This window comes from Furipterus horrens, unplaced genomic scaffold (assembly GCF_987537825.1).
Source record: "Furipterus horrens unplaced genomic scaffold, mFurHor1.1.pri manual_scaffold_11, whole genome shotgun sequence".
NCBI classification, from domain to species: Eukaryota; Metazoa; Chordata; class Mammalia; order Chiroptera; family Furipteridae; genus Furipterus; species Furipterus horrens.
The window spans coordinates 83,236,848-83,308,537 of NW_028327181.1; the positions used below are offsets into that span (position 1 = coordinate 83,236,848).

Consider the following 71,690-nt stretch of genomic DNA (forward strand, 5'->3'; position numbering starts at 1 on the left):
GGGCAGGAGAGAAGCATGCAGGCTGACTTTGATTTTATTGGAGCTCTTATTACCACAGATATTCCTAGGCAAAGCTGTAAAAATGTGTTTCTTAATGCAGATCCTTCAACTACCCTGGAAGGAAGGAGTGGGCCAAGCTAGGGTTAGACCCTACCAAGGTCACCTTTTCTCTGACACTATAGTGACAAGGTGGCCTACTTAGAGAGGCTTGGGTTATCTGGATGGGACAAGGTGCCAAGAGCTGATTGAACAAATTTATGCCGCCTCTCCCTTCTCTGTCTCTCTCCAGCAGAAGCAGGCGCACTAAACAATCTTTAGTATTAGATTTATATAGATAAGCAAGGTAGTCAGGTCACCCTGTAATTTGTTTCATAATTCTTGTTCTTTGTGGGCCCTGGATGGGAAGAACATTCAAGTTCGGGAATCGGACAACCTGGGTTCAAATTCAGATTCAGTCTCTTAGCTGAGAGGACTTAGTACATTTCCTACCTTTCTGAACCTCCATTTTCTCATGTATATAAAAGAAATAATACTCTCTCCTGAAATGGTTTTAGTATAAATTAAACGAGACAGCTTTAGAGAAGATGCCTAGTATAGTGTGTGAAATATAGTACATGATCAATAAACTTTCCAGAAAATAAAAGGCTGGGAAATGTGAGGGCAAACCAAAGCCATCCCGGCCACTGAGACTAGTGAAAATAAAAATAAAAAAAAATGACCAGCATCTCTAGATGTGCTAATCTCTGATATAAAGGCTCATGGGAACAAGGAGAACTTTGTTTCCCTTCTCTAGATTCATTTCATTCCATTGAAAAGGCCCCAGAAGAGGCCCACTCTGGCTGTGATGCATCTTGTTGAGGCCCCAGTGAGGAGTCTCCTGGCTCCATTTATTGTCCCTAATGACATTTATCAGAGGTTTCACAGTTCATACACAAATAATGGCATCAAGAAGAATGGGTGGTGAAGGGTAGGGAAGTGCACCAGTCTGTTGCACCACTGGGAGCTTCATCTATATTTCAAGGTGTCCCTTACAAGAAGCAGGTTGGCCTGACCTTAGGGTGAACCTTGGTATCAGCAAGGCCAAAGGAGAAACAAAGTATCACACGTGCCCTGTTTTCAACATCCTGAAAAATAATCTGGCCCCCAAACACCTGCTTATTAGATGGCAAATAGCAGGGTCTCTAACCCAGTACCAGCTGGCTTCCCTCAGCTGACTACTGCAAGTTTGGCTGGGGCGTGGGGGAGGGTGGGTGGGGTGGCGAACTTTGTTCTTGCTACAGCTTGCTTCCTTCTTGGTTGCCAACAGCAGGCACATATCTGATGGGAGCCAGCCAGAGCTCCTGGCAGCACAAAGTGGGGCAAGCCCCAGCATGACCTGCCCCCAGCTGGGCACTGACGGGGGCTAGCAGAGGGGAGGAAAGAGCTGGGGCTACATTGACTTAGGCTCATTGTAGTAAAAGCAGACCAGAAGTCCCCTCACCTCAGTAGGCAAGGGAGCAGGACTCCTTCTGACACCTCTTGGGGAATGGTCCTTATTTCCCCCTTGGAGCCATCCTTGGTATTAAGCCAGACATCGTTTGATCTATATGCAAATGTTAAGGGGGTGCGCACACTGGAATTCATTTACATGCCACAAAGATCACCCAACTTAAGGATCAGTCACCTGGACACTGCTCACTCCTTCGGTCACTCAACAAATAGTTTTTGAACATCTGCCTCACACCAGCACTGTTCTGGGTTCTGAATGCACATCGCCGAATAAAACAAAGATGGTCTCTGCCCTAGGAGGAGAGCCAGGCAACTAATATGAAAATGAATAAATATGCAATTACCTATTGTGAGAAACGCTACTGACAGATATTCTCAGGTCCAGCAGTAGTAGAGAATGTGATGGTGGTGGGAGTGGAGGGTGGGGAGGGGTCTAACTTAAATGAGAGGGTCAGGAAACTGACCAGGACTTGGGGGGATTTTGGTGACAGTTGCCCATGAAGGTCTCTCCTCACTGCTCTGCTAAGTTCCCTTCTCTCCTAATGCAAGGAAGGCTCAGTGAACTCCCAGAAGAAATATATCCTCCAAGAAGTACTTCTTGTGGTTGACTGGGCCCAAATTCATAACCGGAGTCTAGCAGCCACGGTCTGCATTTCAGGGAAAAGCCACAAACTGAGCGTTCAACATCCTGCTGAGTCAGCTTTTATAAAGGAGTTCCTGGTTTTGTCTTTCAACCAATGAACTGAAGCCTGCTCTGTCCAATCAGAACTGCACAATTACATCCTCATTTGCATATAAACTGACCAATCAGAACTGTACTAATTTGGAAGCCTCATTTGCACAAAATTGGACCAATCGAACCAAAGGTAGCCTTGCCTTGGTTTCAGGGGTGCATGTTTGTTGCTCCCCTGGCTGCATTTGCCCGGTTTGCAAAATGTTCCCCTCAATGAAGTGTTTCCTTTTTCACACCTCAGATTGGGAATTTCTGTTGACAGCTCTCAGAAGAAGGAAAGGGTGCCTCAGCCAGGGGTGCAATGAAGATCATTCGGGGGAAGAGAGGGGATTCAAAAGTCTTTCTTCCAAGTCTCGTGCTATAGCTATATTTACTTCTCTTTCCTTTCTCCCCACCCCCCACCAACACGGCTCAGACGCCCATCTGGACTCTGTCTAGGGTCTTCCTGACACACTTGTTTCCCTACAAGCGCCTCCTTGTTTCTGTCCCCTAGCACGTTCTCATCACTGTCTTTGAAAACAGTTTTCTCCAGGGTCCCCGGAATCCTGCCCTTGGATCTCCGGAAGCCAACAGCTTTGACCCGCAGTAGATAAAACTCACCATTCCTGTTGAACCAGCAGGCTAACTATAGAGTCTTCTCTCTATAACTCTTCATCTCCGGGTTGTTTTCCTAAATTAGCCTTAGTTAGGTTGATATCAATGCCATCTACCCCACCCCCCACCCCGTTTAAGGAGTTGGTCCTCTAGACTGTTTGGAACCAGCTCAGGCATTGGAGACAGACAGGCCTGGATTGAATCACAGTTCCCACCTTTACCAGCTTTGTGACCTTGGGCAAGTCAAGAGTGTTTTCTGGGCCTCAGGTTCCTTATATGCAAGATGAAGAGGATAATACTTAGTCTGCGGACTTAGTGTAAGAATTAGCTAAGGGGTAGGCAAAACGGAGGGAATGTAGCAGAGGCCCCACAAATGGGAGTCTTCGTTATTGTATCAGCTATAAAATAAGCTAACTAGAATTTTGGCAGTGCCTCTCAGGAAGGTGATTGATTGCTCTGTTAAGAATGGTGGTCGGGTCAACATTTCACTATCTATTTGGCCACAGTAGCTCTTTAATCTGTGTATTGCTAAGAACCAGGTGAAAGAAGGCCATGGTAAAGGGCATGGATCCTAGAATCTCAGATTGGAAAGAATCCTGAGAAAACTCTAGTCCAAGTTTTTGCTATCAGACATGACTGAATTTGAATCTCGAACAGATGGAAATCTTTTCTAATACAGAGCTGGCAAGCCATCACCAAAACTGCCCCAGTGGTTCTGCTCCTGGGATCACACGCACTTCATTGCATTTATGTCACTCATGCAATCATTAATTCAAAAAAAGGTTTATGGAGCACCTACTATGTGCTGATTACTATAAAAAAGCACATAAGAGAGAGAAGGGGAGAGGAGGGAGAGGAAATAAAGAAGGTGGAAAGAGAAAGAAAGAACCCTGGCCGGGTAGCTCAGTTGGTTAGAGCATCATCCCAATATGCCAAGGTTGTAGGTTTGATCCCTGGTCAGAGCACATACAGGAACCAACCAATGAATGCATAGCTAAGTGGAACAGCAAATTGATGTTTCTCTCTATCTCTCTTCCTTCCTCTCGCTCTCTAAAATCAATAATAAAACAATTTTTTTAAAGAAAGAAAAGTGATACGAAGAAAATAAAAGAAGGTAACAGTATAGAAAGTGATGGGGGAAGGGTAATGAGGTAGAATAGCCAGAGAAGTCCCCTGCAAAGAGATGACATCTGAGCAGAGACCTGACAGATGAGATGAGAGGGAGCCAGACAAGGGATTGGAGACAGCATCCTAAGCAGCAGAGGCCTCCATGCAAAGTCCCCAAGCAGAAACAAGCTTGACATATTCAAGGCACAGAAAGAATTTCCATGTGGTTGTAGGTAGTGAAGCTGCAGGTGGCAGAGTACATAAGCCTTGAAAGTTGAATTTCATTCTAATTGCAGCATTTTGAGCTGAGGCCCAGCAAGGTCTGATTTATGCTTTGAAAATATCCCTGCGGTCCTTTGGAAATGTGCTGTGAGTGGCATGAGTGAAAGGAAGGAGTCCAGGCAAGGTGGTGGCTTGCACCAGGTTGTAGCTTTGGAGATGATGAAGACCGGCCAGTTTTGCAATATACTTGGGGGGTAGAGCTGACAAGAGTTGTCTGTGGGTTAGATATGGGGTAGGGGTGATAGAAAAAGAGGAATTAAAGATGACGTCTAGATTTTTTTCACCCTACTAAACTGGGAGAATAGTAGTGCTGTTTACTAGATGGGATTATTTGGGAGAAATTAGTTGTTCCACATCTTTCTCCTCCTCTAAACTGTAAGTTCCATGAGAACAGGGCCCCTAACTCTCTTGTTCATTCCTGTATGCTCAGTGTCTGGCTCAGCCCCTGGTTTGCAGAATAATAAAAGCAACTACAAATTGAACGTTGGCCTGCGAGCCAAGTGTCGCTGGTTTGATTCCCAGTCAAGGCACATGACTAGGTCGCATGTCAGGTCTCCAGTTGGGGGCACGAGTGAGAGGCAACCTCACAGTGATGTTTCTCTTCCTCTCTTTCTCCTTTCCCCTCTCTCTAAAAATAAATAAACAAACAAAGATGAATACATAAATTATTTTTTTAAAAAAGCAACTACAAATAATTGAGTGTTTAATACACACCCAGCACTATGCTCCATACTTTTTATTCTCCCTCATTTCATTCTCATAGGAGAACAGCGAGGAGATACTTGTTTGAATCCTCATTTTACAAACAGGGACTTGGATTCAGAGAGGTTATATGACAGCCTCAAAAATCTTCCAGCTATTAAGTGATAAAGCTTATTAGCAGCATGTCTAGCTCCAAATCCGATGCTCTTCACCGCTGTACCACACAAATAAATAGTCTGGATGGGTAGATGGATGGGTGGGTGGGTAGACAGGTGGACCAAAGGGTAGATGAATGGATTCATTGGTAGAAGGGAACACCACAGGCTGAAAATCATTTGTACCAACGTCTCTCTGAATGGGGCAGATTTTCAAACTGGAAAGACCTATTCATCCCTGAAAGGAAAAATTAGAAGAGCCAAACATAAATCCCCACTAGGGTTATTCCCAGGAATTCAGAGGGGATAGAATTCACTTGAGGAATAAAACATAGAAAGTTCTAGAAAGCTTTGTTACATTTTAAAAAGCTTAGAAATTTGAAAACATTCTCTTTCTAGGGAGTATTTCCCAGTGCTTTTTTATTTTTTATTTTTTCTTTCAGTTATCTGGGATTACTTTAAGAGCCTTAGGATCACATGAAATATTTTTGATGTTTGCAAAATATCTTTCGAGACCTTTGATCAAAACAGAGGTGGAAAATATTGCTGTGAGTGGGGCAGCCCAGAGCCTGGAGCTACTCAGGAGTTTCACTTACTACTCCTACGGCTAAAGAAGTACATCAGATCTTAGTCGTGGTCCATTAGGATCAGCTTCACAATGTTTTTTGAAGGTGTTCTATTAGACTGCAGCCTTCTCGAGAACAGTGTGCTCCTAGCTCATGGTGACATGGTGATTCAGGTAAGGGCCTGGCACCTTTTACTCACTAAAGCGACATAAATAGAAGACTTGTTGAGCACTTACTGTACCAGATACCGTTCTAGGCACATGGATCTCATTTGATCTTTACCACAACCCTATGACATAAGTAGTTATTATCTTCATTTACATGAGGAGACTGAGGCCGATGGATGAAGTCACTTGGCCAAATCACACTGCTGGTTAGCGTATGGCACCGATGCAGTCCGGAACCGTAGCCTGTGCGGTTAACCACTACGCTACCTCACGGCGGAACAGTCCTCAGATCCCAGGGATTCTGTCTTGTCAATCATACTCTGCTTTGTCTCCTCCTCTCCATCCCCATGGACACAGCCCTAGGTTAGGCATTTCATTTTCTTTCATCTCTTACACAATACCACAACATCGTCCTCAGTTACCTCCCTGCCACCATCCAGCCTCTCTGCCTCTCTAATCTTTCCTTCCATAACTGGCCAAGCTGGAATCTGATGTCCATCTGACCACATCATGCTTCTGCTCAGAATCCTTTAATGGCTTCTTGTTGCCTGGGAGTTAACCCCAAACTCCCTACAAGTCCCTTCAAGGCCTGGCCCTGGCTTCCTTGTGCAGCCTCCTCCTCTCCCGCTGTTTGCCTTGAGCCCTGTGTTCTAGGCATTAGCAGACGTGCCATCTCGGGTGTGAATAATGGGGCTGAACTGTCGCGGAGCCCAGAACGCTTCTTCGTTTCCTCCTCTGGGCAACATCCCCACGCCCTATGCAAGAGCACGTGTGCGCGTGTGCACACACCCGCAAGCGCGCGCATGCACCTCACCCATCAGTACTCCTTCTTTGAGACTCGAGCCTCTAAGTTGCCTCCTCTGTGAAGCCGTCTCTTTCAGAGTCAGTTTTAAACACCTCTCCCTCTTTTCTGGCGTCGCCCCGTCATACCTCTGACGAAACACATCCTTTTGTAATTGTAATTGTCTCGTTACCAACTGTCTCTCTAAGATCGTTAAGGTCCAGGTGGGCAGGAACCCTAGTGATCGGCTACTGTTGCACCGCCAGCGCCTGTGCGTGTTCACAAATCTGGTAAATGAATGACTTGTTGAAATAAATTGTTTGTTTGTTTGTTTGTTTTTGAGGTAGATTTTGAAATCTGGGAAACACTTTGTTCTCACATTTTCCCATTGCCAGACTTACCTGCTCCCGTTGTAAGTAGAATATATGGAGTGGTTCAGAAAGAAGACGGCAGAGACATATTACCTGGGTTTGAAACTCGGATCTACCATCCAGCTAGCGGTGGGTCCTTAGGAACTCATTCTCACTAAGCCTCAGTTTCCTTTAGTGTAAAACTGGGTTGATAATAGGACCTACTTTATAGGGCTGATGCGAAGGTTAATGGAAAAAGAACATGTGCAGCATTTGGGGCTGGCACGGAGTTAGTGTGCATGCGTGCGAGCTACTATTAATAGCGATTTTCCTGACAGCTTCGCTTGACCCCATTGTGTCACCATCACTTTTTGAACCAAATGTCTGGAGTCTGGTTCCCAAGCATGGATGCTCAATTTCAGCAGGCTCTGCATTTGCCATAGTATTTGTCCTGGATACAGGGCCTTGGGGAATATGGATGCAGAGAATGGCTGAAACCAGAAGTAGCCTTTTGCTTGTGAGGCATGATTTATTGCCTAGAAACCAAAGGTAGGCATTGCCAACCAGTCAGCAGATTACCTGAATTCTTCCAAAATTTCACCCCTGTGGTCCCAGCTTCTCCCTTGCATTTGGTAAAAGAGAGGTGACTGGTGTAGGTAGTTTAGGATACAAGCAGCAATTTCTCCTTGGAGGAAACGAAGTGGGACATACAGGCTCTCAGGGTAGGCTGTGAGGTGTTTTGTTCCTTCTGCTGGCTGCACAGAGGTGCATAAGCAGCAACCCTGAGTAAACAGAGCCCTCAGTGTGTGGTCCACAAGCAGCTGAAAGACATGCCTTCCTTTCAATTCTAAAGCACAAGGATGGAGGGGGTTGAGGTCTTCATTTCAGATCTAATTTTTCTACATTAAAAAAAATTGATTTTTGAGAGAGTGGGGAGGGGTATTTGTTGTTCCACTTACTGATGCATTCATTGGTTGATTCTTGTATGTGCCCTGACTGGGGATGGAACGCGCAACCTTGGTGTATCAGGACGATGCTCTAACAAACTGAACTGCCTGGCCAGGGCTGATTTTTCTAGGTCTTGATTCAAGCAGCCTCTTTAGAGGTCATAGTAGTCTCAATAGAACCTTGAACCAAATGGCCACAATTATAAACTGCAAGCTGATCCTGCAAATGTGTGCCAATGAAGTGAATGGGGAGTGACAAGGAAAAGAGCAAGATGATTCCCTAAAACGATTTGAAGATCCTGCATGTCAGATTACTTACTAAAGAACTAAGAAATAACATCATTCTGGGTCAAGGGTGAGGTTTTCTGTTGAACGTGCAATTTTTAATAATGATTTTACATGTGGCTATTTTTGCAATATTATCCTCCCAGTCATCTTCCTGAAAGAGCTGACATTTCTGGTTTAAGGGAGACCAGGTTGGAAAACAGGATTCAACAAGAACAGGTCAGTTTCATAACCTCTGCCAAGAGCAATGTGGATTTTTCCAAATGTATTCATCAGAAAATCTGACCAAAGTATATGCTTCCTACCTAGATGAATGACAAAAAGGGACCAATCACATTGAACAGATGATGAGATCCTGTACCTGGGTCCCAACACCTATGGTAGAAAATACCATAAATGAAAGCAGCTTTCTCCACCCCCCGTCCCTCACCTGAAAGGGATTGCCTAGACGAAAGAGGTTAGGGAAGAGAGAGGAAGAGGAAATGATCAGATTGAAAATCCGCGAAGTAGGAACCTTACATTTATTTTAGTATTTATATATATTTTAAGGCTTTACAAACCCTTCCCACACACTTATAAACCGTTCCCAGTCCCTTATTAACCTTTCCCACACTTTTATAAACACCACTTATGTTCTTAAACATATTCTACACTCTTAAACCTAAGTAACTTTAACAACATAGGTGTACAGTACTGCAAAATCCCGCGATATAGCGAAAAAATCCGCGATAAATAAATATATTTTTAAAATCCCCGCGATACAGTGAGGCCGCGATAAGTGAACCGTGATAGAGAGGGACTGCTGTAATATCAAACGTGTTCAGAAAGTGCATGCCAAGAAAAAGTATAGTTATAAACCATGCCATTAATAATCCTAGGGTTTGTCTAGGGATTCACGTCAATGTTTCCACTTTGAGTAACACACCGCCATGCCTTGCCTTCGCCACTACTGAAGCAACAGCTAACACCGCTCTAGCTCCGGAGTGCCAGGCTTCCTCTGGGCACTCAATGCGCATTATCTTACTCAGTCCTCACAATCTTCACAGTTAAAAGCCAATTGAACCTCAGAAGGTACTTGACCTATCCAGGGTCACACAGCTAGCTAGAGTCTGGAAATCTTTTTTTTCTTTTTTTTTTTTGAGAGGGGAAGGGAGGGAGAAAGAGCAAGAGAGAAACATCAACATGGAGAGTCATCAACTGGTTGCCTTCTCTACATGCCCTGACTGGGGACCGAACCCACAACCCAGGCCTGTACCCTGACCTGAATCGAACTGGCGATGCTTTGGTTTGCAGGACAATGCCCAACCAACTGAGCCACTGCCGCCAGGGCCTGGAAGTCTCTGTTTTTTAAATCCCCACCTGCCACAGGCAGAAAGGAGCTTATAGGCATTCTCATCCTGAGCTTGGCCTGCTTTATGGCGTTGCTTTTCCAGGAAAGCCTCCCTCAGGCAAAACCTAGATCTACCCAAGACAAGATGAAATACCAGACGCACTGGACACAACAGGTCCAAAGCAGTCACCTCTGTGGCAATTCTGACCTTTTCTTTGCAATAAATACCCGCTCCCTCTTGCTGAACAGAAACTCCCGGAGGTCCCTCCTGCAGCTGGGTCCCCAGAAGGTCAATGGCACTCCCTTCTGTCAATCCTCTCCCCTCAGATGGCACCATTTCTGTAGAATATCACTGAAGTAGAAAATGAAATAAACGTGAACCTTGGGCATGTCTCGTCACCATGGAAACAACTTCAAGTCGGGGTGCCTTCAGGACACATGGGTGTTGTTTTCCGACAACTGTGGAAATAAGGGACTGGGAACTGGACAAAGATAAAACAAACTCCTGTTGGATTAGTGGCAGTTTGGGTGATAAACATGGCACATTCAACATAGCATTGTGCTTACATTAGGATCAGCAGCATTATCAACCTGCATTCTCAATTTCTGACACTGTGCTGGCTTGGTATAGAACATGCTAGCCAAATGAATGACAATTCAAATCACCCTATTTTTGTAAAGAAACATCTTAAACTCTATTAAGGTGGCCCAAAGAATGTCGTAGGAAAAAAACATAGAGTAATATATTTCAAGAACATTCTGCAGATGTGGTTTTGCTTCTGGGAATGGGAAACCAAAAAATTTCCCAAGATACTCCATTATTAAAGCCATAAATAAAGTATTCCTGATTTGGCTGCTTGGTCGCTGTGCTGGCGTGGACTCTGGAGAAGTGGCTTGGAATTGGAGGCAGGCAGTGCAGGGGAGGCTGGGGGCGTGAGTGAGGCTGAGAGCATCCGGCTTCCTCTCCCGTGTGTTGCCTGCACATCAGACCAGAATGCAAGGGTAACGGCCAAGTTTGCTTTATTGAAGACCACCCACGATGGCTGGTATAAAAATTTCAAGCAGGATCCTAAAATTCAAAGATGTTTTTCTAGATGTTCCTCTTGTTCACACCCCCCCCCCCCCCCATATGTGCACACTCTTCCCTAGAAGTAGAAGCAAGTAGCATGATACAGGGACACATGGCCTGGTGGCCTAGGTGCTGTGGGTTTCACTTCCAGTTGTTACTTACCTGGCCCATGACCAAGGGCTGGTTTCCTTAGTTTCCTTTGTGGAAGTAGGTTAGAAAGATGAATGTTGGGTCCTAAATACATGTATCCTATGTGCTAGCAATGCCCACCACTGTGAAAAAGACAGTGACACTTGCTAAAGCCTATTTGAGCTGAGCAATGTGCTGGGCACTTTGTGGCTGTTCTGCGATCCTCACAATAGTTCATGTGTTTTTACAGATGGGAACTAGTCCTGGGAATTGCTGTGACTTCCTCAAAGTAATCATGTGTAAGCATGCAATCAGGCTTAAAATCCGCATCTGTCCAACATCAGCGCCAACCTTCTTTCTACTTGACCTGCTCATGGTTGAACTTGGGATAAATCATTAACATGATTTTAATTTCAAATAAATATAATGCTCTGGCTTGTGTGGCTCAGTGGATTGAGCGCTGATGGGCCTGAGAACCAAAAGGTTGCTGGTTTGATTCTCAGTTAGGGGCATAGAAGCAACTGATCGATGTTTCTCTCTCACATCGGTGTTTCTCTCCCTCTCTTTTCTCCTCCTTTCCCACTCTCTAAAAATAAATAAAAATTTAAAAAATATGTAACTCAATAGTTGTTAGTTTTCAAATAATTTGCCAATGCCTTGAAAAATTCAGCATCTCTAGCAAGTCTCTCATTAAAATAATCCCCTATTAGTTGGGAATTATAGGTACCTTCATGTGACATGAACTTTTAATCCTTGGCTTGTCTCAAGCTGGTCTGGAGAGTTGGTTCCCAGTGGCCCCACAGAGATGTTGTCATATTTTAGTATGTGTTAGTCACTTCTGCATGGGCAAGTTTTTGAATTTTTATCTTTTAAAGTAGTCTTGACAACTGAAATCAACACTCTTTTTCCCCTTCTAAGAAATATAAAATCAACAGGCCTGAAATCCTGTAAAATAAAGGCAGACTACACCTAGACTTCTGTCTCAGTTCTGAGCTCTTCCCTTCCACTATAGAAAGGCCAGGAATTTCATTTCATGAAAAAAGAATTAACAGAAGAGAACAAAACAGCCATGAAGTTTTGGGTGTGTGCTTAGAGATTTGCCAGAAAGTTTCCTATTTGGTAGTTAATTCCTGTTTCCTGAGTGGCGAGCCGGGGCCACAGATACGGTGAAGGCTTCGGAATCAGAACAAGAGTTAAAAAAAAATAAAATAAAATAAAATCCCAGCTCTTCCATACACATGTTACGTACACTTTCTGAGCTTCAGCGTCTCCTCTGTAAAGTGGGGATGTTTGCTTCATAGGATTGTTGTGAAATTAAACACAGACTGCATGTCAAGAACAAATACAATGGTCCTCTTTATCCCACTCCCAATTCAAAATAGACCTGAGCAATCTGTTATAACACCTAATTGATTATTGACTCCTCACTATATACCAAGCACTGGGCTGAGCCCTTTCCCCGACATTCCCTTTTTACTAAGTGAAACAAGCGTTTGAGGCTGGGTGCCTTAACTCCAAGGGCTAGCCCTGTTTCCTGCTCCAGGACGTGAGTCATTTACAGACACCAGATAAAAGGATTTAAGAGCAATTGCTTCTGCAGGAAACAGCTGCCTGGAGGGTCGTGGCTGGCGTGGCTGGGTATGTGGCCACCGGTGGGGCGGCCACGCATAGATAGCCCTTTGTTCCCCCACTCTGTGCAATCAGCACCACTGGCTTTCTGCTCCCCGGGGTTCGTTTCCCGCATAGACAGGGCACATGTTACGTCAAAAATAAATGAGGATAATAATTGGACGACTCATGGCATAACAATTTACCTCACGTAGAAAACATTTAATGCTACCCTCATCTCCATTCTCTTCTTAGGGGTTCTAACACCTCGAACAGATTTTTTGAAGCCCTTAATTCTCTCCCATCCACATTAATTCAATGTTCACCAAACCATACTGAGTTTCTACTATTGACCAAGGGGCCAAGGATTACATATGTAACCCATTACGGAGTATTAAAAAATAGCAAAGCCCAGCTTATATATTCAGCTATGGATTATACAATATTTTTCATGTAGCACTGACTTTAGTGGCTTTGTTTACATTAATTTCCTAATTTGCGTTCCCTGAACCCCTACTTACGAAGCAGTCAGGTGGGAAAGTGTGGTCTGAGGCCACACCAGAATTAAGAAGGCCGGGGGAAGAACGCGGGAAGTCTGGAAGGCGGCACAGGGAAAGAACACAGGGCTGTGAGAAGCCAGACAGGCTGGGCTCTGACCCTGTCGCCAGCCAGGAAACCTGGCAAAGCCTCGATTTCATCATCTGTAAAATGGCAATGGTCAACAGTTCATTTCAAATCAGCTTTCCCACGGCGTGGTGAGGACTCCTAGGATGATGTGAGAAGTATCTCGTTGCAAGGCTCCTAAGGGAGGTCACGCGGGCGAAGCACAGGGTCTGGAACAGACCAGGCACTCAAGGGACACTCGCGACCTCACCCCACTCTCTGCCAGCTTGACCCCCTGGACAGACGCTGAGGGGATGAGAGCTTGGAGAGGGGAGGACCCAGGGATTGCCTGTCTGAGTCCGAGTACCTCCGGCACGCGTGCTTTTCTCTCCTCCCCACAGGCCAAAGGCAAACAGGAATGAAATGATAGCAGGCATGTTCACTGGAGCAAATCAGGTCACAGGAAGATAATGCTCTCAAGGACAAACGGAAGTCAACTGTAGCTGGGCCCAGGTGGGTAGGTGAAAATTCATGGGAAGTAGAGAAGGGATTTCCTATTTTACAGGGAATTATCACCAGTGTGAAAACACACCATCACATACACACACTTGCGGGGTTTCAATGTTTTCTTTCTTGGTGATGTAGGTTGCCTATGCAAGGTGGGAGCGTCCCAAGTTATGGAAGCAAGCTTTGGAAAAAGTACTTTAAAATACAGAATAAATTGATGATGTCCAGACAAAAATGTTTAAAGGGGCCCGGAGTACAAAACTGCCCTTACAACTGGCTCTGCAAGGCTGTGTGGTGCATGTGGACAGAGCTGCAGGGAGGCATCTGGAAAGCAAAGACAGCTGGTTTATCAGGATGGTGGAACTGCCTCGCCCTGTGCCTAGAAACTAATACTAGATGTTTAAAAAATGTGTCGAACGAGTGATTTTCCACATATTGTAACTGAATATTCATTTCCCTTTGCCAGTCAGTTATTCAGATAATGCTACCTCTTTTTCATATAATTATATTCTTTTATTTCATTTCTCCCCCTTACCTAATGTATTCCTATCTCCAAAGAAATTAGTGTAAACAGAAGAGCTAAGAATATGGGGCTTAGTAGACAGAAATGATGAAGGTAGTTCATGCATTTCTGATAGCTAAAGCCAGGAGACGCATTTGTAGATAAGCAGGAGACCCGATTTAAATTCATTAATTGGCCAAATGTCCTTAGAGAAAAGAACGCCTCGGGGTCTCAGTTGACAGATCTGTGAATGGGGTTACAAATGACCTCCCACAGGCCTCTCAGTTACTTTAAATATTAAATGTCAACCTAAAACTGGCTGGGTCGATTAAGGCAGACGAGCCCTCCAAAGAGTTAATATTTGAAAACTTTATTTTCTCAAATGAGCACCAACACAGATTGGAAATATGACAGAAACAATGCACTTTTCTCTAATACTGAGTCACTATGTACAAATACAGGAGAAAGTGAAGACAAATTATTGGAAAATAATGATCTTTGTTATTAAAGCAAAGTGACCTGAAAAATGCCAACATCAACACCAAAAAAGATAAACAAAGGAAAGAAAGTAACAAACCCCAAACCCAACAAATAGTTTGTAAACACAAGCATCAAGAGTCTGTATTTCGAGATAGTCTCTGCAGGTTGGAAAAGCGAACTCTCACTTTCACTGAAATGTTATGCAAAAACATATGGGCAGAGAGAATTTGGTAAAATGAGAAGAGCTTGCTTCTTCTTGGCTTTACCTTTCACTACTGGCAGATTTCATGACTGCATTTTAACTTTAAAAATTAAACATCTCTTTCCTCTACCTAGACCATTAGCATATTTTCTCATTTGAGGCAGACTTAAAAAAATATATGTAAGTTGATTGTGTTCAAAATTTGATTTCTCAGCCTCTTCCTGAACCTGAGGCAAACTGACCTTAAAAAAAAAAATAAATAAAAAGCTGTTTATCAACAAGGTATGTGCATTATTTTATTACCATTCTTCCAACCCAAACCAGTCAATGTTTTAACATGATGTGGCTTCTGCAACAGCTAGAGCCCTGGGTTAGGTGATGGACACACTCACATCTCAGAAACATAGATCCGATTCTGCTTGATCTTCACAAACAACAGTTTTCCTTTATAGTCTGTAAAAGTTGAGCACACAAAGAAAGAAAAGGGAGTAAACCGGCAACGGCTCCATGCTCAGGAAAATAAGATCCTCGTGGTTTGTGCGGTTGGTCCACTCAGAAACAAAACCACCACCAGAGAGGAAGAGAATAAACCCTTATGTGCCCAGGTGTAAACTATAGGTATAGTGTCCCCAATAAAAAAGAAAACAGGAGGCACAGCCCAAAGTGCTTTTGACATACACGCGCGCGCACACACACACACACTTAAAAACAAGAGTCCAATTTTCCAATTTGTTTCACTCTAAGTTGGTACTAAATTTATTTGATTATAGTTATCTTCTTCTCTAGCCAATACTGGTGCAAGAAAATAGTTCGAATCTCAATCTGGTAATGTACTGAAGAGTTCATTCTATTGGGGGAAAATACAGAGAGGCAATGCTTTATTGCCTCTAGACTAATGTGATAGAGATCTCTTTTTAAAAAACAACAATACATTGGTGATCACTGTTTCCCTTAAAATATACTTCAAGAAATGCAGAGGAAACCATAAAATTTAAAAATGAAAATAAAAAGTGCTCTCAGGGATCTGAGAAAACAGCACCAAATATATTATTTAAAAAATTAAATATTATTTACAAAAGTATATTTCACAAGCAACTGTTTCTTTTATATATATCCACTTGAAAATCTTTTTATAAAGGGGCTACCTTCCCCCCCCCCCCACACTGACCCACCAGGCAAGACTCTCTCTCTCCTGTCTCTTCCCTCGTCGTGCCCTCATGGGTGTCGGGACAGCACTCAGTCAGGCCCCGCTGACTACCTGTGACCATCAACCTCGGCTGAATCTGATTCATGTCACATCAGCCCATCAGCAGCCTGAGACAAATATCAAGGGTGGGGGTGGGGGGGTGTGATCCAGGACCACCAAGGAAGGCCGTCTCGCCTAGGATGGCACAGGCAAGATGGAACTAGAGTCTGCGGCTGGACTTCAGTTGAAAATGAAGGCAGCTGCTGGCTGAGGTATAGAACTCCATGCCTTTCCCTTTCTCGCTGCTCCCTTTCCCCTTCCTTACTCCCTCAACCCCATCTAAGCTTGACGTCGAACTCCAATTCCCCGAACCGACCAGGGGTGAATGGATGAGGTCTTTGGTTATGCGCTGAGTCGATAATTTGGTGAGGAAAATTAAAGAATGAACTGACTGAGGCCATTGGCTGACGCAGCGCCATTGCTCAGCTGCAGTCTCTCTGATACTACTAGACGTTAGGCAGACAAGCCACAAATGGAGCTAAAGTTTTAAGAAGCACTTTCGGTTTCATCAACACAAAGGGAAAGCCTAATGAGTTGGGTTTTTATTTTTCGGTAGTTATGGAAAAACCAACATCTTACTCAGATCGCTTACACCAAGTATGGCGTCACCCACCCACTGGATGCTCAATGGATAGTTACTGAAAAAACCCCAAACCAGGGTCCTGTGGGAGCCTGCTGTGATCTGTGCGACAGTCAGAGGCCCCAACCCTAAGGAAGAACATTGACACATAGGTCTCCCCTGCCCACAGACGATTCTAGGGCACCCTGTGGTTTCCAGGTCATTACCCTCCGTTTTTGCTTTTAAAGACAAAACACCTACCTAGCGCCCTTTTTCTTTTTATGGCAAGGAGTATCAATAGCCAGGACATTCTCTGAGCAAAGGAGCCAATCAACATTCATAAATGAAGGCCACTACCTTCAGGGTGTTGTGGTGAAGGGGAATCTATGATTTCTATGCTGGCAAGCCAGCTGAGGAATGTGAAAGTTGAAAAAAATGTGTGTGTGTGTGTGTGTGTGTGTGTGTGTGTGTGTGTGTGTATATATATATATATATTTTTTTTTTCTTTTTTTCTTTTTCTTTTTTCTTTTTGAGATCTTGGGCCTGGGAGTGCCTGGGAGCCAGAGAAAGTATTTCTCCAGGAGCAGAAATGCAATCCTTTTTCTGAACTTCAGTCTGCTTTTCAGTATTGTGGGGAGAACAAAATCTCCCAGGGCTACTAAAGCACAAAAAGACGTGGGCCAGAAGCCCTTGGGAACAGAATTCCATTTCTAAGACTCCTTCTGTCTCACAGAGGCAGCCTACTGCTGAACCAGGAGCCGCCCTGCTTCCTGCCACTCCTGCTGCCCCCCACTGCCAGGGCAGGGCCGTGCCCACCGCAGGTCCCCCGTTCAGCCAGCAGTACACAGACATGAAAAGGCATTTCCACCGTGGACTCATTCCCTGTGGGAATTCAGTTCAATTCTGAAGATGTCCTGGGCTGGCTGCTAGAATCTTGGTGAATCAAATTTATAGCCTCTTGTCTCCATGAACACACCCTTTTGTGACATTAAGGTGAATATTCCTACAGAATCAGCCTACTTGGACAATGAGATACTGAGAATTACCTGATACAACCTACACATATCTGAACAACATTTTCAGTCTAAGCGATGAAATTAACTCAGCTAAATGAGTTTCGGTCATGCACCGTGTACTGGCTGAATTGCTGTAGACCAGACTTCACAGTGTTGATTAAATGTAACAAACTCCTCCCTCTCTCAGGAGCCTTGCAGGGTTTTGTTCTCCACTTCCCCTAGAATAGAGCTTTGGATAGGGAGGTGAGGAGTAGGGGGTAATATTAAAATTTGTAACTTAACGTTTGACATCAAGTCTAAGCCCTCCCCACTGCTGGATCACTGTTTTCTCTCCACACGACACATTCGTCCAAGGAGAACAGCTAGGGGCATGAGGAATCTACCAGCCAAGCTATCGCGAAGCTCTAAGCCTTGGGACTTTCTTTTCCACAATCTACAAGGATAGAACCGGAGAAAAACACCCAAAACTCTATGTAGAAAGAATTGCTGACCTCTCAGAAGCCATTGCATACCAAAGACGAAGGTGCACCTAACGTGTTGGGGTTCAAATCTAAACTCCACCCAGCATCGCCTCACCCCACCCCCTTCCTCGCCACAGTGCTCTTCTCTTATTGAGGGTCAGGAAAAGAAGGTCAGAAATGCTAACTGGTTTTAATTTTTTCTTCCCTGGCCCAATATCTGAGCCATTCCCGCAGGAGCCCCCAAACGGCAGCCCCCTTTGCTCCCTGTTCTCCTCAATGGCTGATTTTACTCTGTTTCTGGTCCAGGCCTTCGGGATGTCTGGATCTTGCACCCGCTGCAAATGGCAGCCCCCTCTCCTCTCACCTGCGGTGGCTGGAGAGGAAAAGACCACCTGGAGCAGCCGTGGGACTTCAGAGTCATCAAAACCCCTCTGGGCTTTTCCCCCGGAGTCACTCACTGCTGCCAAGACACCCCCAGCTTGGCCGCTGCCCCGCCCTCTAGAATTAGGGTGGCTTCTGGTGTCACGTGCTAACCTGGCACATTTGGTGCAGGAACCGAAGCTTCTGATCAGAGAGGATGCGGTCATGAGGTATTGTTTTTTCTCTTTGTCCTTTTAGACAAGTTGGTTGTTTCAAGCCTAAGTCCCAGGTGTTTGGGAGCAGCACAACTCTGCCCCTCCCGCGCCCACCCTGAAACCCTGGCGGCCCCGCCCGCCCCTCTTCTTCGTCCCCCACGCTGCGCTCCCAGCAAGGGGCAGCGTGGGCCCTAGGCCCTGATCACAGTGGGCTGCCGCCTGCGGTCAGGCATCTGTTCCTTTTGTTGTTTTGTTTCCAGCCAACGCTAGAACAGAGAGAGAAGCCAGGATCAACTAACAAACAGATACAAAGCAAAGAGACAGAGAGACAGCGATTTAGAGGCCAGGCACCAGAAAGACGGTGTCAGGGTCGAAGGATGCCCCCGAGGGCAAGGCCCCTACATGGATGGAACCAAGTGTTCAGTCACTCTCTCACGCTTGGGTAGGACGTTCAGCTGGATGGCATTCACGTGGACACTGGGGTGGGTGGGTGTGCCCCCATCATCAGTCCCAGCCGTTGTCCTTGATCATGTGTGCTAGCTCGATGATGTACTTGCCTTCTTTATATTTCTGGCTGCTTTCGAAGGCATGTTCCTAGGAAACACAAGGAAGAGAAAAGACGCTGAATGACCCCAGACAAGCAGGTGACTTTTGTGGCATGGGAGCAAAGGTGGGGCCAAAGACAGGCACTGAAGTCTGCTCCCAGCTTCCCCCAGACTCACTGAGGGAAGTCCTGCTACTTAAACACGCTCTGTTCCTTTCAATGAACTACTGCGCTGGGGCGACATCAGGACTTTCTTGATATTTACAATAGGACTTCTTTGGTATCTTTGCTCATTCAAAGCTTTGCCCAAATGTCACCATCTTGGTTAAGTTCCTTCCCAATTACTCAGTTACTTAAAAACCTGGCTAGCATGGCTCAGTGGATTGAGCGCCAGCCTGCAAACTCAAACCAAGACATCGCTGGTTCGATTCCCAGTCAGGGCACATGCCCGGGTTTCAGGCCAGGTCCCTAGTTGGGGGCGTGTAAGAAGCAACCAACTAATTTGTATCTCACTCATCGATGTTTCTCTCCCTCCCTTCCCCCTCTCTCTAAAAATAAATTAAATCTTTAAAAAAAACCCTAACTTCCACTGCTCTCCTTCCCACCTTCCGCTGCTGGGCTGCCACAGCACTCACCACTGCGGGCACGCACTGTAAGGTGCACATCCCCTTTGGGTCCTGACTCCCCCACGACAATACAAAGCTCACGGAGGGCAGACGTTCCCTTTGCTGTGTTCTCTGCTGGATTCCTAGTGCCTAGCAGATAACAGGTCTTCAGGAAACAACTGTGGGGTGCGCACGCGGACGCACTGTGCCTTAGGGGAACTGGGTTTCTGACGCTAACCCGGAGTCTGCCCTGGGGACGTACCCATCAAGTTTCCGTGTCACAATTTTACACTGGACTTGGTTAGACTTGGAGAAAAGGCCCTCAGGGAGAGAAGCCAAGTACTGTGAGGCCCGACAGCTCTTCTGTTCGGTTCTTATCTTGCTGTTTCTATGTCAGATGGGTTGAGTCTGTTTTTCCTCCAGTGCCTTTCTCCAGAGAACTCCGGGCTGAAGAGTCTGGCAGGCCTCAAGCCCCACCCGGCTGCCAGGCCTCCGGTGGGAAGCTCGGGACAAAGCACCTGGCAGCCTACCGTCCTCACCTTGCAGCGCTGTGGACTTTCCCCGCTTATAATAAGCCCCACAGAAAGAAGTCCTGCATAGAAGTGAGATCAAAAGGCTATTTTATTTGCAGGCAGAGATACCTAAAAACCTCCTGGTGTATCATCAGAGCCATCGGATGGCTAAGCTCAATGAAGAGAAGCAGCGGACATCAGCTCTTCCTCCTGAGTCCCCACGTGAGTAAGTAACCAAATCCTACTGTTGACAGGCTCTGGGCAGCACCTTTATGAACTGGGTCTTCTGTTCTAGAGCTCGGAGGCTTTGGGTGGCAGAAGGAGAGTTCAGACTAGTCTTTTGTTGAGAGGTCTCATTCCACATAGTGGAGAGGGGAGGGGCACTGAGAGGATGTGCGCATGTGCACACATGCACACACACACACACACACCCGAGAGCTGTGGGCACAGCAGGAGATTCCAGCACTTCATTATTCCCTGGGGTGTGTGTGTGTGTGTGTGTGTGTGTGTGTGTGCGCGTGCAACAGAGAATGTGGTTCAGGAATAAAGCCTGTTGTTCCATAGTAGTACGCTCAGGGTGGAGAGATGAAAAAACAAAACTAGGAAAGTGAGAGAATATCCCTATTCGATATAAATCAACAGCCCCAAGCCACAGGGCATTTGCAAACCTGGACTCCAGGGGCCAAAGCACTACTTCTGGAGTCTACAACACCCCAGACTGAACTCCACTTCTGCTTCCTAGTATCTGCTGCCTGTATGTAACAAGTAATAGTTAAGTATCACTTAACTGTTTACAATTTACAAAACTGGGATAACGATTAACATTTCACAGGATTATTATGAGGGTCAGGAGTAACAGAATGAGAGACTGGAGCCCTAAGCCTGGCACACGAGGTGGTCGATCACTATGAGGGGAAGACAGATGTTTCTCTCCTGTCCTGGACAGGCCCTTGTACTTGCCAAACTGTTTTAGCCGCTGACCCAGGGTGTCTTGTTTTTTTCTTTCTTATCCTAAACGTCTCATGGGAGACGTTAGTGCTGCTCCATTACAGGTTCCACCTGCAGCCATTTTAAAGATTTGCTTATTTTTGGACTTTACTTAAATGCAAGCATACTTTGATGCCTGGATTCCACTGTTCAGCAGCATGTTTTCAACAGAGTTCATATTTTTTAGAGCAGTTTTAGATTTACAACCAGAAGGAGCAGAAGGCACAGAGATATCCCCTGTTCTCCCTGCTCCTACTCCACACAACCTCGGCCACTATCAAAATCCTGGAGTGGTACCTTTGTGACAATCAACACAACTGCAGGACCAGCGGGCGTTACCACTCTGCCAGCTCCTCCCGAAGCCACTAATGCTGGTCACGTGAGCGTGCCTCACACTGACCCCAAGCAACTGCCAGCACACGGAGCCTGAGGCTTTTCCCGTGGAATAAATTACCCTCCCAGAGACAGGAAGACCTACATTTCAACTTCCCTGCAGTGACAGAGAGGGCAGACAGAAGCCTTGTGAAAGATCAGCCAATAATGATGACAACACTTTCCGAGGTACCAAGAAGATGTGAAAAACATTTGTTGAGTTAAACAATGAGGAAGAAATGTCCAGCTGGGAAAGTCCAGTCAGGACTATATCTGACAGTGGGCATTAACTAACAACATTTGGCAATGCCCAGCACAGGGCCTAGTACCTAAGAGATGCTCTGGGGACACTTATTGGAGCACCAAAGCGCAGGGGCTTAGTGATGGAAAGAAACTTGATTTGGGTTGGTGAACACACAATACAATATACACATGATGTATTACAGAATGTGTACTTGAATCCTATATAATTTTATTAACAAATAAATTCATTAAAAGGGGGGAGGGCATGAGCTCTGCTCTGCAGTCACACCACTACCTGGACTCCTATCCTGGTTCAGCCATGCTATGATTAGATAACAATGAATGTACTGTTAACCTCCCTAAGCCTCAGTTTCCTGCTTCATAAAACAGGGGTTAAACCCCGGCTTGTGTGGTTCAATGGACTGAGTGCTGGTCTGCAAACCAAAAGATTGCAGGTTCAATTCCCAGTCAGGGCACATGCCTGAGTTGCAGACCAGGTCCCCAGTTGGGGCGCATGAGAGGCAACCACACAGTGATGTTTCTCTCCCTCTCTTTCTCCCTCCCTTCCCCTCTCTCTAAAAATAAATAAGTAAAATAGGGGTTAAATATGACCTACCCTCTAGGGATGCTATGAAGAAAAGTAATGTTTGTCTGGAACATAGTGAGCTGTCAGGAAACGCTTTGTGCTAATATTATTATTGTTTATTAAATCAAAAGGCACAGCGGTGTGTGCATGTGTATCTCCGTCTGTCCCTCTCACAGGCAGGTGTGAGGGAATGACTAGGCCCAGGGGACTGACAGTGAAAAGGGAAGGAGTGTGGCAAAGAGAGGAGCGCACCGGGCGCTGCTTTGAGCTGTTTCCTGTTCGGGTCCAAGCCCGTTTCACAGGCCACAGAAAGCTGGCGTCTCTGTGAGGCTCTCAGCTACCCTCCTCAAAGGCCCTCTCTCCACCAGCTTGCTCAATACTTACATATTTCCAGCCCAGAGTGGTTTTGCAGTTTTCACAGTAAATGTCTGCGACAGCATGCAGTCCTGTTAGCAATACTCGCTCTTCTGCAGGCCCACAGCCCACGTTAACTCTGTGCCAAGGGACAGACAGAGGGCGGGTCGTTAGTCACATGTTCATCATTGGTTGCTCAAGCTGAGCTTCCAGCAAAACATTAACTGCACACCGCTGCCTCAAGGGAAGCCCACGGTGAGAAGGGCATCATCTATAACTGAAATCAATAACAACCCCCAAGAGGCAGCCACGTGGAAAATCTCCACTGAAGTAAATTTCAGGTCTGCGAGTTCTGAGTCAATGAGTCTACTAAAAATGGTCTTGATGGTTGAAACGCTGCCTGGAATTTTTCTAACAAGTGCTTTTAATCTTGTGATTTAAGGGGGCAGACTGATGGGCACACTGTGAAGCCCACAGCTATGGGCAGCGGCCCTCAGAGCTTCCCTAGGACTGACTGCAGCTGGAAATGTCAAACATGATGGCCCAGTCTTGTCCTGATCACAAGGGTGAGTGAGCCCTGGGTGTCAAATATACTAGACTCCTCCACAGAACACACATCAGCTGAAGCTGAACATGCTAGGTTTCCCTTTTCACAGTTCATCAAGTTTGTGGGAGCTTCTCTTTCCTTTCCCAGGGAAGAGGCCGTGAGTGACGTGCCTGTTAATGAACTGGGGGCTACGGCAGGCTGTGTGCCTGCAGGAAGGGATGGGGCGTCTTCCTGACTGGGCCTTCCTCCCAGCCTGAGGGCCATCAGCAGATGCTGGTGTCTTCTGCTCATTCTCTTTCCCCTCCCCCACAGCCCATCTCAGACCTGGCTCTAAGACCTCATGTTGCGGGCGTTCTCAGAAGCACGTTAGCTTCTTCCCCGAGACCACAGCTCTCTGATGTGCCTACTGGGGATAGTGAATATATTATTTTTAGCAGCCAAAGATGCTGCCAAAAAATGTCCCCAAAGAGAACTGGCTTGCCACTTGTGGAAATTCACACTCCACGGGGTTTTTACTGAGGCACAGAGGGCAGGGTCCATTGTTTAACCATCACTGAGTGGTGTTCATCCCCCCGCCCCGCAACACTGGCACCAAACAATGGATGTACAGTTCAGAGACACTCACACTGAGTTAAAGAGGTACGCTCGTCCTTGACTTCCTTGGAACGACTGAAATGCAAGAACACAAATCGGTGGTTAGACGTCCCTTTCACCCACCCATTCGGGAAAGGAGACCCAAATCACAACCATCACGACCTCCAGGATGGACACACAGCGAAGGGGAGCAGTCCAGCTGGCGGAGAGCGTGGTGGAGGGGAGAAGGCGAGACAAACAGCTAGAGAGCCTGGGCCAGCCCACGCCCGGACTGTTCTCACCGGCCCAGGTGAGAAGATGTGACAAACACAAACTCCACCACATCATTAAAAACTTCTTCCCTCCCGACAGCATCTGATATAACAAACCCACCCGAGATGATTAATCCGCATTGGCCTTGCCTAGACCCACTTGATGTCCAGCACCTGTGCGGGCCACAGCTTTCCCCCAGTTGGCGAGGCTGTGGCAACCGGGGCCCGCACCTTTGCTCACCCCCGGCCCAGCTCTGCGGAAGACCACGAAGACTCGCTGAGGCAGGACTAAACCACCAAGCCCACCTTCCTCTCAGTCGCGGTGACTTCTTGCGCATCCTAGCCGCCACGGCAGGTACAACCCTCCTAGAGGCCTAGGTCACAGCAATGCTCACTAAGCAGCCATCCCTTTCTAACTCCTAGCTCACCTATGAGCTTCCTTCTTCCGGCTGGAGGGTGGCAGGGGACAGGAGACTCGCAGGAGCCAGCGCCTGCCATGCCACTTGGCGTCTCCTTGCGTTAACACAGGCCTGGTCCGTGTTTTCCTCCTCTGGTTACACGCAATGTCTGGGTGACATGAGCCAGCAGCGTTCTGCATTGCTGCCTGCATTTTTAATGTGGTCTGACAATTGTACCCTGAATTAAGTACCCTAGTCTGCTCTGAAATCCAGTCTAGAAACAAACAAACCAATACTGGGCTCTCCCATGACCTCTGTTACTCAGTGGCTGGAGAAATCTGGGGGTGACTGGTTAAGTGGAGAGAACCAGACAGGACACAGGCCGCTGCACGTGAGACAGTCACTGTCAGAACCACAGGACGTTAGGGATCAGTGGCGCCAGCCAGAGAGAAAGGCAGAATTCTTGACTTGTGAGAAAGGGGCCTTGGGGGCAGCTGGATTGTTGATGGTCTCCAACACCCAAACACCCAAGAGGCCTTCGCTCCCAGGTGCAGCTCCCAATGTTCCCCAGCTGCTGCTCAAACCTAAACCAGTTCTCTTTTCCTTTGGGTCATGAAACACCCCTGGGGAACACAGGAGCTCCCAGACTAGAACTGAGCATGAATAGGAGGATCACAGCCCTGAAACCTGGGACCAGGAAGTCCAGGCCAAGTGCTTGGATGAGACAGAGTCCCAGTGACACAGACTATAGATCTGGCCAACCTGTCGGCTCAACCCTACAGCAGAGACACTGAGCGCTGCCAGGGTAGCGAGAGCGTCACAATCTGGCCCCACCAACCTCTGCAGTCTCTTCTCTTGCTCCTTTCCACGGTAGCCTTTGCTGTAGTCAGGCTGAACCACCTGAAGTTCCTGGATTTCACCAACTCCGCCCACAATGTCCCCTCAGATGGGGCGGTTCTTCACCTACCAACCCTAAGTCTCAGCTCAGCTTCCCTCTGACCTCCCAGGAAGAGGAACCCTGGCGGCACCTGTGTTCTGGACTCCTCTTGTTCCCTGTGTGTTCCTTTTCTATTTGATTTTGGGAAGGAATTTGGACTAGCTGGCCTTTAAGTCCCTTTCCAGCTCCAAAATTATACTCGCTCATGGTTCCATGGTCCTACACATGGATAACAGGAGTGTCAGTCCCTAAAAAGCATTTGCCAAGACCTTTCACGTCAGAGCTTAGAAGAAGGTGGCTATGGGAAAGCAAATTCTTGAAGAAAGCAGACAGGAAAGAGACAACATGAAGCACCGTGGCTTCCCCATTTCTGACAGGAGAAGTTGCTTATTTCTCAAACATTCACGGATCCTCTACTATGTGCGAGGCAGCATCCTAAGACTTTTCAGGGCAGCAGTATCCCCAGAAGGTGTACCAGACAGCCTCCCAGGGTAGGAAAAATACTAGGAATTTTACCTATTTATTTTTATATTAAAAAGTTTCATTGAAGCCTGGCTGGTGTGGCTTAGTGGATTGAGCACTGACCTGTGAACCAAAAAGTCACTGGTTTGATTCCCAGTCAGGGCACATGCCTGGGTTGCGGGCCAGGTCCCCAGCTCGGAGCACACGAGAGGCAACCACACATTGATGTTTTGTTCCCTCTATTTCTCCCTCTCTTCCTCTCACTATAAAAGTAAATAAAATATATATTTTTTAAAGTTTCACTGAAACAGTCATAAGATATAGACTGCCACTGGGATCTTTCCTGGGCTAGTGTGTGTCATATGTGTCTAAAAAGAAGTATGGGGCTCTCACTGTGTATGGGGGGGGTGTGCTTCTGCCCTTGCTTTCAGCGTGGTGCCAATACCACTACCCCTGTTTCACAGGACGTCAACGAGACGGCTCTCACAGAAGCAGATCTTTGAAGAGTAGGATCCTTGCAAGTTTTCGTGGGACAAAGTACCACACAGAGTTTCATCGAAGAACTTAAAAAGGTAAAGTTAGAGAGTTTTCTTTTGCAAAAAGATGCGCATTCCAAACTAGCGGGACTTTGTGGTGAAAAGTAGGCTACTGTGCAATATTTTCCAAAAAAAAATAAACACACTATATCTGTCCCTTCCAAGTAAAGGTGACTGTTTAATGGAAATATAACTCCTCTTCAAAAAGAAACTCGTGTTATGGAGAGAACTGGTATTTGGCAATATTTTCACTTGGTATGATCTTTGTAATTTAAACTTTATATGCCTATACAAAAACTAATTCAAAATGGATGATATTGAAACTCTTTGTGACTTGCTATCTTAACTACTACAGCAGAAACATTATTTACTGCTAAACTGAACTTCAAAATTTTAACCTTTTGCTCTGAAAAAGACACGAAGAGAATTAAAAATAAGACTTAGACTGGGAGAATATATCTGCTAATAACAGATATGATAAAGGAATTATATCTAGAATATATAAAGAACTCTCAAGACTCAACAATAAGGAAGTGGGCAAAAGAACGATAAACAGATGACGAATGGACCCTTGAAAAGATGCTCAAACATCACTAATTATTAGGGGAAATGTGAATTAAGAATTCAGTGAGATATCACTACATATATATTAGAATGTTGTATTTTTCTAACTAACCCTGGCTGGTTTGGCTCAGTGGATTGAGCGTCGGCCTGCGAGCTAAGTGTCGCTGGTTCGATCTTCCAGTCAGGGCACATCAGAGAAGGAAAACTCTGACTCCAAAAAACCTCCGCTGCCTTGCGGCATACCTCTTCAGGGGAAAGGCTAAGGGAGTAAACCCCGACAGAAAATCCGAAGCCGGAGTCCCTAAGGCGGTTTGACGTTGTAGTCAACACCGGCGACTCCTGCGGCGCACCTGAAGCCAAGCTGTATTGACTCCGTCTTTCCCTTGGACCCTTCAGCTGCGAAGAGAGCGGGGGTCTGCTGCATGGGCAACAGCAGACCCTCCATATCACCCTGCCCAGGCTCTGTAGCTTCAGCTTCACTGGAGAGGACACTCCAGCGTCATCGCAAGATGTCGATTCAACACGGGAGGAGACAGATACCGTGTCACTCCCGAGTCGGACTGCACAGCCATTCTCGGCGGTGCAGATAGACTCTTAAGAAGCTACACCATCGTCTCTTGAGACGGACGGCTGCCGACGATTTTTCTAACTGACAAAACCAAGTGCTATCAAGAATGTGTAGCCACTGGAACCTTCCTACATTGCAAAGCAGCATGGCCACTTGGACAAGGGTGTGGCGGTTTTGACCTGGCTGATGTGGCTCAGTAGGCTGGACATCATCCCGCAAACCAAGAGATCGCCAGTTCAATTCCTGGTCAGGGCACTTGCCTGGGTTGCGGGCGGGTCCCCTATTGGAGGTGTGCAAGAGGCAACCGATTTATGTTTCTCTCTCACACTGATGTTTCTCTCCCTCTCTTACTCCCTCTTTTCCTCTCTAGAAATAAATAAAATCTTTAAAAAGAAGTTTGGTGGTTTTGTATAGTCTAGTAAAATGGAAACCTATGTTTACACAAAACCTAGAGAAGAATGTTTTTAGCAGCTTTATTTGTAATTATCCAAAACTGGAAATAATCTCGGTGTCTCACAATTGGTGAAAGAATAAACAATGTGAGTGAATCTGAAATGCATTAGGCTAAGATGATCAGTGGCTGCCAAAGGTTATGGGAAAGGGGAGAATCTGACTACAAAGGGCTAACGGGGCGATGGAACTGCTCTGGTAACTTGAGTGTGGGGGTGGTTACAAGACTATTTGTCAAGGTCATAAGACTATACACCAAAGAGTGAATTTTATCGTGTGTAGAATTAAAAATAATTTTTTAAAAATCCAGTTTTTAAAAATAAGTCATCTTTAAAAATTCCTATAACTTTACTCTGTACTCCTCTATTTGTACAAGAAAGAATTGTAAACAATTTCCTTATCTATTTAAAAGAATTCCAAACAAGGAGTTTTAGAGGGATTTGTAGCCTTGTTCAAAACCACTTTTCTGAAAATCTGCAAGAGCAACCGCAAAGTTCAGTGCAGACCTTCGTGCCACTGGCGGACAGACTGGAAAACGGGGATCATGACCTTTGTAAGCACAAAGATGCTACTGATGTTCCATTTCAATCTCCCTTTCTAAGTTTTCAGTGAGGGAAACTGTAAAAATGAAGTACTGAGCTCTGGCTGGATAGCTCATTTGATTAGAGCATTGTCCTCATACACCGAAGTTGCTGGTTCAATCCCCAGTCGGGACACACACAAGAATCAACCACCAATGAAAGCATAAATAAATGGAAAAACAAATCAATGTTTCTGTCTCTCTCTCTCAAATCAATCAATAAAAACAAAAATATTTTTTAAATGAATTACTGAAATGTACTCTGCTTGGGACATACCTTTGAATACTATATCAGAAAGTAATAAACAAGATTGTTAAAAATAAAAGAGCCGTCGTCGGCAGCCGTCCGACTCGAGAGACGATGGTGTAGCTTCTTAAGAGTCCATCTGCACCGCCGAGAATGGCTGCGCAGTCCGACTCGGGAGTGACATGGTATCTGTCTCCTCCCGTGTTGAATCGACATCTTGCGATGACGCTGAAGCTACAGAGCCTGGGCAGGGTAATATGGAAGGTCTGCTGTTGCCCATGCAGCAGACCCCCCATCTCTTCGCAGCTGAAGGGTCCAAGGGAAAGACGGAGTCGATACAGCTTGGGTTCAGGTGCGCCGCCGGAGTTGCCGGTGTTGACTACAACGTCAAACCGCCTTAGGGACTCCGGCTCCGGATTTTCTGTCGGGGTTTACTCCCTTAGCCTTTCCCCTGAAGAGGTATGCCGCAAGGCAGCGGAGGTTTTTTGGAGTCAGAGTTTTCCTTCTCTGATGTGCCCTGACTGGAAGATCGAACCAGCGACACTTAGCTCGCAGGCCGACGCTCAATCCACTGAGCTAAACCAGCCAGGCCGATAAAAGAGTATACCTACATTAAAATAAGATTAAAAACAAATTTATAATTGTCTCATTTTTCTTCCATACTTTAAAATTACATAAATTATTAAAATTTTATTTTTATATATGTGTATTATGTACATATTCCGTAACAGCACACGTATACCATTCATGCAATAAGTGTACCTATTAGAAGTACATGCTCAAACATTTTCCTGACAAGAGTGTGTGATTTTACAAGTTTGGAGGCCACTGTTCTGGGGGCTCCAGGGTAGGGCCTCAGAGGACCTTTCTCTCGCCCTGACACAGATGACAATTCCTAGAAAGTGGGGCTAGGGCAGCCACGTGGCAGAGAAGAGGAGCGCCAGCCAGGCCCGGAGGCACCCACAGGGCCACCGCCGTTCCTGCAGGCTCGTTCTCCGACAGTGCGCTGGCCAAGGCCACACTCTGCAAAAGGTGCCGGCGCCAAGCAGGGCTGTCTGATGGCAGCATCTCCTCAGGTGGCCCCTGAGTGACAGTGTCTCTGAACCTGTTCCTCAGCCTAGCACTCAGGAGCCCTGAATTTCCTGGGGGCAGAGCTGCTCCAGCCCTGGGGCCCCTGGCCCGTCAACAGCAATGATGGGGAAACAGCGATGGGGAGCAACAGGCACCCTGCAAACAGACACAGGCAAGAATAGGCCCCGCTGGGTCCCTGTATCCGGTGGGGCCGGCCTGCCTGGAACTCCCCTGAGTGAGGGCGGCACCAGAGGTGGGGAGACTGAGAGGAGGTGAAGGAAGCAACTGGAATGAAGCAAACAGAGCCTCAGGCCAGGAGGCCCCGAACAGACCATCAGGCACATTTGTTTGCTGTCACTGCTGCCAGGCAACAAGGTGGCTCTTTCCCGTGCTGTGTCAGCCCAGACTGGTATTTGGGGCTCCAGAAAAGGTTTTTTGTTTTTGTTTTAAATTACACAAAACTTTTCTTCTGTCTGTTATAGGCAAGTAATCATTTCAGGCTCAGGCCCAGCCCTTCCAGCCAGCTCAAAGGAACGGAAAGGGCTTTGAGTTTCCTGTTTAGTAACCAAAACCACTGCTTTCTGGCCCCTTTGAAAGTCTGGAAGACAGCAATTCCTTTTAAAAGGGGGAGGACCATTGAAAAACAAATACTTTTTGGGGGAGGTGGCAGTAGAGCAAACATGTGGGTTCCTGCCCCTTGGTGACAGGCACAGGTCCTCACCTTGGAGTCCTGTATATTGAACATTCAGGCACGGAGTCCCCTGGCATGAGGCAGAGCCTCTCAGACATAGGTCCCCTCCCCACTCTGGGAAGGTCAACTGAGCATGCGCCTCAGGAGATGCACAGAGAGATGAGGGAGGCAGGTGTCCACCTGGGAGCTATTGAAATAGATGCATATCTGCATATGATTAAAGGACCTAGTCTTGGCACCAGAAATTCAGAATCAAATTCTGGTTTTACAACTTCAGCTTACTAGCTACTTGACCTTGGAAGAATTATTTAGCCTCTCTCAGCTTCTACATCTTTTACACGTGTAGATGGAAACCATGTCTGTCTTTCACAGAAAGTAGTGAGTAAAACAAGTAAAATTCCAAGTGCCAAGTAAAAAGGTCAGTTCCCTATGTTTCCTCATTGGCCAGAGAGGAAAAGGCTGATTCTAATCTACTTGGGTGACTTTAGTCTCCCCATTTCTCCATTATGACAAAAGGCAAGTCTTTCACTCTTTGCAACTTAATGTCTCCATAAATACGGAGGAATGGGACCGAAGCTTCCCACGATCCTTTCCACTCATGATGTCCTGTGACTCCTTGGAAACACTTGGTGGCTGCTGCTCCAGCCTACCGTCCACAGGCCCAGTTTCAATTACACGGGCTTCCAAGAGGCAGACTGACCGAGCGGGAGCCCTGGCTTTGCCATATACTAGCTGTGGTTCTAACCTGAGCAAGCCAATAACTTCTCTAAGACTCGATCTCCTAATCTGTAAAACGGGAACAATAAAACAGTTCACATTCACACCAGATTTGTACACAGAACAAAAGAGATAATGTGTATAAAAGAAAGCACTTCCCTGACCTCAAGGCACTGTGTGAATTTCATTGCTGTTGCCAGAATTTATTATATAACTATAACAGAAGTATTGGCCCAGAATGAAGCTGAGTTTTGTTTAATTGAAATGTAGATCACATTATCATAAAAGTCACCTTTTAAAGTGTACAATTCAGTGGCTCTTGGTATAGTCCCAAGGTTGTGTAACCATCACCACTATCTGATTCACACCCCCTAAAAGAAATCTCCCATCATTACCAGTCACCTTCCATTTCCCTTGCCCCTAGCTCCTGGCAACCACAAATCTACTTTCTGTCTCTATGAAATTGCTCAAGGCACTAAATACTACACTGTGTGCGCCATCTCACATAAGTGTTAGGTGGTGACACAAAAGAGGATTTGTAAAACCCCTGCCCCAACTTCAACAGATGTGACCGTAGGCTGGGGAGGGTCAGGCCAGGATTTTTCCCTTTCTCATTCTTTTCTCCAGCCATCATTAGACCTGGTGGGGTTTCCTATTTAGGGTCCATGTAAGCCACAGGTTTTGCTCCAAAGAGCTGAAACCCAAGCAAAATAATACTGGATCCTGTTTGGATTTCACTCTGAGGAAGCATATGGAGAAAGTGGAAAGGGTGATAAAGAACAATGAAAATTATGAGAACTCCCAGAATTTGAATTGTAATGCAACTTAAAAAAAGAAACTGTGATCATTTAGGTAAGAGGAAAAGGAGATTAAAGGGGATTTTTCCCGTCTTCTCTGCAGTAAGAACAAGAGGAAATGGACTGAGATGGGAATAGGAGGCCTGAGTTAATTATAAGGGAGAACTTCCCGACTCTGTATGACTTCCACACTACGACACAGGTCACCAGGAAAGACTAGGAGAGAAAGGACAAAGCCATTTGTATGTGCTGATGGCCTAGCAAAGCTTTCCTCTCTCTGTCTAGAAATTCCGAATGGGGTGAAAGGCCATGTGCGCTGCCCAGGGGCAGAAGCACAACCTTCTTCCCAACCCCCAAGCCCCCACCCCCACCCCCACCCCGCCTCCTCCAGGGCTCTGAGCTCCACTAGGTCTCATTCAACCTCACATCCCCTAAACAGATGCAGGGAGGGGCAGGGTAGGGACTGGCTCTCAAGGAGGAAATATCTGTTGTGCGAAGTCATAACATTCCAAGGGCATGGGAGCATACACTCACACGAAACAACCCAAAAGCCCAAAACAAAAGGTGGCGGGGAGTGTGGGTGCCACATTTTATTGCTGAAAGGGGGAGATGCTGGGATCTCTTAATTCTCAGACCTTTCAAGTTCACCTTCCTGTTGACCTGCTTTCAGGGATGGACCCAGAATAAAGAAACAAAATAGAGAAAGATCCTGCGAGGTCCGCTCCCTCCTGGTGTCACGCCGGCTTGATGTGGAGCAGAGAGACGCAGGCTTTGGAGCGAGGGAGGCCTTGGCTCCAGCTCTTCCTAGTTGTGTAACATTGGGCAAGACACTTCATCTTTCCGAGCCTCAAGGTCCCGTCTACAAAAGGGAGAAACAGAACGCCTGTTCCAAAGGGACGCAGTGAGCGTTAAATAAATGTGTGGACATAAAGCACAGTATCTGGCTCATAAAAAGTATCTAATAAATGTTTGTTTCCTTTCAAACCACCCCAGGCTTCCAGGATTTAAAATGGGAGCTGGATGACTAGTCTGGAAGGGCTGGGTGTCTACCAGAGCTTCCCCAGGCCCTCTTCTGAACCCCTCTGCAGCTGCAGACCCACGCTCCCCCCACACCTCGCCCAGCTGCCCCAAGGGCTTCAGATGTGGCTGGGTGCCGTGTGGTTGTTCTCTGATGAGCCAAGAGTAATGGACAGGCTCTCTAGACTGTGGCAAACGGTTAGGACGGGAGATGCCAATGTAAACACACAGCCGGTGGGAAAACAGACGCCGCCAGCGCTCAGCTGCCTGCATGCCCCCTTTGCTCTCCATAGAGAAGGCCTGGAAAACACGCCTTCTCCCACAGGATAAAGAGCAGGGAATTTCCGTAAGCATACGAGCCTGTCCTCTGCAGAAGGAAGCCTGGCACGTCGCCCTCACTTGGTCTCATCAGAGGAGAGGTGTTGAATCAGGATGTGATGGCAACAAGTCATTAATAGCTGGGCCCTCTGCAGTTCAGTTCACGCATAAAGCTAGATTCTCAAGGGGACTAAAATAATGGTGCTCAAATGTCTCTCAAAACCATTAGGCCTTTGAAAACAATTCACTATGAGCGGCTGAAACTTAAAAGGTAATACAAATTAATAAATCTAGAAAGGACAAATACCGACTTCTCAGATTTATGTTTCAATCTATGCTTCTGTTTCCAAAGCCAACTGGAGACTGGTACACGAGAGCGTCCTTACACCACAAAAGATGTCTGTGAAGTCAGCTGGCAAAACCCACAAACCCTCTTAGGTAAGTCTTTCCCTGCAACCACTCTGGGCAAAAAGGCCAGAAAAGGCTTCCAAGACTGAAGCTATGGAGGGGGATGGCTTTTTAATCATTTCCTAACAAGCAATCCCTCGGGTGACAGTGGAAAAGGTTTACAGATGTGATTGAGGTGGCTCTTAAATTGTGGAACAACAACGGCCCACATTTATATAGCGCTGACTGTGTGCCAGGCAAGATTCAAGTTGTTTTATGTAAGCCAAGTCATTTAATGCTCTTAACAATCTAATGAGGTGGGTACAATCATCATCTCCGTTTTACAGATGCAAGGTTAAGACAGGGTCAAACAGCCACTACACAGCACAGACCCAGGTAGTCTGGCTCCAAGGTCTAGAGGAGAGTGAAGATGGGATAACAAGAGTGTGGTCCCAGTGACTTCCTAAAAGAAAGGAGCCTAACAGAATTAAACTAATACTGACACATATATAAGATGTTCACATATATGAACTGAATCAACCTCCAAAGCAACAGAGGAGGAATCTAAAGCTCAGGGCAGGTCAAGTGACTTCCCCAGTTTTACAAACAACTTGTAAGTCAAAGTCAGAACTTCAAGCCCCCAAATTTTTCAGGAGCACATCAACTTGGAAAATCTGTCTCCTTGATGAAGGAAGATGGATCAAGTCATCAAAATGGATGAAAATCTCTCAGGATATTTGACTTCCTCGGCTCTGATTCCATATTTACTTAGGAAATGCCTAAATCTAATTCTCTTGCTCAAGTGGGTTTTACCTTCAAGGAAGATAACACATAGTTCAAGTTTTCAGGATTATCTGTTCCACTAAAAATTAATAAATTAGAATTCTGGCCTACTAATTAGCTTCCTGTGAGTTGTGTGAGGGTGAATCACTTCACGAGAGTTTGGTCACTCTTGATTGAGTGGATAAAATTAAATCTGTAAACCACCCAGGGATGTTCTCTGCATCCCAGCCTGCACAGTCTTGCCAGCTCATTATTGAATGAATGGTTCTTATTTTAACAACTCATGGGAAAAAATAATTAAAAGCAAAGAAGCCCCTTAAAAATTCCTTCTTTGGCACCTGAATTTCATGGCAAAGACTGAGTAAAGAACCCAGAAGAAGGATTGAGGAGACTGTAAAAGACAAACACATAACTAATTGCAGTCTGCGGGACTCCTACTCTATGGAGTATACGTGGAGGGTCTCAAACCAAACACTACATGCGTATGACTTTATCTAGTTTTAATTTCACAGACTATTGAGATCTGAAGAAGCTCCAAAAGCCAACCACTCACCCGACTGTCCACATTTCTACCAAACCTCTGCTTAAGCACATTCAGAGATCGGAAACTCACCACCAATAGCTCTAAAAGCACCAACATTCCTACGTGAGCTGAATGAACTCCGTCTCCCGACAGAGTCCTGAATCCTCCATCTTTACACCCTTGGGTGCCAAACAGCAGCTTTAATGTTGTTATCTTGCCCACATCGAGGCTTCTTCTATGGGCTAACCGCCTCCCAGTTTAGTACGTTGGTGTAATGAAAGAATTAAGTAGGTGGATGAACTAGACTGAATTCCCAGCTCTGGCACTTTCTGTACTGTATATTTGTGGACGCGTTCACCTCTCTGGTCTCCGGTTCCTCTTCTGCCAAATGGGATAATAATGCCCACCTCTCAGAAAATAAAATGGCGGGCAACGAACAGGCCTTCAGTAAATGACAGCACCCTTCCTTCTATGAGTTCCTTCGAATTTCCCATATGTGGCAAGGTTTCATCGTCATCAAGGTCGGCGCTGCCTTCTGAACCTGATTTTTCATTTCCTACTAGGTGTTCCTCGTCTGAAATGCCACCCGAAGCACAAAGCCCGCCTTAAACAACGGGGCCGGCAGCTGCACAGAAACCGCAGCAGGTTCGGCAGCGTGTTCTCCCAGCCGGGGCAGTCGGCCCGAGTTAGGCTTTCCTGGGCGAGGGTTAGCACAGACCTACACTTGGCCTCTGCATTCGCACAGCCCCAGGGCCTGGGCTTAGGAGGAGGGCTAGGAAGAAGAACCCGTGTTACTTAAAAGGGCCATGGTGGTAAGGGGGCCATGGTGAAGCTTGAAGAAATCACAGCCAAAGAGCTCTTAAGAAAGAGACCTGAACATATGTAAGAAAGATTCTTGCCAAAGCACATAAGCTGGGCACCGGCAACTGTTGGTATTCCCTATGGAAACGTCATAGGACTGGATCAGAACTCCCAGCTTATACACTCCCAGCCCTGCCAAGCAAAGCTATATCACGTGCCTCCAACTAGCACGATGTCCTTGGACAGATCCCCGACCCTCTGAGCTGAGAGTTATGTCATCTGTGAAATAAGGGGGTTGAGTAAGGTCTTCGGAAGGCTGAACATCTTATGAGTCCATATTCTCTAGAGAGAATACGCCTTGCACATGAAGCATTTCTGACTCAGACCTCTTCCCTTGTGTTTTTCAACTTCCTGTTTATCTGCATAAAGGGTCTTCCCCACTCATCAGCTGATCTACTTTACCTGGTTTTTCACCCTGAGACTCTCATCCTCAAGACACAGACACTTAAATCCCTTTCGCACAGTCTGGTGCTCAACCTTCTCCCTTGACCAATGGCAAGGTCTCAGGCCCATTGTAGAATATCAGCATGGAAAAACCATCTCCCAGACAAAAAAGTTTTGTGTCCTACTAAAGTAATCTATGCTATTAAAAGATTGGGGAGGGGGGAATTTAATGTCCAGTTATAGAGCTATGACTAGAATCTTGTGGTGTAATCATATGTAGGAATACTGTATCTCCATGATTATGAATCAACAAATACCTAACGAGCAGCTGTGTCAGAGACTTTGCTAGGCATTATGGAGAATATAGCAAGTCAGCTCTGCCCTGAAGGTGCTTGCAATCTAGCTAACTAGAAAATGGGACTAAAATACATAAAATATGTACAAAACAATGTATGTTGCTCTAATACATTAGAGATGTTAAAGGGATTCTGACAACATGGATGGGACCAGAGAGGATGAGAGCATGCTAGGTGGGCACTGGGTGATTCAGCAGGGGGCTTTCCTTGGAAAGGAAGGAAGAAGGCTGAAGAAAACCTTGCGGACTTAGCACAGCCTGTCTATGTCCCAATCTCTTTCCTCGGTGAGAATAGCTCCACGAGAAGTCAGCAGTGGTCCCTAGATGCTTGCTATGTATAATCATAAAAACAACAGACAGCTTCTATCTTCCGGTTGGATACCACCTTAGGGCACTGTCTCAAGTATCACTGTGCTTTCCAAGGGAGGCAAGGCAATAGCCAATGGGGACAGAGCCACTCCCAGAAGCCAGATCTTAAGAAGCCCCTCTCTTCTGGACACCTACTTTGTTTTGAAGTGAGTTGTGGGCATTGTCTATTGTGCACCCGTCCAAACACAGGGCACTCTCATCGCTCCCCATCCACTGATCTCTCCTCACTGATGGCGGTGGACAGGGTGTGGGGTTCTCAGCAGCTCCGGAGAGAACGTCTGAAAGCAGAACTTGTTCATTTCTAAACAAGGACCAGCCAGTTGGACCACAGAGTGGGTGTTGCCATGCAAATTCCAGCGCTTTCAAGTTGCTCCACGCCTGAGCCCAGCCAGGACAACAAGCCTGTTTTTTTTGTTTTGTTTTGTTTTGAGCCAGCTCTTTGATTAGGTCTGGAGAGGGACTCAATTAGCATCATGGAAACACAGCAGATTTCAGAAAGGAAAGGTCAGCGGCAAGCCCCAATGTTTGCTATCAGCCATCTGCCAAGCAGGAAGTGCTACTCAGATCTATTTTTAATCATCTTCCCCAGGCCAGGGCTCCTGGGAGAAGGCAGAGGCCAGCCTTATTCCAAGACAAACATTAATTGCTACCTTTCTGCACACATTTTTCAATAGTCTCTGCACATTCTGGTTATCATTTTCAATATATTCTGGGTACCAACCTATATACACAGAGGCCCAGTTCTTGGGTTCTGTTACTCTGGCACCGTGGCCTACACGGTTAGCGTGGGAGGCATGGTTGGGGACCTCTTCTTGGGGAACTTACCTGAGACTGTTTGGTATATCAACTAACTCTACATAACATAATTCATAATCCCTCTAACCAGGTTCCAGGTATTTGCTCTGGTTGTGAGTGACAGAGAAGAGAAGAGGTGGAAGTTTCAGTCCAGGACACAGGTTCATTCCCCAAAGTGGTAAGACAAACGGGGCGAGCTGTGCAAACTTCCTGGTCACTCCCGTCTTTACTTTAACCACTTACAGCACTTCAGAAAGGTGAATTAAAAACCAGCTCATCCAGCGGTAAATCTGTTACTCAAGATACAGGTTGGCTGAAGGAGAGAGGTTTCACCTCCATCCTCAGGGGCCCAGCCTGCGCAGCCCACCCCGGCTCAAGAACCCTGTGTCCGCCGGCGCCTTCCCGCTCCCAACTGGGAGCAGCCCTCATGTCTCAGGCCCACCCAGCCCAAGGAACGAAACCTCCCTGCGAGGTCTGGACAGGGAGTCTGGCACGGCTGCGGGAGACCACGAAGGAACAGAGCCTGGCTCAAGAGCCCCTGCGTTCTCCCAACCCACACACTGAGCACAGAGTTTCCTTGTCTCGACACTTACAAACCTTCTGCCTCCAGTTCCCACCCTAAGGTAAAGCCTAAGCATATGTCCAACTGTGGCTCGGCCAAGTCAAGTTCCATCGGCCAAGAAAGGGCTGGGGCCAGGCAGGCAGCCAGCACCCCATCAAGCACAGTCCTGGGGAGCTGCAGGAGCCGCTGGGCCCGCGACAAAGGGACCAACAGGCTGCTCCAGTTTTACCCACCTCTCCACCCTCCCTCGTCCCTCTTCTCAGGAGCTTATCTGTCAGAGAGCAGCCTGGGAAAGCTCAGCTGCAAGGGCACCTTGGCTGGGGGATCTGTGCCTCGGGACGGGAAATTAGAGATGGGGTATTTGGGGCAACTTAACACCAGCAGGAGCCCAGCCAGGGAGCCAGGGAGGAAGGGACTGGGCAGGCAGACATGTGCTTCACAGGAGACCTAACTCCCCCCGCGGGACAGGGGAGCTGGAACCTCTCCCCTCAGTGCTGCAGAACTCTGCTCTAATGAGGCGGGCATGCGTGTGCCTGAAAAAAACAAACAAAAAAACCATGCCACTGCACAGGGTCACTCCCCCTGACCCAGTTGGACCACAAATTAATTAGGGCTCTGAGCCCTACTGATCCTTGAGTTCCTCTACTTTCTGGTTTCGGGAGCAAAGGGAGTTACTTCATCAGTAACCAGCTTAAAAAGAGCGACTCTTCCGTCCCTGCTGAGGATCACCTGTGCTCCTCTCCCACCCCGTCCTGTTTGCCGTGGTTCTGTGGAGCCAGGAAATGGTATTCTAAAAAACCGTGCACACACAGAGGGAATCTGGGGCTCCATGTGTGGCCAAGTGCAAAGCCCCAGGAACAAGGAGTTACCTGGAGATTTCAGAGTCCGGCAGACAGCCTGGGAAAGACCAGGAGAGGAGGTTGAGCTGGGTTCCTCTGCTAATTCGGAGCAAGAAATAAACCATGTGGTAGAGCACTCAGGGACATGGACTGGGGGTCGTGCCACGATTCCAGTTCTGGTTCTACCATTTCCTGGATGGGTCCCCTTGGTCGACTCAATTTGTCTAAGCTTCGCTTTCTTCATCTGAAAAAGGGAACAATCGTAGCACATCTCTCTCTGGGTTGGTATCAGACAAAAGATGTGAGTCACATAAAAGGTGCCCAGTACAGTGCCTGGCATTTAAAACACTCAGTAAAATGATGACCACTGTCATCATTATTAGAAGAATTCTTCCAAAGAGCTGTTTCCTTTTTCAAACAAATGTTAATCAAAACTACCCTTTGGGCCTTCAAGCGGTAGAAAGGGCTGGACAGTAGACAGTGGACGGTAGGGACAATATGGGTCGCTCTTTTCCAAGTACTGAGACATCTGTCCTAGAGCTGTGGCTCCCAATATTAGTACTAGTTGCACCAGAATTTCAGGGGGAGAGATGGGTGCTTATGAAACACACAGACCCTTCCCAGGGCTGGGATTGGGGCGAGGCCAGCCAGAAAGCTGGAACCCAACATTCCAGGAGGCGCTCACTCTGAACGGCTCCCTCTGTATCTGCACAACCCAACAGTGCGGGCCTCCTGACATTTTGGGTCCTAGGCGACTTGTTTGTTGCCCTAGTCAGGGCCCTAACTCCCGGTCACATTCAGACCTACAGAACAGGGACTTCTGCAGGTGGGGCCAGGACATCATCAGCCTTTTCACCCCAGGTGCTGTCAGGTTTGGGAACCAGTGCCCAGGAATTCCCACTTCCTAATGCCGGTTTCAATTATGCTCAAGCAGGCCAGGCCCTGAAACACACGAAGACTGCAGAAGCCACTTACTGCCCCTCCCTGCCACCCTTCACTCTGCCCTGCCTAAACCTCAGAGCTACACCAAAAACCATCTGAATTCTGCAACTCAGTTCTCCCTTTAACGTAACAGAAAAACACATAAATGTGGTGTTACAACTGCCAGCCTATGATGACTCAGTGAGCCTCGAGAAGCCAGACGGGTAACAGGAGAGGGAGTACCTGGCCCAGCAAACCAGGGAACCCGGGAACTCTGAAAGGCTCTCTTCTCAGAGTTAGTTGTAGGTGGTTGGTGTTGGCCAATGATTTATCTGATTGTTGTTTAGCTAAAGGCACCGCCAGGAAAGGACTGAGCCTGGTTATTAATTACAGCCACTGGCTTAATTATCATGCTTGTTAACTTTATACAATATCAACATTCCTGTTCGCACAAAGCTCATGAACATGTGGTTTATGGAAGCTGGAGAAGTTGAGTTCAAACTGAATTAAATGCTATCACTCCCTTGCTTAGAACCTTTCAGTGGGTCCCCACAGCATACAGAATTAAGTCCAACCTCCTTGGCTGGGCCTCTGGCCCAATCCAACCTGATGACCCCCTGAATCCCTCTCACATGCCTTCTCCATCTCTTACCTAGGCTTGATCTCTCTAGAACGGTTCTCTGCCTCTGTTTAGAATGGACTTCCCTTTCTTGCTCACTGAGTAAATCCTCATCCTGCTCTTTGCCCCCAAGCACCCTGGACTACCACCTACTCAAAGCCTGTGTTTCACTACATCTTGTCTTCCCCAAGGGCAAGAATTTTGTTGCGTCCATTTCTGTATTCCCAGTGCCTCATATACAACTCAATATATGTGGAATGGTCACAGAGGCTAAGGGACTCCAATGCCAAGAAACAGTTAGTGGCAGAGCAGACCTATAGCAGAGGAAGCGTGACCATGCAGGGCTCCCCACTGTTTCCCCATCGGAGTGTTGAGATTGTATGAAGCCATGTACACTTTCTGGCTTGGTCACCTTCGGTGGGAACCTGTGGTGCTAGGTGGCTGAGGTTGAAGTCTGGCCTGTGCAATGGAATTCTCTGTGCCACTAAACTGCCACCAGTGTCAATTAACCTTGTCAACGAGCACAGTGCATCAGCTCCTACACTATCCCTACCGAATGCAGCCACTGGTGATTTGGAATTCCTCCTGCAATTACATAAACCCATTTCTACAACACTCACTCCAGTTATCTAGCCTAGGAGTCAGCAAATAACACCCAAGGGCCAAACTGGGCCTCTCACCTGTTTTGCAAATACAGTTTCACTGGAACACAGCCATGCTCCTTTGCTTATGCATTAAGGCTGCAGAATTGAGTGGCTGAGACCACATGGCCAGCAAAGCCTAAAATATTTACTAACTGGCCTGCACAGGAAAGTTTTGCCAACCCCTGATCTAGCTGAAGGAACATGGAATTAAGACTTCCAATAGCTCCTTCGTCTACCAAGCGACTGTCTGCCCCAACTCTGGAAGTTAGTGGACTGGCTTTTGCATGATGTCATTCCTTTTTTTTAGCACTAGTCATGGGCCTGGGATCCAGGAGATTTTGCCTAATGGATACACATACGGCCTGAAACACCTACCACGTGGCCTGGAATAGAATGGTGTTCAGGAAATGCTTACTGAATAAACAAACAAAGGCACGGGAAGTTGGCCAGTCTGTGGCCTGAACAAAAGTCCATCCTCCTCCCGCCTGTCAGTTTCAAGGTGACCAGTCATACAGGTGCCTAGCAGCAGCCTGCTGACCTAGATTTGTCAGCCCATATCTTATCGGCTTTCCTTCCGTGTGTATTTACCCAACACGTGCCCCTCAGTGCCCAGGGCAGATTGGCCTGTTGTTTTACAGAGGAGACAGGCGGGGAGGAGCTTTCCTCTCTGACAGACACACTCTGCTCTTCCTTTCTCCTGCTGCAGGAGGATCAAGAAATATGGAGACTTGAGCTTAAGGAGCTGCAGGAAGTCTGGTTTCTCTTGCTTCCTCTCCCCTTAGGTCTTCCGAGTGAATTTGTCTGGGACAAACCTTAAGGGACTCTTCAGAGCCCTTCCTGTCCTTCTGAACATTCACCAATGAAAGGGGAGGGGCTGGCTGAGGGTAAAAGTCAAGTTGCTTTCAGAAGTAAACAAGGTAATTTTTTTAAAAAGAAAAAGAAAAGTAAACAATGTGGCCACCATGCAACGGTGAGAGGCCTGGTCCCGGACGCAGACGTTCCTCCAAAGACACATCTGAGAACATCAGGTCTCATTCACCTGCCACCCTGAGCCGCAAGAGCCCAGCTGGCAGTTTTACGAGGCTGGACCAGCCTGGGTTGACAGGACAGGGAGGACAGGGAGGGTCTAGGGAAGAGCTGTACACATTTGGGCACAAACATCAGGCAAATAGAATGGAAAGCAATATGGAAATGCTGGCTTCTCAGTTGGCCCAGCTAACTCGGTACCGGGCTCAGGATGGAGTCCCCCGCCTCCACTGTCACTGGCTGCTCCTCCGGACAAAGGGTACTGGGTACAAGCTGGGTAAGGGCAAGGCACACATCTGTGTGCCACTGTATCCCCACTACTTAACGTGGAAGCAGAGTTCACTGAATGTGGAACGGGGCCCAGGGCTGAGTGCAGGAGGCTTCACTCTGGGACCTTTCGTTCTGTGAGGAAATGCTTTTCTGTCCCCTCATTTATCTGTTGAGAGTTGAAGTCCTGGTTGGGAGCAGCCTAACAGGGAGGAAAAGGTTCCTGGCCCCTGAAGATAAATAATTTAACTTCTGACAGTCATTAGTTGCCCCTTTAAAGACCCAAAGGTATTGGGGACAAGAGGGAGGGGAGAGCCAGTGGCATCTGCTCTGCCTCTTGACATCACTGTGGTCTGGAAGGGGGCAGTTTGGGGACTGATTAGATGTTGTTTTTAGCAGCAGCTGGCAGAGCCCCTCTCCTCCTCCGCCCCCACTGCCCCGAGTCACTACCGTCCAGCCACCAGCAACAGGCCAAGAGGCGAAGGAGGCTGGGGAGGAGGCTGGGGAGCAGAGCGGTTGAGCAGACCGGACATTCTGGGTCACCAGGTCAAACCCTCCCCACAGGAACAGGCTAAGTGCTTTGGAAACAAAGGTATCAGAGATTCTTTTTTGGTTTTGTTTTTCAAAGACAAGCAAAATGACTTTTTAAAGGAAGCTCACCACCCCCAGCACCACCACAGAGTGAACCAAACTGACAGCAATTCTTAGCTCCTGCTCTGACACCCAGGCCCGGGTTCTCCTGCAGCTGTCTGGGCTGCTGCTGTCACAGAAGTCTGAGGTCTCTGTAATCTGCTGATGTGTGGTCAGAGGCAAAATCGCCACCGACAGAAAGAAAGGGGGTGGGGGCAGATTTTCCATTTAAATTCTAGAGAGACCTGGCAGCTGCTTGCAGGTAAGGCCCAGAGAGCAAGGTGGCCTCCACTGCTGTGATTTAATTACCTCCAGAAACCTGCTGGTCCCTTTGGAATTATAAAGTAACAAGACACTAAGGATCACAGAGGCCTCAGAAGACCAGCTCTATAGCTAAAGGGCAAAAGCTGAGTCTCTCAGAAAAGGAACAAAGATACCAGGGCCGTCATGGGTGCCAGGACCTGTTTAATATTTGAGTGCCACTTTCTGTTTTTATTTTGCTTAACAAATAGTCATAGACAACAAGAGCAGCATTTATTGAGCACTTACTATAAATCAGGTACTGTGAAGTACTTTATACTGATTACCTCATTTAACTTCCACAAAAATTTTATGAGTTATCTAACATTAATACCAATCCATTTTTCCAATGAGGGCGTGAAGAACACATTAGTTACTTAACTTGCATAACCACTAAGTGAAGAAGCCAGAGTTTTGAACCCAGAGAATGTTCTGGCTCAGACTTTATACTGTTAACCACTAAGTTATGTTGCCTCATGTCACCTTTTGCTGCCACATTAGAATCAGAAGATTGGGGGGCGGGGGGTGAAAGAAATCTTTAGAGACAAGTTTAACCTACTGCCTCATTTGGAAGGATGAAGAGAAAGGAGAGGCAGTAAGGACAGTCTTGCCCATGAAAGCCGCTGCTTTCCCTCTCCCGGCGGCCATCTCTCCCCCGGAGCTGCTCCCAGCATTCCCAAGCCATCATTCTGGACAAGGCAGTAGGGGGTCTGGCAGGGAGGCAGTGGCATAGCACGAAGTCAAGAGGTGCTCAGTGTCCCTGGGCCTTGGCTTCTCGATCTGTAAAGCGACAAATTGGACTAGAAATCCCAGGGTCAAAGGCCCCTCCAGCTCTCACATTCTGAGAATCTGTGACTCCGGATCACTTAGAATCTTGTTAGAGAACAAGACGACTATACACAATCGTACATGTAACCGCAGTAACACAAACCATATTATTAACTGTCAAATGAACAACCAGGCAGTGAGTTTTATAGACATTCAGTGGAGAAACAAAATCCTACCGTCCAGGGAGACATCCTAGAAAACACTTAATGCTGGTCTTCGAGAATGGGCTGATCCTACTTAGTTTTCTATAAGGTTGGATGGAAATGCTTATTGCTGAAAAGATACTTTTTTCATAATTGCCGATGAAGAGTGCTTTTTTCCCCCTTATTCTATAAGCTTTTTAATACAATTGCTTAATATAATGCATAGGATGTATTGCAGTTTGGGGGTTTTTTTTGTTTTGTTTTTTGCATTTCTCTTTCAGCCCCTTTCATGTCGTGTTCTTATCATTAAAAGAACAGTTGTCTGACCTCTTTCTAGCTGGCTAATAAAGAATGCACAGCCTCGTAAGCCTGACTCAACCTCCTTTATGTGAACACGCTGCATAAATGACCGTTATGGTATTTGTCTGGGCTTTGGTGCTTTAGTTTGCCCACATATGTGCATTTGGCCACCTAAGGTGCAAAAAAGCAAAGTACATTTTCCTGAGCATTCAATTAAATTTACACACGTGGACTTGAAATGTATCTGATCATATATTGACTGTATTGTATTTTGTGTTTTAAATTTTTCACCACACATTCAATTTTAATAAATGCATGAGAAGATGCAAAAAAAAAAAAAAAAAAAAAAAAAGGATGGGTAGAAATTGAATACAGAATAAGAAAGGATTCTCCAGCAAGAGAGGGAATACAGGGTAGGATTTACCACCAACATTTCTGAGTGAGGCCAGAGAATAATCAACACAAAAAGGAGCTACCGAGGTCCTTAAATGGTCAAGGGGTCCCAGACCTATCCACATCTGTATCTCACACAGCTTCTTGGTAATCCATGGCCTTAGGCAAAGCACTTAATCCCCACCTTGAAGGGCTGTTGTAGAGTAAGTGATGAAGGCTAAAGGGGCCCTCAGCACAGGGTAGATGTTCAATAAATAGCAGTCGGTTTTTCATCTTGTGTTTTTTACGTCACCAGTACAGCCTCACGCAACATTCTGCCCACCACGAACAGCCCTTCATTTCCATGGACCCCAAAGATGCAGGAATCATGTCGGCTTCAGCTCCTTATTTCTAGTACCCAGACTAGGGCTTGACATGTTTCAAACACAAAAAAACTTTTGAACCGAACAAGCAGTGTATGACAGTGGAATCTGGTCAAGCCTCAAAATACAAACAGCCAAACCAGCAACGGTGCAGCCTGACCATTCCAGAGATAGAGGGAGTGCAGTGCCGAAAGAGGAACACAGGGGGAGAGGTCCCGCACCCACTGCCTGCTTCCCAGGGAGAACACCCTGTTGAAAAGGGTTTCTTTGCATTTGGACTAGGAACACAAGCTTACAATCAGCAGTGTCCTTACTGAATGCCAAGACACTGATGTACCCACCAATCTTATCACTGAAACCTTACAGGCATTTGCAAACCACAGAGTTAATTTTCAGGGTATGCCTCATAGCTCAAGTCAACATTTCCTTTTGGTATTGAAAGCAACCACAGAGAAAGGATCACATCTGAGCAGATTCCTGTGCTCCAGCTGCCTGCTGTCTGCAGCAGAACACACAGATGATTCGCCAGACTTGGTCCCTGGCAGCTTCTTTGATGGTAAGTTGGTGAGCAATTCTACTCGTGCTCAGGTTAATTTTCACACAGAATGGGCATCCCTGTGGAACAGACAGGTCTGCCTCCATCCAAAGAGGGTGACTTCCCGAACTCAGTTCCTCTTGTTCATGGCTACAAATGATAGAAGGCTTGTTATTTCTTCCCCGAGCATGTACCTGATCAACAAGTATGTCCCGAATGACCACTGTGTGCCCGGGACACCTTCAGCTCACTGCAGCGCATGCGCACTCATGTCTCCATTTCTAGTCTCTTGGGCAGATCACCTAGCACATCACAGAAATCGCCATCTCATAGCAAAGCTCTGGTGCTTCCTCGGGTCTTCGGTAGCACCCAGCTGCCAGCAGGATCAAGTCTGACAGTCCTCCACCAATCTGGCTCCAACCCGCCCCTTCAATCTGTTCCTCAATATCTAACCCAAAAGAGTGGCGGCTCCTTGCACACTTCCTGCCTCCACCTTGTTCAGGCTGCTCTTTTCCTGGCCCCTCCCCACCCATTTCCATGCGTCTAGGTTCTTGCTTCCAGGAGCATCTCAATGTCACTTCTACCAAGTCTCTCTAGAACTTCAGTTTCTAGACAGATAGATCATAAAGGGTTTTCTGAGCAACCCCTTTGAAAACCTGACGAGAGCCATAGAACCCTCCCCAGAAAAATGTACATGCACAGAGGATTAAACACACCATTTCAGGGATCCCCTGAAGCCAGCCCATGGACTCCAAGTTAAGACCCCTGATATATGTGTCTATCCTGGAGTACTGATAGTCATTCTCTCAGATATTCACTGAAAACCTACCAGTGTTTAGGAGCTGTGCCAGGTGTTAAGGATACAAAGATGACGCCACAAGTGTCTCAAGTAGTTCACGAGCTAATGGGAGACATGCATTGTTACACTGTGATGACTGCTTTAAGATAAAAGCATAAGGTGATGACTTATGAACCTAGTATCTCCCCAACTAGTGTCCAAGTCCCTTGAAGATAAAATCCTGAAGGGCAGCATGATGATATCTAGTACCGTGCTACACACACACACACACACACACACACACACACACACACACACACGGAGCACAGCATTTGTGCAGCGACAGAACAGGCTAACGAGACAAAAGAGCAAGAGCAGGCACAGTGCCCACTGCCATCGCCTGCGCACAACGGAGGCCTCTGAGACCCTGTTGTGCACTCCCGTCTTGGGACAGTTATGCCATGCAGATTATGTCAGCCTCGTTTATGGCTGACCTCGCCCCGAACTGATCCAACCTCTGTCTCGATGGGGGGAAGATGCCACAAGATAAGAGTATTTTATCACCTCCCAGTGGTTTCTTTTCCCTAAGAAACACTGGAACCTAATGACATCCCTTTGTTTGGAGATTTTCTGTACAGAGTCGGTTCACCTGTCACTCCTTCCTGCGGGGGTGGGGGTGGGGGGGGTCAGCAGATCATTTCTTTTGCACTCCTTCGGAATACGTCATCAGAGATGTGACTTTCCTTACAGAAGCTAACTGGGCTTATCGGCTCATGTTGGAACTCTTCCATAATCTATCCCTCTGCCTTCGCTGCGCCTCAGAAATGCTCTTTAGGGAACACTGACAAACATTCAACAATGGTTCGCAAACACTGCAAAGGCAACAAGGGCACTCTGTCCTACGGGTTGTTCTCAACATTCTGTCGCTTATTAAAGCTCATCAGGCACTCCTGTAAAAGCCGGGGTCCCACTCTTTTAGAAACAAAAAATTCACTTTTTATGATAGACATTTATAGGTCTACATACAATACGGTTTTCCTCGTCTTGCTAGAACAGAAATACTAATTTTATTAAATTGCTTTTTAAAAAAAAATCATCAGCATATATCCATTGGATACCAAAAATCTCTTAATTGGTAAAATTAGATCTCAAAAATGTAATTTGCAAGAATTATCTGCATAACACATCTTATTGTACATGTTCTTTGTGACTTATCCTGCTGACTGCGACACAGCAGCCACCAACATGCCGACACACGCCAATGCATACTGTCACAGCTGCCAGAGTACCTGGCGGAAGCGAAATGAGTAGATTTTTAGAAATTCTGTTCCTGTATTTTTTACACGAAATCTTTAGGCCATACATAATTGCATTACTATTTTGGAGAGTTAGTCTTCTCATACATTAAAGACAAGCTGGCGGGCAGCAGGAATTCGGAGAATTGAATCCCAGAGAGCAACAGAGCGGGTCGGATTTCTGTGCCTCTATACTGGCCCCCCCCTCCGCGGCCACCGCCTCTAAGCCACTGTGTTGGGGGTACAAGTGCCTCTGAGCACCGCTGGCACGGAACACGGGTGCTCAGGCAACCGAGGAAGAGTGGGCCTCTCAGCAACGGCAAGATCAATGCCGCGCTTCGGAACACTTTGTTCTCTGCCACTTTTCTGAGATTTTTGACAGCCGTGCTTCATCTCATGTCTAGGCAGGAAGGGAAAACCCAAAGGCCACCACTGTAAGCCCCTTGGGACCCCACAGGGAACAAAAAGAACCTGCTCCGTCAAAGCTCTGAACCTCAGGAGGAGGCCCGGCTCTCGGAAACGAACGAACGGAGCCAGAGCTGCTCACAGAGAGCGCAGTTGCGGGGTGTGGGGGAGAGACGCCCGGCTCCCAGGCCGTGCAACCTCAGCTGGTCACTGAGTGATGACCGGCACCTCCGGGAAGTCTGCATTTGTCCCCAGAAGATAACTGACCTGAAGACTGGACACAGTAAAAAAGAGTTCTGGAGGGTGGTCCCCTTCACTGGACCCCCACTCCAGAGCCTCCCACAACACCTTCCCTCACGGATCCAGCGCACTAACACCACCCAAGGCCTGAGGGGAAGCCCCCGTCCCCAGAGTGGGATCGGGACAGGTGAATCCAATTCCCTCTTCCCAAAGGGCCGACTCCGCGGTGCCAGGAAGGGTGGCAGGTGGGCGAGAAGGGAAGGACTACAGACAAAGTTTTCAGGGAAGAGCTTTGTTAGATCCAGGTTTCCATAACAGAACCCACTGAAAGGAGCGTTTGCAGTGTTCTCAGAGCGACTAACTGTTCCAATTGAAACCATTATTATTTTATAACCAAGGTATATTTTTATCCTGGGGCTTGCACCATTAAGTAAGAAACAACAGTGTGAGCAATTCCTCATGCCAATTCAAAATACCTCTGCACGCAAACTCTCCAGCACTCAGACCGCAACACCCCCAGGAAAGGAGCTGCAGGGTGCCTCCTCAGCACATTCCCTAGATAGCTCTGCTATCGATTCGGAGTCCCACACCTACCCACCCCCACCCACCTTCCTACAGAGCAAAGGCTGTGGGTACCAGTTCTGCAAGAATGCACGGCTCGGCCGCCCATTTCTCCTATTTCCTTTTCCTCTCCAGCCAGCTCCTGTGCCCCGCATTCCAGAGTGAGACTATCAGGCTAATTTAAATTTGCTTGGTGTCAGGCAGGAATAATCCCCTCCACTCCCTCCCCTAGCCCCATGTCTTTCCTTTTTTTTTTTTGACAGTAAGGCCAAGAAAAGCAGAGGAACTACTTTATACTTGCATAGAGCTTTCTTTGAATTGCAAACCACCTACACATCTATGATCTCATCATCCAGCCTCATAACAACCCAGTGAGGTAAACCTGCTCCACCACCACCCCCTCCCCCCAAATAAGGTAAACCTACCACACAGGGCTGTTCTGGCGATGGCACAGGCAGGAAGTACACAGTGCTAAGCACCCAGGCCTTAGACACAGCAAGTACCTCACTCACTTTGTCCGTGAGAAACTGAGAATCAGGGGCTGCCGCTGATTCCAGGCCCGGAGACCTCTAGGGACCTAGATCGAGCTGGGAAGGTGGAACACTCAGTGCAGGATTCTTTACACTGCACGTCAATACAGGCCCTAGTTGTTTAAGGCTTGACAACGACACTCTGCCATGAGGGCTTCGCCACATTGATAGGAAGGGAGCCCCAAGTTCTGATTCCGGTCCCCGTTCCCTGCTGGCCATATACGCAGAGCTTCGGTTCCCTGGACCTTTGTGTTGCCTTCCCCAGAATGAAGGCAGACACGCTTCTTTTTTTTTTTTTTTAAAGACCAAACAATGGAATGTCGAGCTTCCAGATGAAAGGCTCCATTACAAAGACCACGTTATCATTTAATTACACTGCTGCTCCAGTTATCCGCCTCTCAGCTCCTAACTCCCACTGGGCGGATTCTGAAACCGCACAGGAGATGATGTCGAGAGGGGAGAACAGGAGAAACATTCTCTCCCTGAACTTTCTGAAATGGAGGAGAGAAATCATGAAAAGAAAGGCCCATTTTCCAAGGAGGGGGCTGGGGCAGTGATCTTTCCGTTAAGCGGACTTGCATAAGAATCTATAGATTATTTAACGCCGGGGGTGGCTGTGCAGTGAAATAAAGGAATCTTTGTGCAATGCCAGCCACAGTTCCCTCAAGCCCTTCCCCACAGCCAGGCAGTTAACCCAACTCTTTAAATCATCAAGCTCTAATGCACCCCATCTGTGCACCGGTTGTAGCCAATGAAACTGAAGCCTCTGCTGACTTTGGCCTGGATTTGTGAATGAGCCTTTCTGCCCCAAAAGGGGCAGGAGAGGGGACATGGGGTCAACAAGGTCTCGTTTGCTCATCACTTGTCTCCTCCCAAGGCTCAGGCGCTAGCCATCCACTGATGTGATCTTTTACTGAGCTCTTGCCACAGGTCTTTGTATCTCGGACCCAGAAATACAGAGCTAGTAGGAAATGGCCCCAGGTGGAAAAGGATGTGTAGAGCTTCCGGGAGACAGGAAGGCGAAGAAAAAGGCTGCTCCTGGCTGAGGCACAGCGGCCTGAAACTCCCCTAGGTGTATATTTAGTTCCAAGTGGTGGAACATAAAGCAAGGAACTGGCAGGAGACGTCCCTCAAAAGGCAGGCTCTGCCAGAACATCCAGGACCCTGTACACCAGGCCAGAGAGAAGACGTAACTCTGAAGGCCATTACCATCTTACAAGGCCCATCTCTTCCAGAAACCCTTCTTGAAGATGCTCAAAGTAATCGCTCTCTCTTCTGGGAGCCTCCCATTGAATTCTTGCACAACGTTTGTAAGTCTCAGCTCCTCCATCCACATAAAATAAGACTAACATTACCTACTTAAAGGCCTCTTACAAGGGCTGAGGCAACCGTTAAAGTGTCAAGCAGCAGTTTTTACCACAGAGAAGGCGCTAAAATACATTTTACGGGAACCTCGACTTCTTATGCTACAGAGCACTTCTTTCTGGTATTAAAACAATCCCTTGGCTTCCACTTTCTCTGGAGATTTTCAGAAAAAGGACAACTCACATTTTCCCTCCAAGCTTGCAGGCACTCTTCCAAAGCAAAGAGGGCTGACTCCTGCCTTCCCTCACTGACATGGCCTACCCACACCCAAACTTCCAGGCGCAAGGGTTTCCCAAAAGATCCAAGGAATCAGAGATGAGATGAGTTAGGCGACAGAGAAGGGAGCTATAGGCCAGAGAGAACCTAAGCAGCATAAAGGAGCGTAACTGGCAGAGAGAAGGGGAAGTGGGCCAGACGCCAGGATCCCGGGGGCTTCAGGGTTCAAGCTCTATGGCCAACCCTAGACCCTGGAGGAGGCCCTGAAGGAGGCGGAGGTCTGTCCTTGATCCTGATTTAAGAATCCGCACCACCCAGAGATGGTCGTTCAGGCAGCCTGGCTCACTTCCTGCCAAATCAGCCAGCTGGCCAGGGCTGTTCTAGAACTGTCGATCCTTCATCTCCTTCTGGCTGGGTCTACCAAGCCAGAGGCGGGGAAAGTGATGCCACCTTTGCTAGCGTTTTTTTTTGTTTTGTTTTGTTTTTTAAACTTAGTCTGGGGCTGCATAAAGGTTGGCTTGTTTCTTTTTTTACATTAATGGCACACAGTCCCAGTTCTGAGGAAGGAGGTTTTTTAAGGGAAAAGTCCCCCATGATCTTTCTCCTGTTCATGCAGCCTCGTAAAACCTGTTTCTCCTCCCTGGGGATTCAGGGCCTGGAGGGAAGCAGCTCCCCTGAGAACGCTGCCTGAAGACGCCAGTTCCTGGATTGCACAACTGACATGTGGGGTTATTTATTTATTAATAACCCCTCCGCCCCCACCCCCACTGGAGGAAGCAGCTGCCAAGGCTCCTCAGGAAAGTAGGGTTCTGTTTATTCTTCTGATGGGGATCGAACACCATGTGGCCTCACCTCATGTAAAAGCCCCTAAGGTCCCCACGGGTCAGTGAGTCAGCTCTTCACCAGGTCACTTTTGGTCCTCCGCCGAAGTCAACAGTTTCGTGACGTTCTCAGGGGCTTGGGAGGCAATATTCCTCCCTCACCTCAGCTAAAAAGCCCTGCGCCGAGATATCCCGGCCCCACCCACGTTCCTCGAACTGGCTGTCCACGTGCGCAGCCCTGTGGAGGGCGCTCCCCTGCCAACCTCAGCCCCTCCCCTCAGGCCTGCCAGCCACCCTCAGGGATGACACCTCGTTTCCAAAATAACGCAACTCCCTTCTTTCTCAGTTGATTGAGACAACCCTGAGGGCCAGCCCCACCCGCTGCACAGAGGATGGAGCACAAATACCCCAGGCTCTTCGGGAGAGCTTGTGCACCTCTGCAACCTTCTGACCGGAAGCGTCCCCCACCCCCGCAGGTGAGACAGGCCCACAGGGAACGTGTACCTTGGAAATGAGCTCGTCGTGATTGGCCAAGTGGGCCCTGCAGTGAATGCAGCTGTAGGTGCGGTGGCAGGAGGGCAGATATGCCTGGAAAGTCTTGGATCTTGTCATCTTCACCATTGGCGCCGTGGAGCGTGGGGCAAACTCTGGGGCAGCCCACGAGGCGCTCCCACAGGATGGGTCGCAGGGGAAACACCGGAAGACGCAGGTAAAGGCCGTGGTTTGGCAGGGGGTGGGTGTGGGGCAGGCTCCACACACTGGCGATGTCTTCGGAGGAAGGACCCTCAAGCAGAGGTCTTGGGCTGGTTCTCAGCAGCCTGCGTGCCAAGAGAAGGGGAAGAGCATCAGCCGATGGAGCTGGACTTCCTGCAACGCGAGTAGAGGCCAACTGCCACCCAGAGGGTAACATTTATGGGACAGAACGACCGCCCTCTGTTTCTTGCGTGGTGTCAGGATGCCTGATGAAGGAGAAAGAAACCACTGGAGATCCCAGAATCGCTGCTTTTCTAGAGCTAGAGGTTCGGCGCTCTCAGCAGTCCCTGGGTCCCCTCTACCGACACCCAGCTCACTGGCATGATCGCCATTATAGGGAACCCTAGAAAAGGCCAGGCTTCACGATGTGCTACCGAGAGCCCCTGGGAGAGGACTCCTATGGGCCTCCCTCTCCTGAGCCAACCAAGATAAATAGCTGGAGTAAAAGGGGAAATTCAGCCTCTATAGTCGCTGCACCAACGGTCACATATGGATTTCTCATCTATATCCAGATGCCAGGAATCCTCTGGCACCTGAAACCCCAACCTGCAGAGAATGAACCCCACACCACCCTTTGCTTATTATAGACTAAGCATGAGCTACAAAGGATCAAGTTCCCAACCATCAAGTCCCTCATGGCTGGCCGGCTTTTTGGAGAAAAGTAACTCCCTTCGCCATATCTTGCCCAGAAGCAGAATGCTTGGTACATTTTTTTGGTTTTTTTTTTTTTTTTGAAAACTCAAGTGAATAAATGAAACCAATGAAATAGACCTCTGCAGCTAAATTTCACAATGACAGTGAATTTTACCAGAATTCCTCTTCAACCCTCAAACTTCCCATTCCTCATCCTGCAGTACCAAATATCTCCTACCAGTACCAAACACCTCCTAGCAGAACCTCAGCTCTTTTATTCTATTGGGAACCAAGGACACTGAAATGGGGGCAGGTGGGTGGCTCCCAGGGTATGTCCAAGGGAAGGTCTGAGGGCCCCAGGGTCTGAGACTCATTCTGCCTTCCCAGGCTCGCCTACCTGCCTGTCCCGTGAGCTTCACTCCAAGGGTGGTGTTCCCACTTGCCTCCCTCCAAGGAGAGCCAGAGTGTTAATTAACACCTGTGTCATGCTTTGAAGATAAAACTGTTTAGAGAGACCGGGGAGGAAGGCCAACAAAACCAATCATCCTTGCTGGATTATGTCTGGGATCCATCTGGATGTCTAGAGAAAGTTCGCAAATCATAGTTCTTTTTTACCTCTAAACCTCCCGGGGATCTAACCTTCCAAAGGACGGCCACCGCCCCCCTGCCGCCCTTCTCCCCCCAGCAGCCACTGACGGCCACTCTGGCCCTGGGACTCTCCATCTTCCTGAGTGGTCAGCATCACTCGCCAGCACTAGGCTGAAGGACAACAGCGGTCACTACCCCTTTTCCTGCGTGTCCCTTGTGCACTCCTGACCAGCAGACTCCCCACTCATGAGACGTCCAACTGCTGACGGAATTCAGACCGACAGGGGCCCAGGCATAATGTCTTCTCTGCATAGTCTATTTTAAAGGTGTGAAATCAGGTTAAACTGAATTTTACAGGAACACTTGAAGAATACGGAATTGAGAACTGATTTACCCAGTGTTAGGCCTGGACATAACTGCAGATGAGGCAGAAGGATACGTGACCCCTGGATCCAGAGCCCCTTCATCTCACCCGGAGCACATTCTGGGGGTGGGTAAGACCCAAGCCCATGGGAGACCAATGCTATTCAGTGTTGATGTACTACAGGTGGTAGAAAGATCCACGGACACAATTCGGGGTACGCAGTTTCCTGAAATACGCTTGAACTTCCCAATACTCCTATTCCATTCTCAGGAAGAACAGCATTTCCAGAAAAGGAAGGGGTGGTAGGTCAAGGTAAGGAATAGAAAGGGCAGGCAGGGGAAGTGAGCAGGAGGTTTGCCCAAGGCCAGCTGCTTCTGAAGCCCACGGCCTTAGCTGCCCAGTGGGGAGCTCTAGGAGTGCCGGCCCCTTCAGTCTTAGACAAACACGGAGGGACGAAAAGGAAACACTGAGCCCTGGCTGCCTGTCTGGGTTTATAGAGCAGCCACAGAGTCTGTTTTCTTATACTCACAGCCGGCTTCTAAATTATGCATTTCCCCTGAGTAGAATTATTCCTTCTCTCACTTCTCATCTGTAGGAACCCCCCCCCCCCAAAAAAAGAGGTTGTGGACAGGGGTTTCTAGTTTTGCTCCACTTCAAATCTGAGTCCCAAAATTTATTCAAAGCTATGTTCTGAGCAATAGGCATTTATACAGCCTGTATTAAATGTATGTCCCATACAAACACATGCCCACACACACACATTCACTGCACACCTGAACTTAAAAAGACAAAGAGGAAAATCAACCACTTAAGCAATTTCCCAGGCTGCCCGGTGCTAGAAAAAAACCTGTAGAGCCTAGAAAGCAGGCATTAGCTTTTGCTGCTCCACATTCACTCTGTCTTTTCCCTCTTTCGTAGGAGTGCACAAGCATCCAAAGGCTGGCTCCTGCCCGGGCCAGGCAGGTCGGTTGGTTAGAGCATCGTCTCCATGCGCCAAGGTGTGGGTTTGATTCCCGGTCAGGGCACATACAAGAATCAACCAATGAATGCTTGAGTAAGTGGACAAAAAAAATCAGTGTTTCACTCTCTCTCCCTCTTCTTCTCTCTGTAAAAAAATTAATTTAAAAAAGAAAAAGAAAAAAGCTGACTCCTTCCCCAAGAAGAAAGGAAAGAGGAGATATGAAATACAACTTTTGTTCAATGGGTACAGGGGAAACCAGAAGGAATGAGGGGGCATGAGTAGAAAGCAAGGTGAAGCAGGATCCAGAAAGGGTTCTTGTACCCGAGAAGAAAGAAGAGTAGGCTGAGTGAGAGAAAATAAATGACAGCCAAAAACGAGAAAATAATCCCGCTACTATCTTTTTCCCTTTTGGGGGAAATTTTTAAAGCTGGTTCTTTGAGTCAGTTTGTAGGAAGAAAGATAAAATACATGAGTTTTTTTTTTTAAAGGGAGCAATTGAGGGTATGGAGCTGCAGACCTTACCGCATTTTAGTTTTTAAAACTTGGTACCTGTTAATGGGGCTGCAGGTGCCATAGCGCTCCTTAAGTCCAAGTTGTTGAACATACTGTGAAATCCAAATTGATTTCCAATAATAATCAAATGAACTCAATATATAAAAGCCTCAGGGCACATGTACAAATTAAACACCATTTTAAGTGAAGTGATAATCCATCACAGTGGAAATTAAAGGAAGATCTGCTACCACCCCCACCTGGCTCCTGCTGATCAGCATGGAAAGAAAATATGTGAACTATTATGATTAAAAACAAAGACCTTAGATACACCACTCTGAGAGCCAAACGCAGAGGGAGCAGACAGCAAAACCGGCTGGCTGACCTGATGCACAGGCCTGCTTCCCAAGAAGCCACAACTGCAGCTGGGACTCAACACAGAACCATCCACGTGTCCCCAGGACAGAGAGGTGGGAGGGATGAATTCCTCCGGGAAGTCATGAAGGAACTCGATGGCCCTGGGAAGCTAGGCTGGACTGACACACACAGCGGCAGGAGCTGAGAAGGTGGCGCTCACCCAGGGAAGCAGCACCTCCAACCACAGGACGAGCCGGATTGTCCCCAGGGGTGCTGTCGTTTCTGGGGGGTGCTTTGGGAGAGGGCAGGCAGAGACTGCCTGGAAAAGAAGTGGGCTCTGGAATCAAACCCATGCTTGTCCTTTCTCGCCGAGCGATTTTTGGCAGGTTACTCAACCACTCTGACCCTCAGCTTCCTCAACTCTAATACTACCAAGCTACCTGGGTTGAGAGGATTAGGTGAGATGATGTTGAGCGGACATACGCAGCGCTGGCACACCGCCCTGGCGGGCCTGTAAGCCTCCTTTCCCCTCAGACCCACCCTCCGCGGGTCAGCCAACTTGGTCTATTTAAAACGCAGACCTCACCTGGCTGGTGTGGCTCAGTGGATTGAGCATTGGCCTGTGAGCGAAGTGTCGCTGGTTCGATTCCCAGTCAGGGCACATTACTAGGTTGCACGTCAGGTCCCCAGTTGGGGGGCATGAGTTAGAGGCAACCACACAGTTTTTAAAAAATAAATAAATAAATAAATAAAACGCAGACCTGACCGTGCCATCGCTCCTGCGGCCTTCAGAAAGGCAATACGAGGCCGTAGACAAGACGGGTTCTGGAACCAGACGTCTGTATTTCAAATCCCAGTTCTATCATTTAATAGCCGTGTGATCTTGAACAAGTTACTCAGCCTCTCTGGACCTCACTTTCCTCATCAAGAAACAGGAACATCTTCCTCACAGGAGTTTTGTGAGGATCAACTCAGTTAATACATATAAAGTACTTAGCATGGCGCCGGGCAGTAAGTATAAATCCTAAGTGTGTGTTACCGCTGACAACCACCTACCAGGCTCACTTATAAATGGCTTCACTCACCTCTACCACCTCATCATCTAGGCTCCACTTACGGAACTGACACTTAAGGGTCAACCATGTGACAGAAACCCTCCTAAGTGTCGGCAGCCCGACTCTTTGTAGCCCCTCCTAATAAACCACCCTCGCATCTCGCCCTTGCAAGTTTCATTGATGCCATTCCTCAGCCTGACACACCCTTCCCACCACCGTTCACCAGGCCCTTTCTGGTCCATTAAGACTGAGCTGAAATGTCACCTCTAACACTAACCCTACGGAAGCTGAAATGACCTTTCCTGCCTCTGTTTCCTCTACTCGAGGTAAGCTCCAAGAGCAGGGACCACGTTTTCGTCATCTTTGTAGCCCTTGAACTCAGCAGCACAGGGCACATGGTAGAGGCCATCCATGACTGGACCTCCCTCTGCTTCGCAGTGGGCTGCCGACAAGACTGGACCACCCACCCCTGTGGGTAGCAGACGTGACTGAGGCCCCTCCCTTGTCCCAAGGAATGGGATAGGAGATGAAGTTAGAAGTTACTCTGGGTCCCCAGGCTCCATAAAACCCTATTCTCCACTGACATTCCTCACTCAGATCCTGTGCTGAGATGCCCAGAACTGTGGTTCTTCTGGGCTACAGATAAATTTTTAAGTCTAATAAACACCTGCCATTGGCATCCATGCCCATTCTTTGTATTTTCAAAGTCTAAGATAAATAAATAGACAGACAGATAGGTAGACAGAGAGACAGACAGAGACAGACAGACAGACAGATAGATGGCTGGCTGGCTGTCGGATTAGAGCTTAACCATTGTCCAACTTTTCCATCCCTTACTTATGGTAGGAACCCTTAGAGAGCCTGAAGAGGGCTTTAAGGACAGGGCAGTAGGCTCATGACTGAGTGGCCCTGTTCTGTTCCACCATCAGTGAGGAAAGAGAGACACCCTGTTTGGAAGCAACAAACAGGTGACAGCAGTGGAAAGGGAGGAGACAGCCATTGCTGGACCTGGGAGACACACTGGCTATGGGAGGCCTTTATCCCAGGAGGACTGACCTCCCTGCCCACTCCTAATCTCACGAGAATCCCGAACCCAGGCCAGGGAGCAGAGAGACCCAGCCTCCCTGGGCTGCCAAATAAGGGGGGTTGGGGGGGTGGGGCGTGTAGCCCACTGGTGAGTCCAGGATCTAAAGCAGGCGGACTGGGATTCAGTCTTGGTTCTTCTCACTTGCTGCACCACCGTTAGGCAAGTTACCCCAAAGGGAGTAACAACAGAGCCTGCCTCATGGAGAAGACAAAAGAATCAAGTGACATAATCCAAGGGAAGCGTTCCCCACAGCACCTGGCACGTGGTTAGTACTCAATAACCTTGATAAGCTGTGATCATCCTTACCAGCAAGCATGAAAAAGCACAGGGGCTGTTTGTTCACAAAACCCAAACGGAGCAGTGTTCCTGTCTCTGAGGTTGAGTCATGGTGGTTATGGGGTTAGGACCGAAATTAATCCACTTAAAGGTACACTGTGGTTGAAGGAGGTTTTTGTGGCTTAGCTGGGGATCTGATATTATTGCTATGTCATTCCAAACAGCAGACCACTCCATCACTTAGTGCAGAGAAGCTACCTCTGCGGTCTGCACTGACTCTACTAATCCCAGGATGGAACTGTCAATACCAGTGAGAATGTGACTGAAAGGCTCCTGTTAAAACCGCCATGAAGCTGCTGTACAACACATGCAGGAAAATCATTCACCGTGTTCATAGTTACCCACTTAGAGCCTTTGGCCCAGGTGGCACTTCATATCCATCCAGCGGATAATCAAGACCAGCTTGGACAGTGAAGAAACCACTCTCTTCATAAACAAAACCAACCATTCACCTCTCTCCTGGATACAGGGCCTAGTCTTGGTTTCAGGGGGATTATGATCTCTAGGATTCCTTCAGCTTTTCAAGTCCTGATTCCGTGTTGTAACGATGTCTCCGCCAGCTGAATCCTGCCCCCAGAGCAGAGCATCCATCCACCAACCTTCGTTCTGTTACACAGATTTCAGGAAGTCACAGAACACGCCAGTCTCAGGGTCCACTCAGAGAGGGCTGCTGGACTGTGTCTTTGCAACATCTGTGACCACGGCAATGTATTTACCACATGGCCCTTAGTTCGGCACCTTGCCTGGGGAGGCCCCCACTGAGGCTTGCATCTGTTTGAACATCTGCAGAGAGAAAAGGCAGTTCCCTTGAAAATCCTGCAACTTGCATGCCATTTACTAGATATTAGATAGAAATAGCTGTTGCTAGCTGACTAGGAAGAGATCACATATCTCTCTTTGGGTTGTTTCTACAATTTCAATCAAAAATAAAAAGCCCAGATTACCTGTCTGAAGATAGGTTACCAAGGACACTTGCCTAAAGTTCTTGATGGCTTTCTTTTTTTCTCTCTTACACAACTCCCAGCTCCCAAAAAGATTTAAAGTAGCTTACAAAAATATAAACAATACAATCCTATTAAAATAGTTTAAGAAATTAGGGTAGGAGAAATAAAAGAAAAAAGAGGACTTAGGACATAGAAATGCATGCTGTCAAGTTGCTAAATATTTACTGAGTTTCAATTGCACATTTGGCTTTGAGCTCCCCAGTAACCAAGGCAAAAGAGGAAATAGCAGTTACATGGTTTATATTTCCTACAAAATAAAAAGACTCTTGGCTGTTCACAACTTCTGAGAGACATTCTCCTACGGGGGTCGTAGGAGGCAATGAGCAACTCAGTGGACGAGCTCCCCAGCCCATTCCAGAAGTTCCTACTGTGTAACCTCTGACAAGACTGTGTCTCCTGAAAACACACAGCACAACAAACACCAAAGGGCAATGCAGTAACAAGGATTCTACACCAGGTCAAGTGAGGGCGGCCCAAGAGCAGGGCTTCCTGATGGTCTGGCTGGGCCCAGCAATGCAGATTCTCTGGAGGAATGGAAGAGCTACACAGCCGTCTGGCAATGCTCCATGAATATCATTTATCACAACCAGGCTTTTGAGTAACAAAATACGGGCAGCCTCCACATGCCACATCCAAACACTAGCACTCTGAAGGCTAACACGACTGGCCCTGGTGCGGCATCCAGCTCTCTCGTGGGCTGCTCTTCCCTGAAACTCTCCCTTTCCCACCTTTCCCATCCCCCTGACAGCCTGGGTCTCGCTGGCTGCTCTTCCTCCACCCCGCTCCTCCTCCGGGCCGCTCCCTGTGTGCCTCCCGACCGACCGCATCCTCATCCACACCTTCCAGTCTTCCCAACCTCTGCCTCCTGCTCCTGAAACCTGGATCCCTCTCCAAAGGCTTGCCTCCGTCTGGCTCCAAGGATGGCACTTCAGTGAAACGCATCCAAAGCCAAAACTGTCCTTCCCCTTCCCCCCGGCCCCCATCAGCTTCACCCCGATTCCGTCCTCCCTCCTGGAGGCCCAGCTGCCCAAGCAGAAAGCACTTTCTATCCTCTCCTCCTCTGTCACACTTCACTGCCCCCTACACAGGGCCTCACAGTCCCGGCCGCGACACCCTGCAAACCCTATCCTCTCTCTCACCCTCAACTGCTGTGATCGCTTCCTAACTGGACTCCCTGACTCAGCGCTCACCTCTCCAGCCCTCCCTAGGGTTCTATTTATACGGCACAATCTGATCACATCTGTCTCAAGTTTCAAAACCTCCAAGTGGTTTCCTAGCAGCCTACATGTAGGACAAAGCCCAACACCTCAGGTGGCACCAAGGACCTGGTGGCTCATCTCATCACGTTCCCACCTCTCTCCAAACCTGTTTTCCCAGCAGACCAAGCTCGCGCCCTGTCTATTCTCAGCCTTCCTCCTACACCTTAATCGACAGATCTCTGCTGGCGAATGCCTGCTCATCCCTCATGTGCAGCTCCAATGAGACCGTAAGCAGAGCTGGTGGCCTTCTTTCCCCAGCAAGCAGGAAAGGAATGGCCTTTATCATCACACTTTCACGTGTCTGCCTCTCCAGCAGACTGGGAACTTACTGAAGTCACAAGTCTAGTATTTACCGCCCCTTTTGCGGTATCCCCAGGACTCCTGGTGTTCAGAACAATGGAGAGTCTTGATAAGTGTTAACTTAGTAAAATGAATGACCATCACTGAAACTGTGTGGCCCTATAATGCTGATATATTTTTTATTGATTGACTTGAGAAAGAGAGAAACATCAATTTGTTGTTCTACTTATTGATGTATTCATTGGCTGATTCTCATATGTGCCCTGACTGGGGATCAAACTCACAACCTTAGCTTTATCTGGATGATGCCCTAACCAAGTGAGCTACCTGGACAAGGTTAAGGCTGATATTTTAAAAATCTCCTTACTTACTTTGCCACTATCCAGGACATTTAAAATATCTAATTCTGGACATGACATGGGATTCACACACCATTTATGCTCCGCAAAGTTAAAAAGGCAGCAAACTCCTGTGACATCGACTCACTCAGGCTGGCAGGTGTCTAAACCTCAGCACTGTGGAGCCGCGTCTCCGATAAGCCACAGACACGAACCTCCCTCCACTGGCCTGACCTGGCTGTTGTCTGACAGCAGAAACTCTTCCCCTTCTGCCTCCTCTGGCTGTTCACAGCACCTCTATGCCTCACCTCGGAGGGCTTCCCCACAGATGCTCCCCAGGCTGGCACCGACTCCTGGACCCCCAGAGAAACCCTCAGGCTGCCAACCCAGGAACCTTCCTCCTAGAGCAGGCTGAGCTGCTGCACTCAACAACTGAGCTAGAGAGGAATGAAGTGCCAGGCTTGGTTCAGGCCAAGAAGGAAAGGGCTCCCTGAATGCTGCCTCTGCTCCACGCGTGAAAGAAGACAGACTGCCCTTTGCTTCCATCCCCCAGAGGCCGCCGCCCTCAGCATCAGTCCTGTGTTTGTACCTGGCCATGCTCAGAGACAATAATCCTGGCCGCACCAAAAGGAATACATTTTCCCCACCATCTGGGGGCCCAGAGAGGGGTCAGATCCATTCCTCTGCCCCAGACACAGCTATCTTTGAACTATAATGTAAAATAACCATTTGGAAGACCAATCTTGGAAACAATGTCTTGGAAAACAGGGTAAGGGATGTGGCCAATCTTGAGCAGCTACTTTCCCAGGGACCCCCCTCCCCTTAGCTTCCTCCAACCCCCACTGAGTCAGGTCCCCTGTTCCATGTGCACAGCACTGCACACAGTTGTAGCTTTGTTTTTACTGAGGTAATGATTTGATTGTCATCTGTCTCACAAACTCAAATATTATTTACTAAACAAGTGAATGTCCTTTGGACTATGGGCACTATGTGACCTTGATTTCTCACGGCTGCTCCCCCAGGGCACAGCTGGGGCCCCAATTATTTACAAACTGTGCATCCCAATCTGCCAATACAAGGTCATTGCTCAGCTGTCAGCATGCCTTAGACTTCCCCACTTTCATCTCCCAACGCACATAAATCCAAAACTCCAGACTCTGTGGCTGGGCTCCCTGCCTTTCCGCAACTGGAATTTGGAAATTAAACTTAAAACTCAGGAGAAGGAAAAAGTAGAGTACTTTCAAAAGAATGACTGTATGCCTGAAGTCTCCGCCTTCACCTGGACAGAGGGATGTATTTGGTCCTAAGAATTCTTCAAGTGTCACTTGGTGTTGTAATTTCTTGAAGGAGAGGAAACAGAGGAGGGTGGGAGAGAGAGACTGCTCTAGAGCAAATTTCTGGATTCCTTCTGTGACGAATTACAGCCTCTTTTCCATTCCAACCTGGTACACCACGGGGAGACATGCACACTGCCGGTGTAGCTTTTTCATAGAGTTTGAGAAACCTCCACAAAGCTGGTTGTTTATGGGTCAGTCTCCCCGCTAGACAGAGCCAGCCGTGGCCAGAGACCAGGAGTGGTTAATCATTGCTCAGACCTAGCCCAAAGTCTGGCTGGCAGTTAAGAGCTCAGAAAAACCTTGGTCGGAAATGAGGGAGGGAGGCAGGCAGGGAGGAATCACCTAAGGCCCTGCAGGAACAGTCAGTAAGCCTCCAGGACTCCAATTTATTAATTTCCTATTATGGGCCCAAGAGGAACAGGTACTTGATACGCATTATCTCAATTAATCCTCACGACAACTCAGGGAGGCAGACATTATTATGATGACCTGTTTCAGAATTCTTATTTGCATCCTGGGACCCCACCCTCCCACCCACCATGGATTCTTCAACTAAGACAAGCCAGAGCCAGGTCTGACTTGTGCATCCTAGGTCCTTGAGCCTTCTCAAGCAGGAAGCAGAACACCTCCCAGAGGGAGAGTCCAAGTCAGGTAATTATAATGCAAAACAAAGATGTTAAGTTCTCTTAAAACATCTTCAGACTCTCAGGGTTGGCTCAAAGCTACGACTTTTAATTGCAGAAACCTGAGAAGACAAACGAGGGGAGGGAACAACCCGAACCAGAAGGGGCATCAGCAGACTAGGCACAAGAACACCCTAGTGTTCACTTCACTGTCTTCCTGCTAATGCTAATGGGATACTTGGCGTTAAGGCTGCAGTCATGTATGGGGATACTTTCCACCCCCCTCAAATCCTAAAGGAAACAAATTAAAAATCTACATAAGCAAAACAAAACTCCTATTTTTGTTTACATCATATGTGTTTATACCATTAATATAGCCCCTACTGAAAGAGAATTCATTTCTACCTTACGGTCCATCTGGCAGTCAATTTAGGGAGGGATCCGCAACAGACAGGGACCAAAGAGGTAAAAGATAAAAGGGAGGTAAATATAATGGATCACACACACAGGAGCCATACAAACAAAAGGAGAGAAAAGGAAATGGCAAAAATAGAGACCAAGGTGGAAGGGGGACAAAGGTCCAAGATATTAGGTGGCTGGCTGCTGCCAGGGAGATCAAGTCCCTTACCTCGGTGATTTCCAGACCTCAGACACGTGTGGGACGGACTGCATTAGAAAACAACCTAGGAAATATTTCTTGTGATTATTGAATGCCTCCTTTTGTTAGATTCCCCATCCTGAACATGCAGATTGTGTCCACCTTGGTTGGGCTAGGAGTTCTGTAGCGATATCCTAGTATTCTCTTCCCACATCTCATGTGCCTCCTGAGCATTCCTCACACACTGCCTCTTTTTTTTTTTTTTAAGATTTATTTATTTTTAGAGATAGGGGAAGGGGGGGAGAAAGGAGAGAAACATCGATGTGTGGTTGCCTCTCAGGCACCCCCAATTGGGGACCCTGACCCGCAAACCAAGCATGTGCTCTGACTGGGAATGGACCCTTTGGTTTGCAGGTTGGCGCTCAATCCACTGAGCACACCAGCCAGGGCTCATACACTGCCTCTTATGTTCAGGCCTCTGCGGCTCTGCACACCTTGTTCCCCCTGGAGTGTGGCTACGTGTTTAAACCCTCTTCATTTTCACAGCCTCATCTTCAAAATGTCTACCCGTCTTTCTGTAGCTCTGGGGTGACTTTAAACTCTGCCTTTTACTCTGGTTAGTAACTTAATACATATGCCTTAACTGCACTTAGGAATAGGGGCCATACCTTAACTCAGCCTTATCTCCCAAAGGTCTTATTATCTGCTGAATAATTATCCCTCAGAAAAAGAAAACAAAATCCAAGGTTGAATTTCTGCTCCAGGCCAGAGGTTCCTCTAATCTGCACAAAATAGAAATCAGAATTTTCCTGACTCAGGCAGGATGTGTTCCAAGCCTACGCTCTCCTGCCCCAGGTGCTCCCAGCCAGAGCACCATGGGAAAACAAAACAAAATCAGTACTTCCTATAACTAAATTTCATATCAGATCAAATAAAGCCACTTTCTTCTGTCCAACCAAACTGGGCTGCTGTTCACACCCAGAAGCCCCTATCTGAGCCTCGGCGGCACCCATCCCCCACCTGCCTGCCTGCCTTCCTGGATCCCAGAGGCATTGTCGTTCTGAGCTGGCAATCTAGTTTCAGATCAAAGCCACTAAGTCTGGACACACCACATTCCCAAGACCACAGGGGAGGGCTGCTCAGGAGACAGGACAGCGCAGCACTGCTGACTCAGCCGGGGACCAGGGATGTGGGTGGCGAGCTGGCACCTGACTGGCTCCTTGGCCCCAGCACAGAGAGAAGGTGGCTCTGCCCGGTATTGAGACATTATGGATTATTTGGGGTTTTGGTCAGGAGTTGGTGTTTTTCCAGAATGTAGAGGAGTAGAAAGAGCCCTGGGGTATGGACTATAGTCTGTGCTTTGCCCTAATTAGTATCTTAAGTCTTTTTTTTTTTTTTTTTTCCTATTTGAGACTCAATGTTTATATCTCTACAACGTAACACCTAAAATAGATTTTAATGCCAAATTCAGCATTTACATAATAGAAAGTTATAAATCACTAACTTGAAATTAGAGAAAGTAAAGATTGCAAGGATAATGCCAGAAAAAGTCAGGATGCAGGGCTACACTGACTACATTCAAGCCACAAATTTGGCGTTGTGCTTCCTGGCAGCCGAAGCAAAAAGAGCAACATGATCAGTTCAGTTACAAATTTCCAATTGTCCAGTTCCTCAGAAGAGGCAAAGCTTTTCCTGGAACTTGATTCTGAAAGGAATTTCTCCAATTACCTTTTTAAAGGGGACATTAAGTTGCAGTTTTAAGCTTTCAACAGCATAATCCCTCATACGATACGCAGTATCATGTTCTATACAGCTACTCAGTGCCCCTCCATGAACGCAAAATACAGGACACCTCAACAGAGTGAAAACAGTTCCGTGGTGGCTGAGAGAGGTGGCCGGGTAAACAGCTTTCAGTCGCCCCACCTTAATCCAGGATAAAACTAAGAATGGCCAGAGGAACAAGTAGACAACATTTCCTTTCAAAAACTCCTACAAATATTACTTCTTCCATGTGGGTATTAATTTAGAAGTTGTGCATTTCTGAATTCCATTCCAGTTCTGATAGATCCAAGTGACACCTTTAATCTTCACTTACTACACTAATCTGAGATTTTGTGGATGAAAAAGGGGCTCTCCCGGAAAGTAACCTCACAGGGTGATCTCATCATAAATTCCTAACAGGTCATGGTGGGTAGTCACACCCCAGACAGAAAACATTTTTAGTAAAAGGTTTTATCTTCGCCTTAAGCAAGCCTCGACCATTGTTCTTGAGCATCTGGGTTAACATACCTTTGAAATAACCACCCTCAACAGGGCACATAATCTTGTTAACTACCTGTAATCCAATCCCAGCCTTGCTTCCTCCCACCTTCACGTAATCTCCCTTACATTGGCTCAAATAAAGTCTTACAGAGGTCTCCTACAGGGTTGCACATTTCTTACATCGACGATTTGGTAGTTTTCACCTCTTAGGGCCTATTCCCAGATCAACACATTGGGAATTCCCGCTCGACAAGGAGAGGGAGGACCCAGCTATTACCCTCAGTGTGTCACTAACAGCTATAACACCCAGCGCTTCTGCGCCAGGCTCCGTGCCTGGTTTCCGGGCATTCTCTCATTTAATCCTCCCATCAAGCCTGTGTGATAGTAACTGCTACCATTCCCTTTTATAAACAAGGAACAGAGATTTAGAGAATTTTAGCAAATTGCCCAAGATCACAGAGCTAATTATCCAGTTCTTTCTGCTTCCAAAGCCCAAGCTCTTAACCCTACTTATAGTGCCTCCTAGTATTAATGAAATGTGATCACTGGTAGAAATGCTTGTTTGTCAGAAGAGTGAGGCCTACAATAAGGCCACTGGAGGAGGAAAAAGTCATTCATTAACAACAACAAAATAACAATGACGTTTTTAGAGACTCTGGTGACCTATAAAAAGAATAAAAGGATGAAAAATATTGTGAAAAGCAGAAATCCCAAAAGAAAGTGATTCCAAGCGAACACTACCCCACTCCAGGAAAAAGGAGAGAAAAATGCTTTTGCTCTTCTTCTCTTGAAAATAAAGCATTATTTTCTCCTCTTAGAAACTCAACCCTGGCTCTTAAGCCATTCATTCATTTACTCCAAAAGCAGATATTTTATCCAGTGCTACTCCCTGCCAGGTGTGTCAGCAGTGAGCAAGACAGAGATACTCTCAAGCTTCCAATCCAGCCATTCAAGTAGACAATGTATTTCCAGATGGTATTAAAGTTCTTTGAAAAAAGTTAAGTTAAGGGGATTAAGAGAGGCTAAAGGGCAGGGAGGGGAGGTGCTCTTCTAGGTAAACTGGTCAGGGAGGGGCTCTCTGAGACCCAAGTGAGAGAAGCCAATCATGCAAAACTTTGGGAAAAAGGCATTCTGACCCTGGCTGGTGTGGCTCAGTGGATTGAGTGCCCGCCTGTGAACCAAAAGGTCACTGGTTCGAATCCCAGACAAGGAACATTCCTGGGTTGCTGGCCAGGTCCCCAGTTGGGGGTGTGCAATAGGCAACCTATGAATGTTTCTTTCCCTCTTTGTGTCCCTCCCTTCCCCTCTTTCTAAAAATAAATAAATAAGATCTTTTTTTAAAAAAGAAATTCTGGAAAGAGGGTCTATCAGTAGTAAAGGCCCAATGACAAAAACAAACCTTCCATGTGTTTGAAACCTTAGGAAGACCGGTGTAAGTGGGTCAGACTGAGCAGAAGAACCAGGCAAGACCAGTAGGAGCTAAGGCAGGGAACGTAAGGGGAGGGGAGAGGGCCTTGGGGGAGAGGAGCTGGATTATGACGGAAGGACAATGGGAAGCCACTGGAAAGTTTTAAATAGGGGAGTAGCATGATTCAATTTACTTCTACAGCCTCCAGGGCTATATTCACAGCTCCCAGGGAAATTCAGGTAGGTTTGGTCCTTCAGGATGAAAGTCAAGAACCTGCTGGGGGGAAGGGGGACATAAGGAAACTAAAAGTTAATGTAAAAAATAATTTAATTTAATTTTTAAGAAAAAGTAAAGTACTGTCACCTTTTGTTTTGTTAAGGATAGTATCATTGAAAACTTTCAACTCTAATAAAATGTCTTCATCCTGCAGGCCCTGGCTTTCCATCCCTGAAGGCTAAAGTTCAAAAAGATGCTTCTTTTTCCAGGACTTAGTACCCCTTCATGCTAAGGAAATGCAATTGTCAGAGCACCCAGGGCTCTGGTCCACAGAACCTAGGGAAATGCGAAGATCACATACAAAGGAAACTGATTCTGATCCTCCATTGGAATCGCACCTGAACATCTCTCCCCTCCGCTTTTCCTATCCTAGGACACCCTACCCGTTGCCATCCTCTTGCTGCTTTCTTTTTTGCATACGCTCAAAATGAAACATTCTCAATGACAGCTGCTGGACCAGAACTGAGCACTATTCAAGTTAATTTCAACAGTCCTACAGTTAGTAACCCCATATAAGGCATACCCTTGGCAGAAAGGACCATAGCTGAATTATTTGAACTTGGATAATTTAGAGTTCTTTTTGAAGCTGAATTGCAGCTTTAATTCGAGGAAATTTCTTTTACCAACATGTATGGCCACACTAACTAAGAGGGAGGCATCCAACGTGTGAATGCATCGGATCTGTGTACGTTTGTGCGTGAAGATGGAGAGAGAGATAACAGCATCAGACACTGGACGACATACAAGACCCACATGCAGACAGGAGCCAAGCAGTCACCCCGGGGAAAAAGAACCAGGGCTGAGGTAGGCAAGGAGGTAGGGGACTTGTGTCTCTTATTAACAACTGCTGACAGACAAGCCTTTGACATCCCCCCATCACCACCATCACCCCCTCCAAAACAGAAATAAAATCAGCCTGCCCTTCCCCGAGACTTTACAGCCTGGAATACACAGATATTAAACAAAAGCAACTTCTACTGGCCATTTGTTGCTAACTCACAACCATTACAATAATTAAAACAGTGATGTCATATAATCTGTGAGCCCAACCCCTCACATCTGAAAACACCCAGAGGCACAAAACAGTGAACAGCAGCCCTCAGATGGGATGGGGTAGAGCGGTGGTGCTAGGAGGGAAGGGGCTTCTATCTCTTCTGGCCAAGTTTTGTGACAGCTGAAAGCAAACAACACTAGAGCTTTACCCTTTTCAAAGCCTAGGCTACTGTGACTGGCAGATGAGTGATCTAGGGCTTGCATACTGTGGGTCACATACCTGAGTAAGGCTGAGCCCACTTCATATCCAAGTTAATGCCTTTCATTGGTCACTGCCCACAATTCCCACTAGGTCAGGGTTTTGTATCAACTACCTGCATCACAATCTCATGGCCCACTTATTAAAAATGTGCCCCACTGAGAATAAACATCTCCAAAGTGGATTAACAAACTGCATTTTTAAATACTACCAAGGTCATCTTTACACATATTAAGTTCAAGGGCCTCGGCCCTAGAGCAATGTTTCTTAAACTGTGGGCCACGAGCCATTTGGTCAAGAAGTTAATGGGTCTTGACCAGCAGTTGTTATTTCTTTTAATTAAATAGACAAAAAATATAAACAGAGCACACTGCAGGTAACATGGGTAATTGTTTCCTGGAGCTTATTGCAGCTGTGAACCTCTGTGCAGCAATGTAAATTGTATTCCTTACTGTGGATCCCACTCAAAGTTTGCAAACCACTCTCCTAGAGGGAAGAAGGAAAACAGTATTCTTGTGCATGGTGTTTACTTTTCTATTTCCCACCACTAACTCCAAGCTTCATGACTTTAGTGCAAGCACAAGATATCGAGGCAGATCCCAGAAATCCTGTTTTTAATCCTAAACTGATAAGGCAAAACCAAACGAAGGACAGGGATGAGCCCAAGACCCCCTTCTGCTCCTACCTGACACCCTTATCATGGAGCTGGGGACAAGGGACGGTGTCAAAAGGAGGTCTGTACAACTCTTTAGGCTGGACCTGTTTCTTGATTTAAAAAAAAACACAACTTGTAGCCACGTATATCACGGTTCAGAAGAACTAAAATATCCCTCACCAGGGCAAGACTCAGCCTCAGTATTAAGCGCTAAGTCGATGAGAGAAGGAATGGACAGAGCTCACATTCAGATGTAGCCCGCATTTGCAGTCCTGTGGCAGTGACTAGGCCAAAGGAAAGCCAGGTAAGGTTGAATCCAATCCCACTGATCACAAGGCCAAGTTCTCAGAACCAAGAGCACTGTAGAGAATCAAGCTTGTGAGGTCAAGCCCCATCCCAAGCCAGCGACATGCTTACCATGGGCAACTGCTTAAACTCTCAATCCTGCTAGCTCCCTTGCACCACTAATGTTCTGTGAGGTGCAGGGTAGCAACTTCTCTTCCTGCCCAGTGCTCTACGACAAGGAGCCCTGTCTTTCACATCTTGTTGGGCCAGAAAGAGAAAAAAGGAAGAAAAAGCAAGGAAAAAGGATGCATAGCTAGCTATCTTGTTCACCTTTAGGCTCATAAGAAGCAAGAGTCACTAAAAACAATCTCGACTTCAGGCGAGCAAATCAACCAGGAAGCCAGAAAGCAAAAACCCCAGCAAAACCCAGAAGCAGTTCCATGTGCCTTTCACAGCAGTGGCACTGTGGGTCAGTTACACGCAGAACTGAGGAGAACGGAGCACTCTCACTCGCTGGGCTTTTTAAGCAGTTGTAAACTGAGAGTGAAGTCGGAGGTAGCAGTCTCCTGGGGTGGGTCCAAAAGAACAGGTGGTTGCCCCCCAGCCCCCAACGGGAGAAAAGCCACCACTTGGGTAGACACCCAGAAGAGGTCAGTGGCCACCGAGGGTAAACTTGAAGCGGGGAGGAGGCCGGGGCTGCCCCTCAGCGCCAGTTCCTGGGAAGTACTCACCGCACGGGCCCTACATTCCGTCGGACGGTAGCGAACTCGCGCCCACCCCCTTGGCAAGAACACTGGGGAGGCGCCGGGAAGCAGCAGCCAGGCAGGAACTCGACTGCGGTCACATCGGCCCGCGGCCGGCCGAGCGCTCCCAGGAGTTTCGAGGGCTGCCAGTCCTCCATAGGCGGGGGCCCCAAGGGCGGCGCTCCAGGACCCGATGTCTCCAGCAAACAGCCAGCGTCACCCGAGACAGAAAACATCCGAAGCCCCCACCCGGGCCCCCATGGAGTCTGAACCCACAGAACTATATTAAGGAAGA

At 47.3% G+C, this 71,690-nt stretch overlaps 1 protein-coding gene across 2 annotated transcripts; it reads right to left on the reverse strand.

Annotated features, from left to right (window-relative positions):
* Positions 1-18,948: 18,948 nt before the first annotated feature.
* On the reverse strand, positions 18,949-53,225 carry YPEL2 (yippee like 2). 2 transcript variants are annotated; one of them, XR_016514185.1, is made up of 5 exons: positions 52,934-53,111; positions 23,820-23,863; positions 22,678-22,786; positions 19,856-20,185; positions 18,977-19,038 (listed from the first exon to the last, which is right to left on the reverse strand). XR_016514185.1 is itself a non-coding variant. In XM_090292162.1 (4 exons), the coding sequence occupies exons 1-4, from the start codon at positions 53,048-53,050 to the stop codon at positions 18,949-18,951; spliced, it is 360 nt and encodes a 119-aa protein (XP_090148288.1). In that variant the 5' UTR covers positions 53,051-53,225. The 2 variants fall into 2 exon arrangements, 1 of the variants encoding a protein (XP_090148288.1); XM_090292162.1 differs by lacking the exon at positions 19,856-20,185 and having other exon boundaries at positions 18,949-19,038; positions 52,934-53,225.
* Positions 53,226-71,690: the final 18,465 nt, after the last annotated feature.

Bases quoted from the DNA above. Each gene is read 5' to 3' on its own strand.
- YPEL2 (XM_090292162.1), bottom strand. From the start codon at position 53,050: ATGGTGAAGATGACAAGATCCAAGACTTTCCAGGCATATCTGCCCTCC. The intron at 23,864-52,933 runs GTACACGTTCCC...CTTGCATTTCAG, and splicing joins ACGACGAGCTCATTTCCAAG to TCGTTCCAAGGAAGTCAAGG. The intron at 22,787-23,819 runs GTGAGTGTCTCT...CCCTTGGCACAG, and splicing joins GCGTACCTCTTTAACTCAGT to AGTTAACGTGGGCTGTGGGC.